The sequence below is a fragment of the Phaethon lepturus genome, unplaced genomic scaffold (genome assembly GCF_000687285.1).
Source record: "Phaethon lepturus isolate BGI_N335 unplaced genomic scaffold, ASM68728v1 scaffold12890, whole genome shotgun sequence".
Lineage (NCBI taxonomy): Eukaryota > Metazoa > Chordata > Aves > Phaethontiformes > Phaethontidae > Phaethon > Phaethon lepturus.
Genome location: NW_010511298.1, coordinates 1 through 51,831, shown reverse-complemented (window position 1 = coordinate 51,831; position 51,831 = coordinate 1). Strand labels below are relative to the sequence as shown.

The following is a 51,831-nucleotide window of genomic DNA, read 5'->3' as shown; positions in this document are numbered from 1 at the left end:
CAGGCTGGGTTTAGTGGCGTGGGGAGGTGCCGGCTCTTCTCCGGTGCCGCCTTGCACAGCTTTCGCCTCCTGGCTTTGAAGGCATACATGAAAACGTGGGTAATGGTGCTTTGGTTATGTTGTCTTGTAAGGAATTCTTGTCACAGCGGGTTCGCTGCTGTAGGAGCAGAGGGGGCTGCCCGTGGGTTAACGAGCAGTTAAAGCTGGCTAGAAAAGGGGGCACACCACAGCAGAGAGCTTGTCTTGTAGTGGTGGTGGTTGCTGGAGAACCTCTTCAGTTCACTGTGGGCCTCCATGACATGGGAAGGGAGAGGTAACCCCCACGCCCTGGGGGTGTGTGCTTACAGACCCACTGCGCTTGGAGATTCTTCTGCCACCGCTGAAGCACACTGAAATGATGCTGGAAGTCAGCTACAGCAGTGCACGGGAAGGGAATGAAGCTGCTGTGCAGTAGATGTCAATGGGCTTACGGCAAGCAAAAAATAAAATAAAACCCCACCTTGACTCTGGAACCCTAGGAGTTGCTGGAGAGAATAAAGTGGAGGTCTCATAGCACTGTGTAAATCCTCAGTGTATCAACAGCTTGTATACTGTACGTGGTTCTCCTAATTACAGCAAAGAGAATGGCTAGGCTTGTTAAACTTCTTAAACCATGTTAAGCTTGAGGTGCATTATGGCTACAAGAGCCATCCTTTCTGTGTGTTACTTTCATCTTATTCAGAGTGAGTTTGATAGTGTGTTTGTAACTGTAGCTCAGGTCTCTGATAACATTTCTGGTTATCATTAGCGAGTATTTTGTTGGGGTTTCTTTTTTAGAGGTTTACAACTTCATTGCGGGGGAGAATATTTACAGTTTTCTGTGAACGGTTTTTACTGCCTAACGCTCAGGAAATGTGAAACGTAGACCTGGGAGGAAAACAAATGTGTTGGAGTATCCTGAGGGTCTGTGATCTCCTTTACCATCCTCCACTGGGTGCAGTCTGAGAATCCCAGAGCCGCCTGTCCGAGAGACTTACTCTTGCAGGAATGGGCTGTGCTGTGCAACTGAGAAACATGTAACATAATAAAAACACTACACGTTATTTCTAGGTACTAACAAATCACCCGACGTTAAGTGTTGCTTCTCATTCAAGCTAAAGATGGAGTTGGAAAGATGACATGTTGCTTGACTGTCTTGCTTATTTATAATGAAAGCAAATAACCTTGTGAGCAGTGTTGTACAAATGATTAATCGTGTTGTCCTCTCCAGTCTGGTGCTGTACAACATGTTTTTACCACTGTCTGTGCACTGATAACATATTGACAAGAGATGAGCCTCGGGGAGAAAGGAATTCGATGATCAAGTGGGACAAGGTCATTTAGACACTCCTTTAAGCTACTTTTAAAATCAAAACTACCTCATAACTTTGTACACTAATGAATTTGGGATCTTTTTCTGGCTGCTTATTTTACAGGAAGGTAATGAAATGTTGGGAGGCTTTGAGCATCCATTTTTTTATCTGAAGGAACCTGGTGAACCGTCTAAAGCCAACCAGAATTAACTTTGGTCTGCTCCTCATTTCTCCTTGTGCCTCTTACTAAACATAATTAACAATGGGTCACATAGTAATCAATATTATGGAACATGTGCCAAACTTTTAATTCTCCCATTAATTGAAGAACAAAACTATTGGACCCTTATTAATTGCCATCTCTTACGTAAAAGTCATGAATGGAAGTAGGCGTTTCACAGGTGCTGCTTCTCCAGCGAAGCGTGTGTCTTGGGGTTTTGTTTTTTCGAGAAAAGTAAAGCTTTTTTGGCACTTAAAAAAAGAATAGGTCAGATAGTAATGTAGAGCAACTGTAGTCCTAGATACTCATGTACACGGTCAAAATACTGAAATAAACTGAGTGTAGAGTACGATAAGTTTCTGAAATCTACCTGTCGCTCTGTAGTACTCGTAGCAGTGATGTGTATGGGGCTGCCGTCTGTTCTGTGGGGACACCATAGCTGGCACAGTGAAAATACAGGTCTTCTCCCATTGAATATACACTTGGTACATGGACTGTGCATTGCAAAGAGGTTCGCACGACTTCTGTGAACTGTCTTATTTACCTACACGGAGCAGTTAGCATCTTCTTTAGGAATTTGGCAGGTTGCCTCCATCTCTCAAAGCATTGCTGTTCTGGACTCTGCATGAGTGTAGTTGTGGGATCAGGACCTGGAGTTCAGACAAGACTCTTATACAAAGATAGGAGCTACGAACCCGCCCTTTTCTCATCCAGATTTTCTTCTGGGCTATTTAATGTCCTGGAAACACTGGCCATGCCATCAGAACACAAAGGAACAGTGTGTAGCCTGAGCGTGGAAGGGCTGGGGGTGGTGGGGAAGGCTTGCCAGGGCTGTAGCTCCATTCCCCTTGCAGCTCTGCCTCTGTTCATGCACACCTGCCCACACCTGCAAGCGCCCAAGTGGGTTCTCACACTTGTTAGTGACTTACACAGGCTAGGATTTGTGCCGCTGCACAGCCGTTTGGTCTTCCTCCACCCACAGAGGTCTGTTCTGTAGCTGCAGGTATGTACTCGTTCACGCCGTGTGGAAGATTATGTTTAGGACTTTGTCTATCATATTTCAAAAAGTGAAGGAACACAATTTCTTAGCCCTGTGCTTTGACTCTAGCAGACTTTCAGCTCTGTTTTGTCTTTTTTTTTTTTCAATCTTGAGAGCCTGCCACGAAGGACTTGTAGAGCACACGCTGCGTTGACTCGGAATAGTGAGACCCACTCAGTGGTTTCCGTGCTCCTGCACACACCAACCCCACAGATACAGCCCACATGCTAGCACACTGAAAATACCCGTGGTAAGAAGTCACTCCATAATCTAGAAAGGTTATTTTTCTTTAACAATGAGAGAGACTCAAAAAAAGCCCAGCAAGACAAATCTCTTCACCCTCCAGCATGTCTGCAGTGCTCTGAAGAGTAAGCTTGAGGCTAGCAACCCTTGTAAATCTGGGATGCCTCGAGACATCAAAGTGAGGTAAACACCAGCAGCTAGTTTGCAACCTAAACAAATAAAATAGTTGCAAGGCTGCTCAGTATTTCCATGGTTTGGAACTGAGATGGATCTCTCATCCCCTGTTCTCATTCAGGTGGGATAATGACTATTTACTACTGTAACCAAATTCCAAGTAGACAGATCTTAAATCTGATTGAGGAGACCGTAGCATAATGCTGTTCCTCCAGTATAGCATCTTATGGTAATATATGATCAGTATCGAACCCTTATGCCTCACTGGAAGCAAACTACATTTTAAAAAGGCATCTGTCAAATATTGATATTCCTGAAAATATAGTCTAGACTGCACATGGAAACATTACATAGTTTCAGTCTCGCACTTTCTTAAAAAACCTCCACCAAGATGCCCACTGGGAAGGGAAAACCTTTCAATCCACATAACACAACTTCTGTAAAAAATAACAAGTAATCCATATATGTTGCTGGCTATGATTTCAAATCAAGACAGAACTTAGGGTTATTTTTTATGGAGTCAGGAATGGCCCATTGCTTCCTGCCACCGCCTGACATTTTAAGAACAAAATAAGTCTCACTCTAGAAACAGAAATCTGACCTGGCAATCGGTATTGGAGGTCAGACTATGTGCTGCTTCCCCACCCCTCGCCCCCCTTCTAGTATCAGACTGATGAAAACCATCTGTGGATACCATTGCTATGCCTTCAAATTCAGGTGCCGACAGAGAACAAGCTTGCCTCACTTAAACCGTGAAACCATTTTAATGGCCAGGGATCATTAGACAAAACAGCAAGCTCTGGGATGAAGGTTATTGTGTTACCCTGTCTGTATGTATCTTTGGAAGAATCTTACTGTAAAAGAAGTGGATGTAAAAATGTATAATGACCCAGAGGCAATAAATAAGTGGTAAGAATATCTGATAAAGTCTATAGCTGGGAAACCAACAAAGAGCTTAAAAACTGAAGAGGCAAATGTGTAAGTTTATGTATGTTACAAGTATTCTTAGTAAGGTACATAAGAAGCTATTTAGATGATGAGAAATCCTTTATCATAACAAGTTAAAGGGAAAAGCAATAGGAGATCTTTAAAACAGAGTATTCTGCCCTTTCTTTTTAATGTTAGTATCTTACATCTTTTTATACAGCCTATGATTTCATATTTCTGAGTTTTCATTATGTTACAACAGCAGGAAGGCATTTAAAAATCTGTTTCAGAGCCAGATCAAAGCTGCACCATACCAGAAGCATCCCTGCGTACCCTCAGTGTTGCCTCACGCTCCAAGAGCACTATGCGGTTCGTGGCAGGGTTCAATTTTTGTTGTACCGGCAGGAGCTGGCTGATCTGGGGCTGCCTTTTCACACCTGCATTACACATGGGAGGCCCAAAATTCGTGCCTACCGCGTTTCACGGGCAGTTTGTTCATGTAAGCGTTCCTAGGCAGACGTGCCTGTAGCCTTCTCATTGGGGAATACGACTCTGAAGCGGACCTGAACTTGGTGCCGTTCGTGTGTCTCCAGTGGGCTTGGAAAGCTGTCCTGGCTGGAGAGCAGGGGTGGCTCCGCAGCAGGCATTTTGGTGGAAACCGTCCAAAACCGAAGAGAAAGTTAAGCAGAAAGTTTTAAGAAAAGCCTTTAAAAGCTTGACCTTAGGAAACAGGCTGATGGAAGGGACTTGGGGTTCTGCTCCTGTAACTACGTGCTTCTCCCTGTCTTGCGCCTTGCTGATGGAGGGACCTAAAAGCAGCGCTGGTGACGGCAGAGTAAGGAGCAGTTTGTGCATATGGCTACGGAGGCACTTGCTTTACATCAGATGGATTGGCTGAGCTTTTGACTGAGTAAACAAACGCTATACGTATGGAATAGACATCTGCTTCGTGAGAGAGAAGTAGCAACGTGGTGAGGGATATGTCTGTGGAAGGGGAGGAGGGTCTGTTTAGAAATGTAGTGTAGAAGGAGAGCTGGAAGGCAGGCTATCCACTCTACTTCTTCATTTCTTACGACCCAGCACAGGAACCGGCACACTACTACTCCTTTGGAGCCTCCTTCTCCAAACACACCTCTAAATGCTGCTGCCCACCTTTACCAAAGGTGCACGTGCTGCTGGGTCTGAGGTGCATCTCGTACAGCTGCATCCAATGGTGTTAACAGGAAATACTGCTACAACTTTTTCTGGCATCTCTTTGTCTATGCTATTGCTGCTGAAAAAAAAATCGGTATTTTGCTGGTGACAGTAGCTGTTTAAGTGTTTGGAAAGAAGTTAATACACTCAAAGTATGGTCACAGGAGCAGCTCTTATTGCATAAAGCCCCTGGAAGCAACTTTTTATGCTAAAATCATTTGAAGAAACCTCAAGGAGAAGAGATTTACCTATATTAAAGGACGACGCTGACACAAGAACAAGCGCCTGTAGCGTTCCTGCAGAAAGGCTGGGGCTGGAAGCGAGGCGATTCCTAACCACTGGAGCAGTAGGGTTCTGCCACAGCCACTCAGGAAGAGGATCTCTTACGCCCCACACAAATTTAAAACTGAATAAGTGCCACTTTAATGAGGCAACGTAGGTGCTGTGTTGTGTTGGGCGACAGGAAGGCAGAGGCAGCCATTGGGAGCTTGTTCCAGGCATGAGCTCCTTGAAGGATGTCGTGTTTCTTTAATGATGACGACACGCAGAGCTTAGCTTTTCCAAAAATGTGGGTTGCTCAGCAGACGTGTCATGATGAAGTTCAATGCTGTTTACGTTCATGCTGCTCTTATAAAAATGTTTATGAACCCTCCTAGATTTTGTGGCTATACAATTGGAGCCTCTTTTTTATTGGCAGACAAGAGACCTTGCAGGTAATGTCACTTCAGTGACATTAAGTACAACCTTGTTTCTGTTACTGGGGTGTGCTGTATCACACAAATGTCTATTTTGTCTGACAACACCCGTTGTCTGAAATACTGACTGGGGAGTAGAAGATGGAAGTTCTGGGGGATGGAAACAAACCTGAAGAACATGCCTCTCTTTCCTATCAACAGTAAAAGCTGAATGATCTGCAAAGAGAAGCAACTTTTAAATGCCAAGATTGCAGCTGTGTCTTACAGCACTTTCCTGCTTTAAAAAAAAAAAACACAAAAAATCACCCAAAATGTCCTCTGTGCTGCTGACTCCTCAGCTATTCTTAACATGTCAGTATGGTCTGGCTGCTGAACAGACTTCCTCACCAACTGACGTGTCTGCAAATAATTATGGATTGTATAGTATTTAATAGCATCTTTTAATGGTGATTAGTAGGCTGTTAACATGGCAAGCTGTAATAAAAACCCTGTTTTATGAAGAATCCTGTAAACTGGAAGCTTTTGAGATCCTGTAAATAATTGTACTTCCCACCTTCTCTGAGGTATTGTGAGGGGTTTCTGATTCTCGTGGTTGGGTGGTAGTGGGCAGCTTTTGGCAGATACAGTAGATTTAAGGCCCGAAGCAAAGATGCTACTTCTGTAATCACAGGTCTAAGAGTCCTTCACAGCCTTCCTCTGGAAACAAAAAAAAAAATTTAAACAGATCTTAAAAACTAGAGGATGACACCACAGTCAGGCTTTAAAGGCTAGGGCAGGATGAGGGTGGTGATCAGGCACAGGTTGCCTGGAGAGGTGGTAGCTGCCCCATCCCTGGGAACATTCCAGGTCAGGTTGGACGGGGCTCTGAGCAACCTGATCTAGTTGAAGATGTCCCTGCTCATTGCAGGGAGGATCGGACTAGATGACCTTCAAAGGTCGCTTTCAACCCAAAGATTCTATGATTCTATGATGACGCTGTAGCAGAAAACATACGGTGGATTTTGAAGTCCTGTTCCTTATCTGCCCGAAGCTTTTCCTGTGATATAGAGACATCTGTCTGTGGAAATGTCCTTGCTGCCCAACAAATGCCATAGGTGTCTCAGATACCCAGTGTGATGGAGGTCCCCACTGTAGCTTTGCATTCACACAGAAAGTGAGAAATTGGCTGAAGATCTGTCTTTGCTGCCCATGTGTGCAGTAGCACTCGCAATTGCCTTCTAGCTCTGATGGTCCCACTGGATAAGTCTACAGGTAGTATTGAGGTAAGCAAGACCTTGCCTCCTAAAATTGCAGAGGTGGAATATGAGTAGAAAACATGTCCAAGTGCTGGTGTGTTTTAAAAAAATATGTCAGGGAAATAATGCAAAGCAATCTCTGCAGGCTGTCGAGCTTGCTGTCGGTGATGAACCAAGGAGGGAAAACTGAAACCCACTGACATAGCTTTAGATGAGGTGGTCAGTACAGTCACATTGCCCAGATGTTCTGTGGCTGTGGGCTGTTCATCCGCAAGGTAATATAGTGGTTTGTGGGTTTTCAAGGGAGTAAAGAGGCCTATTTCTGTAACTGGGATAGCGAGGATATTACCCTGTCTTGAAGACATGGGCCTCTCAGTCCAACAGAGTCTGGTCGGTGCACTAGTGTGTTATAAGGGGATACGATACCCCGAGCATCGTAACCAAACCTTGGGAGTGTGTGTGAGAAACCAAATCTGTTAATTAACAGAAACTTCGCTCTCAGGAATCTCCCTGAGGAGAGACTGGGGGTGGAGCTGACCCATCGTTTTCACGACGGCAGACTAGCTGTACTAAAACTGCCCCCATACAATTTTTCTTAAGAGAGTTGGAGAAAAGAAATTAAGAAAATTAAAGTTTTAGTTCTGGAGGGCTGACCTGTGCCGTGAAGGCTCTCGCTGCTGTGAGAGCCCCTCCTCACCCCCTCGCTTCTCCCAGGAGGGTTGACAGCACCTGTGGTAGCTGGGGCTGACACATGAACATGGTAGGCATTGCTGACCGGTCTGCTCATCAGGACCAAGCAAAAGCTGCTTTCCCTTTTCCTTTCCTTCAGTGGGCACCCTTATTTGGGATCCCCATCTTCTGGCCAGCTGCTGACTTTCATAAAGCATGTAGGAGCACATTGGCCACCAGATTCAAAAGCCACTTGGGCAGGGGAGAGGGGGCACAGCGGACAGCATGACTCTGTAAATATCACTTCTTCAGGCTAAAAGGCATTTCTAAAAGTGATTATGTACTCTGGGTAAAGTAATTTTATTGGAGGTTTAAATACTGTTAAGTAGATTATTCCTACATATACTTTAGTTTTGGGGAAATTTCTGAAAGGCACAAAAATATACATGGAAGAGTTTTCATGAGGCATGTCCATATGTTTTTTTGTGGGTTTTTTTCGGATTCAGTACTGCAGTGTTTGTAGGATACTGCATAGTGGACGAGGACTGGATTGCAGGTGCTTTGAGGACAGGGGTGTTTTAGAGTTAGTTTATGAGATACTTAATACAGTGACCCATCTTGTCTGATCCCCAGGTAGTACTGGAGTACGTGACAGACCATAATTACAAAGTAAATACTGGAATGTTCAAAAGCAGCTTGTTTTAAAAATATCCACATTAGTCAAGAGTAATGGTTAGAAACTGGGGCACCAGTGTGTATCGCAACCACAGAGCATCTACTTATGAAAAAGGCTGATGAACCGACATTTATGATTTGTGAGGTGGTTTATGCGAAGCTGTCTTACAAAATCTGAGTTAGAGAAGTAAACTAGTGCTTGAAAGAAAAAAAAAAGAAACAACAAAACCAAACCAAAAGCCCAAGGAATACCAACCAAAACCAGGAGACATTTTCATCTAATATCATACCAGTATTAGATGACAGCAGTGGGAATTGGTTGTCTATAGCTTTTGAGAGGCATAAAAGCTGCTTCTCAGTGCTTCAGCCGTCATGCCTGTGGTTTAAGTAACATTGCTGGGGGATTTCGCCCTGTTTCTAGCCCTGTTGACTTGCACAGATGACAGCAATGACAGCGGGGCTTTTTCTCTGCTCCCCAAGAAGGGCAGGAGGCCTTGTCTCCCTGTCCTCTTTGCTGGAGCCACATCAAGGGGATGGGGCTGCTAACTGAGGGAAGTGTTTGCCATTGTCAGTGGCTTATCTTTAAATCACTCTGTGTTGGGGAGGCGGTGTGAAAGGTAGTATCCTTAAACTTGAAAGACTGCAGTTTCTGATCGGTCTTGCCTTTTGTCTCATCTTCCTGCACAAATCCCCTTTGTTTTCCTTCGCTTTGTTTCCTCCCCTTGATCTTTCCCGAGGCTCTCAGATCTGTCATATGTTTGGGAGACTGGAGCATGAGCTGCACATGTAAACCCTGGCGACTATAGCGTTAAACATAAAAAATACCGCCCCCCCCACATTTCTTGTGGCTAGCAGCAGAGTCTGGTCCCTGCTGTGGATCTCAGAAATAGGTGGTGGTTCCCCCATTTTCATGTTGAAGTGCAGTGTTAATGCATCATGGTCTGTCAGCGGTGTTCATTGGGATGGCCACTGCCTGCCGTCATCACAGAATCACAGAATCATTAAGGTTGGAAAAGACTTTCAAGATCATCAACTCAACTGTCAACCCAACACCACCATGCCCCCTAAACCATGTCCTTAAGAGCTACGTCTACATGTTTCTTGAACACTTCCAGTGATGGTGACTCCACCACGTCCCTGGGCAGCCTGTTCCAATGCCTGATCCCTCTCTCTGTAAAGAAATTTTTTCCTAATATCCAGTCTAAACCTCCCCTGGCGCAACTTGAGGCCATTTCCTCTCGTTCTGTCGCTAGTTACCTGGGAGAAGAGACCAACACCCACCATGTTTTGTGCAAGCTGCTGCCTGCGAAACGCTTTACCCTGCTGCCTCCACAGCTGCCCTGTCTGCAGGGGGCTCTGGAGCCTGAAGGTAACTTAAGCCTAAATAAATGAGTCCTTTTGTTTTTCTTTTTGCTTCTACTGAAACACACTGATCTTCCTAGTCTTTAGTATATCCGACTACATTTTTAAAAAATTACTCTTGAAAATTGTAATTTATAAGGAAACTGCAAATTTATAGGACAAGCATTTAGAGGACTTCTAGGACAAGTTGTATTTATACGTATATATACACACAAGATATTTTCTATCTCAAATGTAATTTTGTATGATATTTGGGATGGAAGTTTATTAACTTAGTGCGTCAGGTGTTTTCTGGCAATTACATTCTTTTTAATTTGAGGAAATACAGGTCTTTTGAAACTAATTTTGTGTTTCGATCCTGAAGATGAAACAGGTTTCTTAGCCATGAGAGTAACCATTTCTGAGGTGCGGATTTCCTGGTGAGAGGTCAATAGCGAGCCAAAGTTCCTGTTGTCTTGCCCTGCCACTGAGGGGTAACAGTGTGGCCTGACAGCACAATGAAGGGCTGTGTAGGCATCCCGCCTTGATGTCCTGTTTCAGGCTGGGTACTTAAGAAACGTCTTTGCATACCATGCTGTCTCTTCTACATTCAAATGCTTCATTTTGCCAGAGGGGATATAATCAAAACATAAACGACCATTTTTCATGCGGATTTTTTACTTCTCAGCTTCCCAACGTTAGTCCCGTCAAACCCACATCAGTCAGTGCCGCTCTAATCCTCATCTCGGGAAAAGAAAATGACTTCTATCACATTTCCTCCTTCCATTAAGGGAGGAAAATAAATGCTTAAAGGAACATGGAATTGGTAAAAGCTTGCAAGAACAGCCACCTGCAGTTTAAAATCCTTTTCCAGTTCTTTCTTTGCTTTCATGCTCTCATCCAAGCATGGCGCAGCTACATCTGCTGAAGTGTGTTTAGCCCTCAAACACAGAAAGTTAGCAGCTCTTCATTGCATGGATGGCCACGTGGTGAGTTCCCCCATCCTTGCACTTGCTACGTCCTAACCCTTTTACTTAGATTCCTCTTGGCTGGTGGTTGGTTGACATCCCTTTCATGCCATCGCTGATGTGCCTTTCTTACATTTCTTCAGCTCTACCTTGAAGAGATCGGGGGTAGAGAGGTAGAGCTGAAGCCTTGGAGATATACTGGTATCTCAAGCAAAACCAGCCCCTTAATATTCTCCTCTAGACTGATCATACCAAGACTCTTTTTCAAATGTGTGATACAGATGACTGGTGTTTTATCCCGTTGATAGTCTTGTTTCACAGGCTATAGAGCCTAGTTTCCTGATTACTTACTTCCTTTCAGTGGATGATTCATATTGACAAAATGGGTGAGCTGTACCATCACTGGGTGTTGTTGCATTTTGATTTAATAGGATGCTGCGGTTGTGTCAGTGGAACAAAATAAAACACTATTGATTTCAGAGGCTTGATCTGTTAATGCTTTTGCAGTTATGACAGTCGAAAAACCAATGCATTGCTGGAAAAAAAAGCTGCTTTATCAAGACTCTTTTTGTTTCACTGACGTGTTTCAGGTCAATGCAATAATTTTCCATAGTATTTGATTACCGCGTTTCTGTAACACCTTAAAATCCTTGAGTTGCTCATGCCTGGTGTCTGTGCAAAGAGGAGACAGCTATCAGAACAGGCATGTTTGTATTCCTGAGCAGCAAAGGCTCAAAGTGCTGCTTCGGAACAGCTTTTTCTGAATGACAGGGCAGCATAGTGCTGTTTGACTGGCCTCCGGTTAGCCTCTGGTGCATGTTCAATACTGCTTTTTTCAGAGTTTGGGATTTGCTCCAACTTAGACCTGACCTTTGTAACAATCTTTTCTTCACAGAATTGTAGAATCATTTAGGTTGGAAAAAACCCTTAAGATGATTCAGTCTGAGACCGTTAACCTAGCACTTCCAAGTCCACCACTAAACCATGTCCCCAAGCACCACATCTACATGGCTTTTAAATACCTGCAGGGATGGTGACTCAACCACTTCCCTGGGCAGCCTGTTCCAGTGCTTGACAACCCCTTCCGTGAAGAAATTTTTCCTAATATCCAACCTAAACCTCCCCAGGCGCAACTTGAGGCCGCTTCCTCTCATCCTGTCGCTGGTTACTTGGGAGAAGGGACCAACTCCATTCACTCCCTGCCAGGATTAGAGCTCTCCTGCCTGTGTGCAGATAACCCAGGCAGGTTGCTTCAGTTTAAGTTTTGTTTACTTGCACAGAGAGAACACCTCTGCTCCTTCAAGCCTTAAAAGTAGAAATAAATCCTGAAGTGCTGAAGGAGTGAGCCAGATCTCAGCTGCAGAAAGACGTTCCACCTGATATCTGAAGTTTATTACCACCTGCTGCTGTACCACAACCCTCCGGGTTTGGCCTCACCCTGTGTTTTTCGTTTCGTGTGCGGTGCTGTCTGTTTCTAGAGTGGCGTTCACTCCTTCCCTCGCTTCTTACCTTTAAGCGAACAGCAAAATAAAACACGAGGGGCAAAGAATGTTTGTGCTAGAAATTCCCTCAAGCTGCTGGGGAGCGAGTGACACATGAACATGTAAGCTTCAGAAATCAATGAGATGCAAAAGCTGAAGGGCAGGGAGATTAAAGTGTGATGGAAAGGATTTAACGGTCTTGCTGGTACCCCGTGGCCCTGCCTAGCGGCAGGCTTTGCCATAACAAAGTGATTGCTGGCAGATAATGTCTAGTCAGATCTTAAAGATCTCATTGATGGATGATCTCTCACCTCTCCAGCCACTATCAAATGCTCCATTATCCATATAATTAAAAAATGGCTGGGGGATTTCCATCTAACACAAATCTTTTCCTTGGGAATGAGAGTTTGTTACTTTTTGTTTCGTGGGGTAGGGAACAGCTGTCTGACTTCAGAGTCCTTCGGCATCTTGTAGCACTGTTAACATGTCCCTTGCAGTATCCTGAAAACCTCCAGGTCTTTCCACCTTTCTTGACAGGCCATGTTTTCTGGTTGTGTTCTTTGCTCTTCTCTGGACACTTTTCAGCTGGTCCACATCTTTCTTGACGTTCAGTCCCCAGAACTTTAGTTCCCTGGAACAGGTTACTCAGGGGAGATTGTGGAGTCTCCCTCCTTGGAGATATTCAAAAGCCATGTGGACACAGTCCTGAGCAACCAGCTCTAGGTAGGTCTGCTTGAGCAGGGTGGTTGTACCAGATGACCTCCACAGGTCCCTGCCAACCTCAGTCATCCCATGAGTCTGTGATATGAAGCTTTGCTAGTGTCACGATTTTCCCAAGGTTCAGTGAGGGCTGAGTATGAGTTGGCAGTGTGCCCAGGTGGCCAGGAAGGCCAATGGCATCCTGGCCTGTATCAGAAATAGTGTGGCCAGCAGGAGTAGGGAAGTGATTGTGCCCCTGTACTCGGCACTGGTGAGGCCGCACCTCGAATACTGTGTTCAGTTTTGGGCCCCTCACTACAAGAAGGACGCTGAGGTGCTGGAGCTGAGGAGAAGGGCAACGAAGCTGGTGAGAGGTCTGGAGCACAAGTCTTATGGGGAGCATCTGAGGGAACTGGGGTTGTTCAGTCTGGAGAAGAGGAGGCTGAGGGGAGACCTTATCGCTCTCTACAACTACCTGAAAGGGGGTTGTGGTGAGGTGGGTGTTGGTCTCTTCTCCCAAGTAACAAGCGATAGGACGAGAGGAAATGGCCTCAAGTGCACCAGGGGAGGTTTAGATTGGATATTAGGATGAATTTCTTCACTGCAAGGGTTGTCAAGCATTGGAACAGGCTGCCCAGGGAAGTGGTTGAGTCACCATCCCTGGATATATTTAGAAGCCGTGTAGAGTAGATGCATTGCTTAGGCACATAGTTAGTGGTGCACTTGGCAGTGTTAGGTTAATGCTTCGAATTGATAAACTTAAAGGTCTTTTTCAACCTGAATGATTCTGTGATTCTATGAGTCTATTTAAATACACAATTTCAGGGAGGGGGGAGATGTACTTTTTGTAAAAGTCCAGAAAACTTTTGCTAATATGAACAACACGAATATTTCCCCTGACATGGTGTCCTGAACTCAGAGAAATGTATTCCCTTGTCTGTTTTTTTTAAAGCATAAAGCTCTGTTTAGGGCTGACGTTTTGACATGGTGGTGGTTTTTACAATTCTTACAGCAGGATTAGGACTTCATTATTGATGGGTATTTAACCCTTGTATCACCTACATGGGACAATATTAAGGAATAAGAAGTATAATTATAATTCTTTGAAATAATTCTCTAGGTTTCACTCAATGGGAAAAATGCTCGACTAGATATCTGCCTCCACAGAAATTAGAACTGCCTGAATTAGACCAATGAATGAATAAAAATATTTTTTAATGCCACGTGCACACAAGTTTTCAGCAAAATGACACTGTCTATAGCTGGGTTAATTAAAGACATGTGTTTCTCAGCTCTCCCTCTTGGCTATGGATAAAATACCTACCACTATACCTACTCACTCTTGTGAGCCGTTAGCTTGTGCTGAGAGTTGTACCTTGTGTTACACTGAGAAATACAGAAAAAGAAATTCTTAGAGGAGCATGTTTAACAACTTTTTCCATGTATGCCATGTCAGTACATTAGAAAAACAGAAACCATGTAATCTAAGAATTTCCTCTGGCTAAAGAAACCATGTTTTAAATTATTTTAAATACCTAAAAAAACCCACAAAACTTCAATGAAGTCTTTTCCCTCCTGGGAATGGTTGCCTCCGGTAAATTTGTCCCGCACATATTTTACTGTGGGGTAAGGCTGCTCGTAAATACAAGGTCTTGTGTGTCAGCAGATGTCTTTATCTGTGGGTAGTTTTTTATTTAGTACCTACAGTTAAAACTGGTTTGGAATTTCTAGCTTACGTCTTGCCTTTGGTGCTGGTTTTGTCCACTGTTCACTGCTGCTGTCCTCTTCCATCCTATGTGAAATGTGGCCTTCCTGAAGGCAGAGATTAAGGGTTTCCAACATGAGACATACGAACACACGGGTGGGTGTTTCTTTTCATGGTGGTGTAGCCCTTAACAGACCTGCAACCTCAGTGCAGTTTGTTGAAGTATGTGATCATATTTTATCAGGCAGACAACATGCAGTTCTCATATGTACTTTTCTACGTCCCCAGCTTTCTACACTTAGGGGTATTTTTATTATTTGAACTTATTTCATATGTTCAATAATATATTAATTTTGATTTGAAGTCAAACCTCACAGCCACCTCTGGAACATTAATGTGCTTAGGAAAATTTCTTCAAGAAGCTCATAGGTACCTTTAGCAGCTGTTAGCAAGTTGCTGTGAGTTCAAAGGTTTGAATTTAGACATGCCAAGAGGTACAAATGCTGTGATTAAATCTCTATGGGCTATCTGCAGTAGAAGGTTCCTTCTGTTTCTTCTCTGTGAACAGCCCTTCTGCACATCAGGGGTCCACCCCGTTTGTTGGGCTGGCACTAGCAATGGCACAGCCACCCCAGGAGCAGATCTGCGGTGATCCCAGGAGTTGTCCCACTGACAGTCAACCCTGCTGCCTGCACGCCCTCAGGCCTTGCTACCTGTCAGAGATCAGAGGGGATCGAGGTCGGACACTCCATGGTGCAGGTCCTTCCAGGCTGCTGCCAGGTCTGGCAGTCCAAGGCTGGGCAGACGCAATCGTCTGCACCCATCGTTTTAGGTACTGGAGTATTAGCCCCAAAACAATACAGGTGCAGTCAACATACGTGCTTGTTTCTCTCCAGGGATTCAGGTCGAGGTGCTTGCTCCCGACCCCAGATCCTCCATGCCCAGGAGAGAGCAGTTTGTGCTCTGCTTCCCCTGCCAGTACCTAGGGCTTGCTGCCTCTGCAGCAGCAAAGCCCAAGGCTTTGCCCTGGGGGAGGTTCCAGTTCAAAGCCATGTTTCACTCACCTAAGCTGCAACCAGGTGGGATGCTGGGGGCAGAAGGGGAAGGCACATCTGCTTTTCCTTGAATATCCAGTGGTTTGAGAAAACTAAAGAAATTAGTGTAGGAGCAGGAAGGATTTTAGGAAGTTTTGGTTGCTTGCCGCTTGCACTGATTTTTAAGAGAAATATTCTAATAAGCCCTAAACCCGATTTGGTGAAACTGGCAACATTTATGCTGACTCTGTTGAAAACAAAAAGGCCAAATTTCACCCAAGTCTGGATAAGTACGCACTTAAAACTGTATCATGGCAAGTGGTGTAACAGACATAGTATTTAACATACATATCTAACTAATTAAAAGTTATTATTGAATGTATTTTTAATTAGTTGTTAACTGCACTTGATGCACATCGAGCTACCAAAGTCCGTATCGGTACTGAATTTTTTGTGCATGTGATAGGATGAATGTGATGGGCAACAGTTTGTTTACAGGTACAAATGGATAATCTTAAACTTTCCCGATTAAAGTTCATGAACAAACTGTCTGGAAATCTGTGCATCTTTTGCAGATAACGACTCGTACCTCTGCCACGTGACACTCCTTGCCCCAGAAGAGGAACTTCTGTCCTGGGGCATGTACCCATACCCCTACCTGGCACGTGTCGATCCAGACGCCCGAAAAGGCACTCTCATCTACCAGCTTGTCGCGTATTACAGTAACAGTGAAAACATCAGTGCTGGGATAACTTACACACTTATTGCAGGTAGGTTTATTCGGGGCAAGAAAAAAAAGAAAAAGTAAACTTCTGTTAAATTGCAGATTTCTCGTAATTATTTCCCATTTTATCATTTTGTTGATAGATTTTTATCCCTTGGGGAATCCTTAAAGATACAGCAAGTAGAAACTAGAGGTGCTTTAGGTAAAACGGATGTGTGGATGGGAATCTTTCTTTGCTTTCCTCCTATTTTGAAATCGATTGCAGCCTTATGGTTACCTTAAGGCTCCATTTCTCGCCTATTCTTGTCTCTCTTACGCTGCACCAGTCAACAGCATGGTGTGAGTGAGAGATACGGTGCACAACTGGAGAGGAAAAAAGAAGCGCATGCGAGGACATAGGCAGACGATTTGAGGATGGCTTGCCTTGAGATACTGAAGATGCAAATGTTCTTGCCGTGGGGCAATTTTCAGACCAGCTGTGTGCATATATTGATAGGTGGTGAAGAGCGATTTCGAGTAGATAAAGATACTGGTATTATCATGACAACTGGCTTGCCTTTGACGTGGAACAAGGAGTACGTGGTTACTGTGGAAGCCACCGACGAGTACGGCAACAAAAGCCCCTACGCTTCCATTTCCATCCTGGCGGGCTCCCGACCTCCGCAGTTCACTAACATGTCCTACAGTGTGTTTGTCCCTGAAAATACTCCAGCAGGAGAAAAGTAAGTTGTACTTTGTTAGGTGAGCTCCCTCCCCACAGTCTGAGAGGAACTTCACAGGGCACAATAAAGTGACATTTTTGTGTTGTTGCTTTCCAGGGCTATGCATATGTGTTTGCCTATGACACTTTAAAAATAGTGTTGTGTTTTCTAAACGAAATGATGCCTTTTCTGGTGCTTGAGAGTCTCCAGTGTGGCACATGGTGTAGTCTGGGATGCTGGAATTCTGCTGAAATTACTATTTTAATGCTCTTGGGGTCTTATTGCATTGCATTGTGAATTAAAACAGCAAAACTACTGGCTATGCATCTCCTGGAGCGCTTTGAGTGCTTGAAAAATACTGTCTTTTAATTAACCAGATTTGGAGTTGTTTGCATCCCGTTTGACTTATATTTAAATTTTTAGAAAGGCAAATCATTGCCAGACTCTTGAGATAACAACAACTTTGTGTGAAGTGCAAATAGATACAGCTAAGTCTCCAAGGAGCTCTGTGGTTGCGTGAAGAGTAGCTAAGCCAAGCCACAGTGGGGAGATGCTGCTGAGCTGGCTCCGGTTTTATTGTCACTGTTCAGCTTCTTGAGAGCAGAATGGGCTTTTAAGGCACCGAGTGGTGGAGCAGCGCCATAGGGCCTTTAAGGAGTAGGAAACCTCAAAATAAGCTGATGGAGTAGGAAAAATTGCTGGAGATGTGCCACTTACTCCTTAAAAGAGACTGAATGAGGAGGAGGAGAGAGATTTGTCTCCTTCCCTGGAGCATTCACTAAGATGGACTTAAAGTATACTGTCACGCTGGCCAGAGACTGCTGTGAGAGATGAAGCTTCAAAGCATAAGTCACGGTACGGAGGCAAACATTCATTTCATGTCCTGAAAAGGGGGACAGCAGAGTCTGGAAAGGCCCTGTGTTTTGTGGGTGTCCCATCCATCTCTGAACCAGTTCGTTTTCTAAATATACAGCTTCAAAGGAAGTCAAAAGTATAGTGGCTCGGTTATCTCTGTAACTGAAGCTAAACCAGGAGCTGCTGTCAAGTATTTGGAAGGGTACAAAAGGGAAGAAAAAAATGTTTTCATGTTAGTAGGGGGTAGAAATGGATTGTTATCCTAGCTATGTCAGGGTGGGCTCCCTATAGCACGGGGATTTCCAGTCTAAATGAAAAGCGGAGCCCAGCATTGACAGAGTGAGCAATTCACCTTTTGTCATCCTCATCTTCCTCTTCTAGGTGGTCAGGAGACAGCTTCTGTTGTTGTTTTGAAGCAAAGGGTTATTCTCTCATTCTTTACAGAGTAGCAGTTGTTGAGGCTGTTTCTTTCCAGAGCCAGCCTCTTTCATACACTCTGCTGACGAACCCCAGTGGACTCTTCAGGGTGAGGCAGGAGAGTGGGGAGCTCAGCCTGACCCACCCTGTGGACTATGAGAGCGAGCACCACCTCTATCACCTCTTACTGAAAGCCGTGGAAGTTGAGAGCACTCTTAGCAGCGTGGCTGAGGTACGTGGTTCACTTCGCTTCTTACCCACTGTCTCTGCAATCTTCATTACCTCGTTAGTGGGACCAGTTATAGCCTAGAAGACTCATGAAGATGCTTGGGAGGGAGGAGGCCTTATGGTGCAGGCGGAAGGGTGGGCTCTAATCTGGGCTCAGATCTAAGCTCTGTGAAATACCTCTTGGTATTTCTCTTTGGCTTTGCCTCCCATCTGCTTGGAAGTGAAGGAGGTAATACTTCTGTGTGTTACAGGCGTAGCGTGAGCAAAAGTTTAGCACTGGAGATGTAAGGATGGGACAGCAGCAAACACGATGACTGCCCAGGCGGTGTCCAGAACGAGATGCCTGTTTTCCTAAGTGCAGAAACTAAAATCTCCCCTCAGCATATCTTTTTGTCTCAGGTCATGGTCCATATCACCGATGAAAATGACTGTTCTCCTGAATTCCAGCACTCCATTTACAGCAGAGACAACATTCCTGAAACCATTCCTGTTGGCACGTCTCTACTGCAAGGTCAGGACCATCCCAGTACCTTTCGTTTCAGTCTTGCCATGAGCCTGCTGGTTTATGTTACGTGTTCATGTTCTTACTGTGAGGAAGCACTGCCTCTTCCACAGCAAGCACTGCCTCTGTAAGATGTTGATGGCTTTTAGGTACCCTGGAAGTAGAGTTGTGAGTGTCTTCAGGTGAGGGCCACTGTGCTGTGTCACACAGCTGCGCCCAAGGAGGAATCCGGTGTTATCCCAAGATCAGTTAAGGCAGCTGAGGGGCAGTGACTTAGTGGATTGCCATAGCTTGTTTCCTTTAAATCTTATGGCTGTCTTTTAACTCAGCTTGGTCATCTTTGTGTGCCCTGGAAGCAGCTGCAACTAGTTTTACTTTTCTTAATGTGTTAAGAAAAAAAAGAGTTTTTTAAATGGGCAGCTAGTTTTATCAAATAGGTATTAATGCTGTATAATCAACTTACAAAGTGTTAAAGGAGAAACCTTTGGAAAGCCTGTGAACTTTTATATTTATGGTTGTGGCTTACCAGTCATCATTCCATTTGTTGTGTTTAACATGGCCACATATCACTTGCACATAAACCCTGAGTGCACAGATGACATTTTTAGAGGCTAGAATAGTATCCTGTTGAAAGATTAGAGCTGTTGGAAACAATTTTAAGCCCCAAGTCCCAACCAAAACTTCAAGGTCACTCTTGAAATACTGTGGTTGCACAAATAAGGAGTGAATTTGGATGATGCTGCACCTCTTGTCTCAGCCTTCAGAGTCCAACAGACAAGGAACAAAAGTCCATTCTCCAGCCTGTTTTACTGGTGTCAGTTAAATGCCTTCAAAGATGTCTCGAGATCTGACGTTGTCTGTCATGATGTGACACATGCCACAGGTGTGTTCTGCTTAAAACTGGGAGAAAGCTTACAGGCTTGTTGTTGGTATTCAAACTGAAAGTAGGGGCAGGTACTGGGGTAGTAACAGGAGCATGGGCTGAGGCTTCAGGGCGGTTATGAACCATGTAAGAAAGGGGAAGTGCCTAGGCAAGACTTCGCAAAAATTTACACATCTAAGATGTATCATCTGAAGACAAAGATGTAAATGTCCTGATCGAAGCTGAACAGCTGCAGGTTGCAGTGGTGATAAGAAGCGTAGCTTCCCTTGTGTAGCCACATGCAGATAAGAGGGCTGCAGGGACTGCTTTTGCTAAACACTTGCCAAGAGAGTTCAGAGCCTCCTGTAACTCATTTTTTGGCTTCATGGCTCTTGGAAGAAGTAAGTTGATTGGAATGGTCAACTCCTCAAATTCCTAAGTATGTGATTTTCCTTAAAGAGGTGAATGCTCTTCTAAGCAGAAAACTTGTACAGCTGATCAAAAGTCACCCAGTTGTGGGGAAAAAACATATTCCCCGTGTCCAAAGCAAGCAGAACAGCAGAACGGCAAAGCTGTGCAATTGCATCCCATCTGGTTTTCTTTCCATATGGGGTACATTTCAAGAGAAAGAACCTTCTTAGAAAAGAAAATGCGAGGTGGAAGTATAGTGACAGTCGGTGAAAACGGGTGGGTGAGCACTCATTCAGTGTTGAAGGGCAGGTTAAGTGTTGGTAGTGGCTGCAAGGAAGCCGTATGTGCAGTCACTGGTACCCTGTGCTGGATGAGTGCTGTGCCACTAACTCTGCCAAAGCTAGTGTCATCTCGGGGGTGGGGGCGGGCAAAGCAGCTCTTACCCTGGCTATAGTTCCTTGAGGGGTGGGATGTTGCAACCTCAGAATATCCCACAAACAAAAATAAATGGCAATTGGAGACAGCCTTTGCCATTCTGTGGCTCACTGGTTGCTATCAATGGCAGTGAAAAAGATAATGTGATATATGCCACTTGTTAAAACTGTGGATGATGTACATGTAGGTTTTAGTCAACCATTTTTATTTTAACGCACTCAAAGTCTGGCTGGTATCATGTTCGCAGTGCTGATGCTACGCTAGCTGTGTCAGCCTGTCTACTTAGTCATTACGGGCAGATTGATGCTCGCTGCATGTGCTTTAAGATGTCTGGATGCAAACAAGCTATGATCTGAAAAGCATGGAGGGATGGTCTCAGCAGGGGTTAGCGTGCTCCTTCAGCTGCACCACTGTGCCAGCAGAGCAAGGCTTAAAGTTGTAGCTGGCAGCTTTATGCTAAGATACTGGGCTTTGAGCTGGAGTTACCGTGCACTAAGCTAGCTTAGAGCATAGGTAGAGCTAGCACAGACCTGTTTCTGGTTGCTATGTGGTCCTTGAAATACCTTTGCAAAGCAGATCAGTTTGCCGGATGGAATGAAATGGAAGAGGAATGGAATTCCCAGTTGCTTTGGGGAAGTAAGGCATGTTTTTGTCATGTACAAGTAAGCATCATGTTCCCTATGTGCCAGAAGACATCTGGGGAAAAAAAAAAGTATGATCGTTAAGCACATAAAATGTGGTTTTGTGAATGGTTACAACTCTTGGTAATGACTCTGTAGATTAAATCAGAACTTTTCAAGTCAAGTATGTTTTTCACTTTCTGCGTGTCTTTTCTAAAAACAATACTTAACCAGTAAATGTAATGGTTTTAAGTCAGCTTCATTTCAATCTTTCTTGAGTTTTTAATATATTTCATCTTTCAGTACAGGAAGAGAGTGATTAACTCTAAAGCCCTTGGTTTTATAGTCTATAACACACCTGAATATTTAGTAAACAGCAGGATTTTGAGAGATGTTAAACAAAATGTTACAACCGCCCGAAATGTAGTTTTAGAAAGAGATGAGTAACTTTCCACAGGCAGAAGTAGTTGAGTTTTTTGCAACTAAGTAGCACAGCATTTCAGTGCTCTTTTTTGAAATCTTTTGCTTCCCCTTTGAGGGGAATTAACCTCTTTGAGTTAATATTCTGATAGTGATGGGTCCCTGTTTCTTTATTTCATTTTTGGATGACGCTGTAGCTGTCTGCAAGGGTGTCCATGCACTGCAATCGCTGTTCCGCTTCCAAAAGGCCTTTGCGCTGCCTCGATGGCTGGATCTGTATCCTCCTGGTAGAATAAGGAGCTTATTTAATGCCACTGTGGGTATGAGTGGAAACCTCATTATTGGGCTAGAAAAATGGCAGGGTGAGGTGAGCTCCTGCTCTTAAAAATCGCTTTTGATACTACGTTGTGAGCTCTAGCTCTTTGTTCTGCTGAGTTGGTGCTTCTGAGCAGATGGGACACCCAAGTCCTGAATAAACACTTGCTGGGGAGGAATGTTTAATCACTCTTTGTACCTTGAAGCACCAGGTAATTAAAAAGTACTTTAGCTATAACATAGCTGGGAGCTAATTAAATTTGAATGGCATCCCCAGAGAGAGTGAGGACACAGTTTATGACTGCTAATGTTCTACCAACGTGCGTATTGATTGTGCGGTAATTACCAGTGTTGACTGCTATTTGTACAAAGCATGTTGTGTAGTATTGGGATCACGGCTCTCCTGCTCTCCTGCAAACGCGCCTTGCTGCGCTCGCTCAGGCTGGGTTGGGGGGGGAGACTTGTTTTGCTTTTTTTTCTCCCAGCCTCCTGCTGAGCTCCCAGACTCTTACCACAAAAATGAAGCTTTTATGGGTAAAATAGATTTAGGTAACAGCTGTTCTAAAAAAAAAAAAAAACCAGTATCTCAATTTGACTTCATAGGAAATAGCATAACCAAACCTCTTCTGCAGCATGACCGTTCTGTTAAATGTGTTCTCTAACAGTGCTTGCAACAGACTGCGACTCTGGCTCCAACTCCGAGATCACTTACTTCATCCAGAGCACTGATTTTTCCATCACGCGTCACGGGGTCATCAATTCTAACCAGAGGCTGAACTTTGAGCGAGCAAACCATATGTATGAGTTTGTGGTGATAGCTGTCGATAAAGGACATCCCCCTCGGACAGGGACAGCGTCTGTGCGCATTCGAATGGCCAATGTGAATGACGAGGCTCCTGTCTTCTCCCAGTCCGTGTAAGCCAGCTTGAACGTCTGCTTTGGTTTTCACAGATGCTGTTCGTGTGTGTAACCTTAACAACACTTGGCTAAATGGTCACTTGTTGTTTTGTGCAGCTGTAAGAACCAGTTAAATCAAGGCTAAATTTGTATGGAGAAAGACTTTGGAAGTTGGCTCTTCATTTCTAGATTTTATTAAAAAAAAAAACAACCCACTGGTTGTGATACCAGCATATTGACTTTATATTCATAGAGAGAGAACAGAATGAATAAAAGACCTAGATTTTGACTGTGTTGACTTCTAGGTCTCAAAGTGATTGTCCATGTATAAATGTATGACAGATAAAGATGGTAGTTAACAAACATTAAAACTTAATTTTGTCATCAGTGGATTGTATTATGACGTCATAAGGCCCTGTTTGTTTAAAATACTGTCTTTTGTTTCCTGGAGGGATACAATTTCTATTTTTTGCATAAGTTTAAAGTATGGATATGTTTCAAATACGAAATATAAATACAGTAATTTACAAAATGGTATACTGATTTACACCATCTCTGTAGTAGCTGATGCTTTCCATTAGTACATAGGGACATAAGAAATCCTGCATGACAAATATTAGTCCTGTTTCTCATCTTTCGGGGGTAAGTGATCCTGGTTTGCAGTGCAGTGTAGTATGGTATATATTGATATCTTCCAGAAGATCTTTGGAAATTACCTATACCAAAAATGCAGGATTACAGTCCTATAATAGAAACCCTATGCTGAACAAAGATGCTCGAAGTCTCATCTTAAACTGATTAAAGATTGCATAATTGCATGCCCAAAGCTTAAAAATAATTACATTCATAGTGAATTTATAATCCTTGGCTGCTGGTTAACATGGCGATGGTTATTCTGATACTGAATGTGCTGTCATTGCTCCCTTATGTCCATCAGCTACAGAACTTTCCTTTCGGAAGATGCTGGCCCCAGCACCTTAGTGGCTACTGTGCGGGCAAAGGACCCTGATGGAGATGGGCTGCTATATCTGATTACGGGAGGCAATGAGGAGGGCAACTTTGAACTGGATAGTCAGAAAGGCAAGTAAAGAGGTTTTAGAACACAGTCATTTACTGTATAATTTGTATTGACTCTGCTTCACCTGTGTGTAAAAAATCATAAGAAAGCACCAAATTTATACAATCTGCAAATGGGTGTGCTTTTTATCAATGAGAATTATCTCTTTGATATGATGCTCACTCTCCAAATATCAACTAAAATTTGAGGTCCTGGTCCAAAGGCTGTGTCGTTTAAGACAACTGAATCCTACGCTTTTCAAGCAAAATGTTCAGTGGAATTTGTTGGATGGTCACATCCAGATGGTAGTGGTCAATGGCTCAAGGTCCAGATGGAGATGCGTAACGAGTGGTGTACCTCAGTGGTTTGTACTGGGACCAATACTGTTTAATATCTTCATCAATGACATCGACAGTGGGATTGAGTGCACCCTCAGCAAGTTTGCAGATGACACCAAGCTGAGTGGTGTGGTTGACAAGAAGGTCAAGTGCAGAGTCCTGTGCCTGGGTTGGGGCAAGCCCCAGTATCACTACAGGCTGGGATATGAAGGGATGGAGAGCAGCCCTGCCGAGAAGGACTTGAGGGTACTGGTGGATGAAAAACTTGACATGAGCCAGCAATGTGCACTTGCAGCCCAGACGGCCAAGTGTATCCTGGGCTGCATCCAAAGCAGCGTGGCCAGCAGGTCGAGGGAGGTGATTCTGCCCCTCTACTCCGCTCTGGTGAGACCCCACCTGGAGTCCTGTGTCCAGCTCTGGAGCCCTCAGCACAGGAAAGACATGGACCTGTTGGAGCGGGTCCAGAGGAGGGCCACAAAAATGGTCAGAGGGATGGAAACCCTCTCCTGTGAGGACAGGGTGAGCAAGTTGGGGTTGTTGAGCCTGGAGAAGAGAAGGCTCCAGGGAGACCTTCTTGCAGCCTTCCCATACTTAAAGGGGGCTTGTAAGAAAGATGGGGACAGACTTTTTATCAGGGCCTCTTGCAATAGGACAAGGGGTAATGGTTTTAAACTAAAAGAGGGTAGATTTCGAATAGATAAAAGGAAGAAGTGTTTCCCAATGAGGGTGGTGAAACCCTGGCACAGGTTGCCCAGAGAGGTGGTAGATGCCCCATCCCTGGAAACATTCCAGGTCAGGTTGAACAGGACTCTGAGCAACCTGATCTAGTTGATGTCCCCCCTCATTGCCGGGGGGTTGGACTAGATGACTTTTAAAGGTGCCTTCCAACCCAAACTGTTCTATAATTCTATGATTCTATGACTACAAACTGAACCAACAATACAGCAGAAGAGAAATGTGATGGTCACTTGATTTTATTCGGTTTTTTACACAGTAAAATAAAATGACACTTTATGCTTCCAAATGTAGGTATCATCAAACTCCGCAGAAACCCACCGCCCAGCCTGAAAGGGCCACAATACACACTGAACATCACTGCGATAGATGACAATGCCTCGGGGGGACCCACCCCTCTCAGTAGTTTTGCTGAAGTTATTGTAGGAGTTAATGACATTAATAACAACAAGCCTGTCTTCAGAGAGGTAAGATGTCTTTTTGCAGATATCCTTTTCCCATCCATAATTGGGGTTATAGACTCTTCTTGGCTACTGGTGATTGCTGGTGGATGGAAGGGACTGTGTTTGCAGAGCAGAATGAATCTGTAGGTGAACACACAGCCAGTTTTCTTCATACTTAAAGAGCAAAGTCTTCATTCTCTTTTTTTTTCCTTCCTCTCCCTTAGAGCTTGATTTCTTTGTGAGTATAAGTAATAGAAGTGATTTTCTTCTGAGTTCTTCGCAGAAGTGCTGGGAAAAAATATTGACACTGTGCAGAAAATTCATGTGGCTCTGTGTAATAAATAGGATTGGATGTTTGGATGTGTTTCTAGTGCGCTTTCTACAGCGAGAGCACCTGGGTTCTGGAGAATCAGCCTCCAGGCACGTACGTGCTACAGGTGGAAGCCTACGATGCAGACCTCGGCGTTAACGGGGAGGTGAAGTATGGGCTCATGCACCGAGATGGAGCTTCCTTAGGCTTCAGCATTGACGCAGACACAGGTCAGTAGCTTCAGGTTACTGAGATAAAAAGAAAATGCTGTTGTATTGTAAGGAGAATGCCACTGTATGACTGTGTCCATGTGGGCTCAGGCTTTAACAGTGCAACTGCAGGGTTAGCTATAGCAGCTCGTAGAATAAACACTGGAAAAAGTTCAAAGTATGTGGATAGCCGTGCATATAGATTAAATTAAGATGATAGTGATTTAATTGACAAATTAAGTAGGGAAACAAACCCCAGCTCAATTAGAAGATAAAACAGCTATTCTGTATCAGTTATCTTCCTATTGGGTCAAGTGTGGCTATAAAAATGCAGAGCAGAAAGTTTGATTCTAAAAGCTTGAGTTTGTTCTTCCCTTTAACGTGGCCAGAGACTTCTTCAAAATGAAGACTTCTTCAAAATGGGTTATTTCTCATCTCACGCACCAATAGGAGGTCCAGTGCAGTGCGTATAGAGGCAAAACCCTCATACCAGAATAATGGTAGTTGTAGTGATGGACAGTCTTGATGTGTTACAGATGAAGGAGTTATAAAAGTTGTTGAAGTTTCTACAGTCAAAGAGTAAGATGTGATATTTGCGTGTCCAGGACAGCACAGAAGACTGGAAGGACTGACCACAGAGCAGCAAAATCCTGGTCCCTAGCATAGTAAGACATAGGTCTGGAAGTGGCCTCCAGAAGGCCAATTTAAAGTCACTCAACGAGAAGAAAAGATCTGAGACAGGGAGAGACTTGGTCAATAGAGAGGAAAAGCTAAATACTGGGAGAAAATTGTTCGATTTCTTAACTGAGGTATGTGACTCTACCCTGTTTTAATCTGTTCAATGAAGCAGCCTCCAGCTCCTGTAGGAGAGATTACTTTGGGTACATCACTTGTGCCTTCTGTGGTGTGACTCTTCCCCAGAGTAATAATAGTCTGTCTTTGAAATACTCGGTTACTTGGACCATTGCTGGAATAAACCTGAGAGGCCTCTCGATGAGGAGGAGAAAGTCCTTCTGTTCTCCATGAGGCATGAGATAGCAAGGTACTCAGACTGAAGCTCCTTATCAGGGCAGCAGGAGAGAAAGCTGTTGACTCCTGGCAGCATGTGGCATGTGAGGAGCAGAGAGGAGAGGAGAATTGGAGTTGGTCTTGGACAAGACGTGTTCCAGGGTTGGTGTGGATTATGCTTGATGGTTGTGCTGCATGTGGTCAGAGCTTCCTCTTGTGTGGGAGACTTGGTGGTCCCTTTCTTCGAATTTAGTCCTGAGGCTGTAATGCACAGAAAAGGAGGTGTCTCTGTTCCCAGGAGTCATCACAACCACGCTGAGTTTTGACCGGGAGAAGCAGAGGGACTATACACTGTCTGTTACTGCTACTGACCAGGCACAGGAACCGCTGATTGGCGTGTGTCAGATCATCGTCCTTATTGCTGATGTCAATGACAACGATCCCAAGTTTGAGAACAGTCGCTATCAGTGTGAGTGTTTCTTAACTACCTGTCCCAGTACCACAACATGAACCTGGTTAGTAGTTCCTTATAACAGTGGTCACTTTTTTAGGTGACCAGTCTTCCTTTGCTGCCAACTAAGCCAGTTACTGGTCAACCCATCATCAGTGAAAGCAAGCAGAATTGATCATTGTCCTCTTTATTCATTGCAATACTCTTAAAAACACTGACAGTCTTCACTCCTACGGATCAGGCAGGTCTGATCCCTTCCCTTTGCAGCTTTTCCTTGCCTAGTTTTTCTGCACTCTGGATTTTTATTCCATGTCCCAAAACACAACATGACATCCTAGCTGAGAAGTCAGCGCCGACTAGAAGAGCAATTGTCATCTGTGTCTCTTTGACACAGCACCTCTGTTCGAATAGGCTGGAGTGGTATTTATGTCTTGTCAAACAGCCCCAAATCCTTGGCTTCTAGCCTGTTATTGGCTGTGAGCCTTGATGCCTCCTGTAACTGTGCTGCTGAGCTAGCTTTCCCCGTTTGCCCTGGTGCCATTCCCTTTCTCATCCCCACATGATGTGCTTTTCATCAGTCTTTCATTTAATTTACTTGATGCTTCTCCAGTAAAATCCTGCACTTCAGTAGTCTCAGAGCCTCTACACTTGACGTCACCTACAAGTGACAAGCGTACTGTCTAATTGCTGGACTAGGACAGGCCCTTTCTTGCGTAATTACCTTGCTAAGAATGGCAAAAAATGTGACAATAACTCCATTTTGGAGATGTTTTACCAGTTCTGTGGAAATATCATGTAGGACAAAGCAGTGACCAATGCCTTATTAAAATGAAGATGGCTCATAAGTTGTCTTTAGCATCACAGAGGCCAGCATTTTAGCAGGATTCAAAAAGAGGTTGGATGCTTGCATGGCTGAATTTTAACAAGGAGAAGTGATCTGCTAGGAAATAGTCTAAATATACGTCCACACTTCAGAGGCATGCCCAAGGACGGAAAGAAATTTGTGTTGCACCTTTTAGAGTATCTTACAGTGACTATCTCCAAGTGCCAAGCTGGTTAAAACATGCAGATTGGGAACAGCCATTTCTGTGTTCCTACCAATGGTTTCTGCAAACCTGGCCAAAGCAGCACTGAGAAGTCAGACGGGAGTGGTCTTACTGGGGAGAAATATTTTTGGACAGAACAGAGAAGTCCTTGAGGTAAAGGTAATGTTTATGCAAAGATGAACATCTCTACCTTTAAACATGTCCTTCAGGTGTAACTGCCTGGGATTATTTTTTTTCAAAAGTAGTGAAGCTGAGAGGTTGCATTTGGTAATTGTGATTACTTTGGCACTTCTGAGGAATGGGCAATTTTTTTTCTTTTTCCATGAACACAGGGAACTAGCAAAGGTCCTGTAGCAAAAGCTGTGCTTTTGGATGGGGAAATGGCAGATAATGAGGTCACTTTATGCATAGCACTTTTCCAGCATCTATACATAAGTAATCAATGTTTGCACGTCACAGAATTAAAAATAGCTTCTTCTCTAACAAGATCAAATGCCATTAGTCATAGGTTTCTATTCTTCCTGGAAACTGCTCGTTCTTTATTCCTCTGCCCTCGAATGTTAGTCAAATCCCTGATTTAAGCCGTGCATTTTATCATCTGCTTGCAAAACAGACATTAAATAAATGATTAACTCTATGCAATAGGGATAGTATAGTAAGCATTAGAGTTATGCCAGCAGCAAGCAGAAGTACATAAAATGTGAGTGTATGGCCCTCCTAAGTAATTTTGTATTTTTTCTTACAAAGCGATTTAACAGGATTTGACTATAAAGGAATAAATTTAAACACAAGGAAAGGATATTTTACAGTGTTTCTCAGCAATAAATTCCATTTTCATTAATCTATTTTAGTGCCAGTAAATCTCTTCTGAGAGCAGCTTTTGGCTGTTACTGATGTACCAGGGACATGAATCCTAGGCCAATTAAATGTCCTGGGGGATGAGGGAAGCTAATTAAAGCTCAAATTTGTGTTCATGGAGCAAGCAGTGGTGGTGGTTTAGGGTTTTACTGCCCCACTGCCACAGACTGTAGATATTAAGGAAGAAAACCAAAACAGAAGACATGGCCACTCCACTTAATAAACAGTGTGCAGATCTGATTGTCCCACCTCAGAAATGCTAAAGGAGACACATACAAGGGAGATCAAAGATAGGAAGCAGTTTCTGAACAAGAAGTGATTAACTAGACTGACTGGGTTGTCTAAACCTAACTGCGACAGCCATCACAGAATCAGAGAATGGTAGGGGTTGGAAGGGTCCTCTGAAGATCATCTGGTCCAACCCCTCTGCCAAGGCAGGATCACGTAGGGCAGGTTGCACAGGAACACGTGCAGTCGGGTTTTGAAGGTCTCCAGGGAAGGAGACTCCACAACCTCTCTGGGCAGCCTGTTCCAGTGCTCCGTCACCCCCACAGTAAAGTTCTTCCTCATGTTGAGGTGGAACTTCCTGTGCTGTAGTTTGTGCCCATTGCCCCTCGTCCTGTCACTGGGCACTACTGAAAAGAGACTGGCTCCATCCTCCTGACAGCCACCCTTCAGATATTTATAGACATGGATAAGGTCCCCTCTCAGCCTTCTCTTCTCCAGACTAAACAGCCCCAGGTCTCTTAGCCTTTCCTCATACGAGAGATGTTCCAGTCCCTTAATCATCCTCGTAGCCCTCCACTGGACTCTCTCCAAAAGTTCCCTGTCTCTCTTGACCTGGGGAGCCCAGAACTGGACACAATACTCCAGCCTTCCCACTGCCAGGGCTGTTTCAATACACTGGGCTGATGGAGCCTTAGTGCATGGAAGGGGCTCAAAAACCCAATCTGGCAAGCACCTGTGGCTCCTTGGAGGAGGAATTGGGACTGGATGGCTGAGGATGGAGGGAAGAGCAGGACCCAAGTCAGATCAGAGCAATTTAAAGACTGGGTGTGGAAGAGAGGCAGCCGGCAGGCATGCGATAGCTTTGTATAAAATTGTGCCTTGCAGAGAGGAGGGGAGTAGGAAATGACTGCTCGTGATTTCCCATAATTTTGTTGGTGTCCCTGCCAGAAATCAGGCTTTAGGAAGACAAAATTAATTATTCTTCTGTGCAATGGGTACTTCAACTGTGCGATTCTTTGCCACCAGATTTTTAGATGATGTTTATAAAAGCAGGTTCAAAGCAGGATTGCTCTGTCTAGGCCTACGGACACAAAGACAGAGCATCTGTCTCAGGTGGATTGCTGGGAACAGGGAGCAAGACCTCAGGAAAAGAGCATGTATAAAAAGATCATAGCACCCTTGCCCTGGGCAGCTTCTCCAAAACACGGGGTGTTGCGGAGGATCTTCATTCGCTATGACCCGAGCCTTCACGCTTGGTGATTGCCTACTGCCTCCTGCGGGCGACGCTGCCGCCGCCACTCACCTTCAGGATTAATTCAACCCACAGAGAGTTCCTTTTGATGCCAGAATTCCTTTTGATGCCAGCCTGCTTTTATCAGCAGCCGAGCCCGGCTGGGCTGTGATCGCAGCAGCGGGCGCGCGGGCGGCCGCGGGGAGAGGCAGGAGTGCTGGCAGTGGCGCGGTCGGTACAGCTGCTTCACCAGCAGCTCGCTGAACAACCCCGCGTCTCAGGGGAGAGGGAAGGGGAAGCTAAAAGAGGACTGTAGGCACTCTGTTACTGACGATACTTTCTAATTTGCCTCATGATGGAAACATTTAATCTCCCGAGAAGGCGACTATGAGGTTTTGCAGGCGTATTTCTATTACACTCAGCCTGGTAAATCAGTGCAAGACCTACTGACACAACCTTTGTCTTTCCAAAGATTTCCTCAGCGAAGACACTCCCGTGGGGACCAGTTTCCTCCGTGTTGCAGCTCATGACAATGACCAAGGAGTGAATGCTGCTGTCACATACTCAATGTTAGAGCATCAGCTGGAATACTTCCAGATCAACCCCAGCACGGGCTGGGTATATGTGAACCGCCCGCTATCCCAGGTAATGCGACTCTCTGCTTGGAGCAGAGCAGCCTCCAACCCTTCAAATTTATTGCAGAAGGTTAATTGAAATCTCTTTGATTTGTACAAAACGGTTTGCAAACGTCCTCAATCTTCTTCGTTTCATAGACAACGCGCGTTAGTCGCTACGTCGTGGCGACAGATGGAGGGAACAGGAGCAGCACTGTGGAGCTGACGGTAACTGTCACTAATGCGCTCAGCCAGCCGCCCCGGTGGGAGCAGAGCAGATACTGGGTAACCATCCCGGAAAACACCATTCGTGACACCAGGATAGCGGTATGTTAGAAGTGCAATTAGTTCCCTCCCTCATCTTTTCATTTCATCATCTTCCTCTGTTGTGCTCTGTCTCCACGTTGAGAGCGCATGGATGCCCACTCGGCAACCTCACTGTGTTTCCTTCGAGCCTTCACAGCTGGGTAGCCCGTTAGTGTTTGTCAGGAGTACCTGTTGCAGAATAGGCTGGCATTTCAGCTGGCCGCAGTTTTCCCAGTGACGTCTTACACCAACGGCCCTCAGGGTGTGCTCCCGCAGGCAGCGGCTTTGAAGGAGAAGCAAGACCCGTGCCCTGCCTGTGTGGGAAATCCTTGAGTGTTCCCACCAAGGGCCAGCTCCTCCCTCCTGCATCCTCAGTGGACCGTGCTGCCTGCCTGCATCTCTCCTACAGCTTTTCTTAGTTTAGCACTACAGCATGGAACAGCTGTCGTTTGCTCTGGGCTCTTCTAACCGAAACCAATTAGTTTTTGACCTGCACAGACGTATTCTTTAAGGATAGTCTCTTCCGTAAATTGTCAGATAATTCCTGCCTTCCTCCTCCTGCATGTAATATCCAAGCACTTGCAAACAGTTTTGTTTGTATCTTGCCTGGTAAAATGTACCACTCAGTGGAGAAACAGTCTCCTTTTGGATGGCTTTTGTTTTGGAAGGAGGAGAGAGGAGGGATTTCCTTTAGCTGGTGATGCAGTTCTTGCTTGGCACATTTACAGGCAGGCAAATGTGCTGCTGATTAAAGACCTGCATTGAACCTAAATGTTGTAAAATGAAACTCACCTCTTTAAGCTGTTGCTCTTTTGTCTGTTATCCAAGTCATACAGGCATGCATGTTCTTGGAGAACACATATGTCCGTATGTTCTTGCCGTCAAACTGAACATTTAACACTTGCAACCCTGCGCTTCATGAACATATGTGGTGGCTCTTTTCTTCTTCAGACCATCAAAGCCACATCCCCTCATGGTGATCCCAGGGTTACGTATAATCTGGAGGAGGGTCAAGTTCCAGAGACTAACATGCCAGTTCGTTTCTATCTGAAGCCAAACAGAGCTGATGGATCTGCTTCTCTTCTAGTCGCTGAACCACTTGACTTTGAGACAACTAAGTTTTTTACCCTGACAGTCCGGGCACAAAACGTAGCAATGACTCCTTTAGCTTCCTTTACCACTGTTTGTGTGAACGTAACAGGTAAGCTTTGCTGCTGTTAGAACGCTCAATATTCTTGTTATTTTTAGTATAACACCATAAATTAAGGTAACACCTGTGAAATGCCAAGCCACCTAAGAATGCCTTGTACGTTTCTGTGCTGTAAAAGGAAGTTGTGCAGTCATTAAAAAGGTCTGCTTGAGACATTTTCTAAGGGCTATAAAATAATGTGATAATGCAAAAATGGGCCATGTGAACATTTACGCAACACTAGTGCTTGCTTTTATAAGTGTAATTGCAAAGATTTTCTTTTGATAGGAGGGAAAATCTAGTCAATAGCCCCAAGCTATTGAAAGGAGATGAGTATTACTAGAAATGTTTTGTGCTATAGAAAGAGAAATAGCTCAGATAGATATCAAGCAGAAACCAAATCTGTTTAAGGCTTGTTGTTACATTCAGAATTTTCTATTTAACACTGCGGTTAAAACTGTAGAAATGAAAATGCAATAGGTACAGTTTTCAAAGATTTGATCCAACCCCCCTTATAGTGGATCTTTTTGTAAGGCTCTACCATAGATCCACATAGCACTATAAAAACCTGATTTTAATCCCTGCTTTCTAAAGCGTTAGTGGAGTTACTTTTGATATGTAGTCATTTAGATGAAAATATGAATAAGTGAAGTCCCCAGCAAAAACATTTGTCTTGCTTACCACCAAGTGGTAATTTGAATGGGAATCCAGCTTCCCTGCTTCACTTTATGACAGCATTGTCCTGTCCTTCACAGCCCACCAATGCAAAAACCCTTCAGGTTTGTAGAGCAAGAGTGCTTCAAGTAAGGGTCTGAACCTCATTGTAGATTATGAACCCTGTCCCAAAAGATTTTTCCTATAGTGCAGTTATTGATATCAGAATTTGGGAGAAACTTCATTTTGCTCACAAGCAAAAATCCTTTTTCAGTAACTTAGTATTTCATACAAAAAAAGATTTACACACATGTGTATGCATTAGTGGGAGAAAAAAGCAAGTTAAACACCTTTAAGAGAGAAATAACAGCCAGAAAGTTTCATATGCAGAGTTGTCCTTTATTTATGCACAAGCACACAGAAAAGGAAGTCTTTTATAGCATCTTATTTTCCTTGCCTTGCTCAATGAATTTGCTGAAACTTATCTCTAAGAAGATATATTCTCTTCTATAAAATAAAAAAAAAAGTCTGTTGGAAAAGGAGTTTTCACAGACAATTATGCATATGAGAGAGAAAGAAAATTGGGATTTATGGGAGCCCACACTGACAACTTAAAAAAAAAAGTAATTTAAGACATTGCTCCTGTAAATAGTTGTGTGTCAAAATAAATAGTTGTGTGTCAAAATTAATGGAGTCATGTGGCAGTAGTAGAAGTAAATGTGTGCTTAAGGGTTTGCAGAATGCGATATTAAGAATTTTGTCTGCTCTTCATAAAGACAGATGGATCCGAGGAACTGTCATTATAGCTCCTCTGTTTTGGCACTGTGCCACGACACAGGAAAATTGACTTTCTTAAAATGTGGCTGTTAAACTGTGAAAAGTGCAAAAAGATGTAGGGGACTACGCAGCATTTCTGAGTTTAGTCGTCTTACAGACAAAGAGGAACACTGGGCTGATTTGTCATGGGTTGAGCAGGAGGACGTGATTCCAGAGGAGTTTAAACGGATCCGAGTCAGTGCTGCCATAGTTCTCCTGCCTGTCCCTTGTGCTCACCTGGTCCTACACAGCAGCTTTAGGGAGAAAATGTGTCAGAAACTGGCCCTTCAGAACACTGGACATTTTTTTTCCAGTTTAAATCTCTACAGGGATCAGGCAAGGAAGACAAAGCAAGACCAGCACTGATATAAGCTTAACGAGGCTTTGCGTGATGCTTAATCTGACCTGACTGCAGATGGCCGCTACCAGGGCAGCCCTTCCTTTCCTTCAGCTGTGCAATCTCACCATGTCTCTTGCATTGGATCTGGTGATTACACAACTGCAGAGCATGTCAGATCAGCTAGCCCCGTTCTCTCCAGAAAGTCAGTCTTCTCTCAGAGCAACAAAATGATCACTGTCAGCACAGGACCATGTGTTCCATCTCGTGAGAAGGGGGATCCCATGGCTTAGAGCAGGAGGACAAGAATGGGAAGAACAGCATGCTTCCTTTGGACATCGTCCAGTGGTTAGATGAGGGGAGGCTAATGTGCAACTGTATCCTAAATAGTCATTAGGTCCTAGAGCCTAACATAACTCTGGCTATACTGCCCTGCAAAGGCCAAGCAAGACTGTCTTACACATTTCCTTCGTCAACTCTATAGACTCTTCAGTTTTAATTTCCTTTGTCCGCTTAATAAAAATGCTGAAATTAGCTACTGCTGTGGATAACCAGCTGTAGATAACCAGAAGACCTCCTGGTCCTGGCCCTCATGGACTTACTATGAGATCATCACTGGTCAAATTGTTAGCTAGTATCTCAGCTGAGATTAGGAGACTATCTCCCAGAAACTGCTCAATGTCCATAAAATGCTTCCTGACAGCTGCCATGAAAATAGGAAGACCCAAAGTAGGATTGCTTCTTACTATGAATAATGTGAGTTCTTTCTCCAAGCAAAATTATGACTGTGGAAAAAAAAATATAGTAAAAAAAGTCTTCAAACATTTTCTCACCATGGTCTCCATCTCCTCCTTTTGCAGATGTCAATGATAATGTTCCATTTTTCATGTCTTCTAACTACGAGGTGTCTGTGCCAGAAGGAGCTGCTGTTGGCACATCTGTGATTCAGGTGTTAGCTATGGACTTGGATTCTGGCCTACATGGAGAGGTTTGACCTTACATCCAATTCTTTTCCTCCCAATGGGCAAGTTTTAGTATTGTAGTTAGTGAGAGTGTGCAGACCGCAGATGATAGATCTGGCTCATGTGGTAATGAGCCACAAACTTCTTACAGCACTTGTCAAGCATTTGTCTAGCATACGTCTGATGCGCATAATGTGGGGTGCAGGCAGAGAAGATCCTGTTCATGATCTTGGGATCCTGCATCTAGCAGCTCATCCTGATCCAGTAACTGTGACAAAGCACTGCTGCATGATTCTCAGGGTTGTTCCCATGACAAGACAAGTAGAGGTGGCTGCAGAACATGTTGCCAAACTCTTGTCTCTTCAGCTCATTATTTAATTGACCATCAGTGATTACGATCAGTTAAACACAGCCATTTAAATATGGTCAATTAAATAACATTTAATTTCACCATCATTGGTCAAATGGTTGGTCAAACCAACATTTAACGACCATTATCATAATGACCTAATCCTAGGAAAAAGCAGTGTTATGAAGGAAACTGCTTGTTCTCTGTGCATTTTCCTGAGTTTTTTCCAAAAATCCTACTAGCTCTTCTGTGAGGGACCTCTAGCTAGTAGAGAGCTGCTGTTCTGTAACTGTCATTTTGCTTCTGAAGAGCAACCTGTGTAGTGTAATTGCTTGGCGGTGCTCTGGGCATGACTTGGGGGTGGCAGTGGAAATGTCTTTTTCAGATGAGGAAGCCAAACCTTTGTTAAAGTGAAAAATTTGCATAGCTTCATCAGTGGAGGTTTTTATTTGTTCAGTCCTGTTGAACGGGCCTCAAACTCTGTTAGCCCCATTTTTTTTTTTGAGATCACAGAATCATAGAATCATTAAGGTTGGAAAAGACCTTTAAGATCATCAAGTCCAACCATCAACCCAGCAAGAAGCGCAGTGGGTTGCTAGAAGCTGGGGAGACACCAGGGAATATGTCATTCCATACATTCCCTGCCCTTCTGTTATTCATGATCTTTCTTAACTGCTCCTACTGGCCAGTTAGGTTAGATTAGATACTGGGCTTGATAGGCCGTCATATCACTGGTAGAGATGTTCTTCTGTTTGAGAATTCTGTTTATTTATATCAAAATGGGCAAAAGACTTAGAAAAATTCTGTCCAGATGAACTGTCTTTCCTTAAAGTCTTGCTCCTTTGCAGATAGCCCTAGGAGGCTACTGGGGAGGGGGGAGCCCACAGCACTTGGACATACAAATGAAAGTGAAAAAGCAACCTCTCTTAACGATTTACTTTTTAGGTTCACTACGTAATATTGAAAGATGCTAGTGAGGATTACCAGTTCTTCACCATTGAGCCTGAGACAGGAATTATTTCCACCCATGCATCTTTTGACAGAGAGAAAAGAGCCTCTTACTTGATTGAAGTTCAGTCTCAGGACTCTTCAGAATCTGCTAGACCTGGTGTTCATGGGCAGCCCAACACAGGTAAAACTAGTAAGGAATTATATATTGGGTAAAAGATATCAGAGATTGGGTTCCTTAACTTTTCTAGACATGGGGAGTATGTGAGCTGTCTGGAATACGACAAGGTATTCCACTTCTGCCATATCTAGTCTGCATGTTCCTCTTGCATCTCCGTCTTAGACACAGCCTACGTAAGGATTTTTGTCAGTGATGTGAATGACAACGCTCCAGCATTTCCTCGGTCAGTGTATGAGGTCAGCATAGATGAGGACAGCGATGTTGGAAGTCCGGTTGTAACAGCAACAGCGGATGATGAAGATGAAGGTGAGTGGACCTGACCTGCATGTCTTTCTCTCTAAGTCCCCTTAGTATTACTGTGTGTTGTGTGTAGGGCTACTTCCAGAGCAAACAAATCTCTGCATTCAGGAGATAATTAAGGATTCTTAAAAGCGAGGAGACAAGATCTGGGCACGTGGCAGCATGTTCTTTTATTAGGTGCTCAGGTACACAGTGCAAATGTTAAGCTAGCTGGCAATCTCTTTGGGGTAGAATGAAATCACCTGGAGTCACAACCCTGCTGTAACTTCACAAGAGATAACATAAAACCCCACTGCTGAGCATGCGTTTGCTTTGTGCTGACTCCTGTGCTTTCCAGAGCTTCTTGCGAGCCAGTTTTACTTACTACTGTTGCAAGAAAACCAAACCCATGTGCTTTTAGGTGAATTAATGAGTTGGACTCTGCCTGTGGAAGAATTTGTCAAACAGTGGAAAATGTGCAATGACATAGATGGAAATGAAGGCAAGGAGAAGGCAGGAAAAAAAGGGAAAGCCAGTCCTTCTTTTGGGGCTTACACTGTTACATCAGCTCTGACGGTGTGAAACTGCCCCTACGGTGTGGTGAGACCAGATGGGCTGAGCCAGTCCAACAGCATGCACCACCAGTCAGTTCCCATCTTTGCTTCTTCAGGGGCTTTTTTGCTCCTTTCATCAGTTGGTCCAGCTCAACTTGCTGGAGGAAAACAAACACGTAAAAAAAGAAAGTAAGCTGATGCGTTGGTGACAGAGCCCACATGAGCACCGAGGAATGGGTTGCCTGTGATGGAGAAGTAAAAAGGTCATTTAAACCCAACTGCTGCACTTGAGAGGATTTGGCAAAAGCAGTTAGCGAGTGATGCTGAAAGGCAGGCTGCAAAGGCCTCTTCCAAGCACTAAACAATGTTGAGCACAGCCTTTTCACTTTCTTGCCATCCATGTTGCTCTAGTCTTCTCACCCACGGTTAACTCACAACTTAAAATGCTGAATGTTCTTTCTACTCCTAGCAGTTCACCTATTTAATTAGGGAAATGACTTTCTGTCCTGGAATGCAATGTCATGGTTTTTTTTTTTTTCCTTTCAAACCAGTAAACATGAGGTGCCGAACAATTTTTTTTTAATTATTCCTAAATGTTTTGCAGCAATCAAACAACTGCTGTTGTACAGGTGGAGTGTTCTTCTGAGATGAATTCTTGCTCAAAATAGAGGACTTCTGTTATATTTTAGCACCATCCAGTGGTTAAAAATAAAAAAAGTTAAGGAATATTGTCATTTGAAATGGGAGGTTTAGGAAACAAAAGATAGCAAAAATATCTTCTAGTATTTTAATAGCATGTTACCTTTTTATTATTGGAAAATAAATGCACATTAAATTAGAGGCACACAGTTCCTTCACTACCAATAAACAGGTGCTTGTCTGTGACTGGAAATTACATTTGTGAATATAAATGCAGACCCAACCCCCAATCTGCCACACACAATCCCTTCAAATTATACACATGGATCATTCTGTTTGTGGCTGTGTCTATGTTTTATGTCTCCCACACACTGTAACAGCCTACTCTGGGCAAATAAAGTTTCTCCTGGATACATGTCCGCTGTGTATAGCTGGATTTAGCATTCAGATAGTGGATGGGCAATGGTTGTTTGCTTTCTCTTGTAGGTGCAAATGCCAAACTAAGGTATCAGATCACATCAGGAAATGTGAAAGGAGTTTTTGATGTAGAACCTGAGGTTGGAACTGTCTTAATCTCTCAGCCTCTGGATTACGAACAAGAACAACGTTATGAGCTCCGACTTGTAGCTTCTGATGGAAAATGGGAAAACCACACTCTTATCATCATCAATGTCATCAATAAGAATGATGAAGCACCAGTCTTCACTCAGAACGAATATCAGGGCAGTGTCTTGGAGGAGCTCACAGATCTGCCTGTACTTGTCCTAAAGGTAAAGTAGTTTGCACAAAGCAGGGCAAAACCTGACTTTTTGTTCGGCTCAATCCCACCCATTCACACAAATTGAAAAAGGTAGTTTCTTTAGGGTGGGCGAGCCTTGGTATTAGGATTTAGCTAGCAACTTTCTGTAAAGAAGAGAATAAAGAAAGTTTGATTGAATTTGTGTGATGGGCTTGCTCACTTGACCAGCATAAATAACAGTTGGACTCGGTGATCTCAAGAGTATTTTCCAACCTAAATGGTTCTGTCACTCAAAATGTTGAAGAATGTGGTGGCTTTCCTTTACAGAGCAGAGTTAGCATATTTGGAGTAACTGTATAGGCATAACATGGTTGGCACATCTACCTCATGCCTTTAAGCCACAGACTTTTTGGCTACGTTTATACTACCAAATAAACATTACCAGGGATTGTTCTTTGACTCTGCAACTCGATCATTTTCATTGCTTTGTTGGTAGAGCAGTCCCTGGCATGAGGACTGCTTGGCTGGCCCAACCATCAGTCTCCCAGACAATCCTTGGATGCAAATTGGGAGCTGGGCGTTCTCTCTGACCTGTGCTGATAATCAGCGTGGATGTACGGCCACGCTGTTTTCGCAGCCTTCTGTTCACTCGGAGAGAAACAGCCCCTGTTTGCCTTTGCATTCCAGCTCCAAAGGGTTTCGTAAGAAACATTTGATCAGCAGATCTGTTCTTAGTTCTACTTGGTTCTTCCTGCAGTTATTTCCTCTTTCCAAAATACACTGTGAAGCAGAATATATTTGTCTGTCTAAACACAATCTTTTGTTTCTCTGGGCTGTGCATGATGTTTATTGAAAGAGTACTTGACCTGAATGACTCAAGCCAATAGACCTTTGCTGTTAAAATGCATGCTATTTATTTAGCCTGCACAATACCAACTACGATCAATAAAATAATAGTGATTTCCCCTTTTCTTTTACATAAATACTTACCTGCTATGGCTTTTTCCAGGTTTCTGCAACAGACCCTGACCAAGCAGCTGATCAAAATGCCATTGACTATTCCCTGCACGGACAGGGAGCCGGGAGCGAATTCAGCATCAATGAGAACACAGGTGAGATCAGCGCAAATAAAAGGTTAGACCGTGAGAAGCGATCAACGTGGCGCTTTCTTGTTCTTGCAACGGATGAGAGCGGAGAGGGACTGACCGGCTTTGCAGATGTGATCATAGAAGTGAGGGATGTGAATGACAACGCACCCCTTTTCCTCTGTGTGCTGGAAAGCTGTTTCGTGGGCCACGTCCCTGAGGATTCTCCAGCAGACACTCCTGTCATGGAAATGACAGCAGTAGACCTTGATGACCCAAAGGCTGGTACGAATGCCGTACTAACATACAGCATCATTCAGAATGTCCAAAATGAAATTAATCTGGACTTGTTCTCAATTGACTCAGTTAGCGGCACCATCTATACAGTGCTTGGGTCCCTGGATCGGGAGAAGGAAGACAAGTACCTAGTAGTGGTTGAGGCCAAAGATGGAGGAGGGCTCACTGGGACAGGCACCGCCACTATTTTGGTGACCGACATAAACGATCATGCTCCAGTCTTCCTGCAAAAGATCTACACGGCATTTGTTTCTGAGAACGCGAGTATTAACACTGAGGTGGCAGTGGTGTCTGCTGTGGACAGAGATGAGGGAGACAATGCCATGATGACGTTCAGCATCCTTGATGGGGACAATGACCACAAGTTCTCCATAGAGACAGATGAAGTCAACAACTGTGGGTTTATCCGGCTACGAAAGCAGATTGACTTTGAGAAGCCCCATGAGAGAGTGTTCAATTTGACTGTGAAAGCAGAGGACATGGATTTCTTCAGCATCGCTCACTGCGTGATCTATGTGGAGGATTCCAATGACCACGCTCCTGTCTTTTACCCCCAGTTCTATGAAGTGGCTGCACTGGGGGAAGACGCGCCTGTTGGCACCAAAGTTGTTCAGGTTTCTGCTGTTGACTTGGATTCTGGCCTGAACGGAAGGTTTTCTTTCCACCTGCTAAACAAGTCTGACCCGGGTGGCCAGTTCTCTGTGGCTAGTGATGGGTGGGTGATGGTTGCAGGACTGCTGGATCATGAGACAGTGACACAGTACCAGCTCATTGTCATTGCCACTGATATGGGGCAGCCCCCTCTGGCTGGCAGTGCCACTGTTTTAGTGACTCTGCAGGACGTAAATGACAACGGGCCAGAGTTTGAGGCTCATTATAATCCAGTGGTTTGGGAAAACACAGCTTCTCCACAGGTTGTCCAAATGAATGAGACCTCTACTTTGCTGTACGCTAAGGACCGAGACACTGCTGCTAATGGAGCACCTTTCTCCTTTCACCTTCTCAGTGATTTCGATAGTCTGACTAACTTCAACTTGCAGGACTTCCACAATGGAAGTGCCTTGCTCACCGCGCTGCGTACCTTTGACAGGGAAGTGCACAAGGTGTTCTACCTGCACATCCTGATCACAGACAGCGGGATCCCGCCGATGAGCTCCACCAATACACTGACTGTGAATATTGGGGACCAAAATGACCACCCGCATTCTGCTGGCTACATGGAATGTCTCATTTACAGCTATGATGGTAAATTACTCCCTGATGCTTGCTTCCAAATGTGACAGTAAGGCCAAAGGAGCAGCTGTGACATTCACAACAGGACTCTGTCCTGTTTCACATAAGCTAAGATCTTAGTAGAGATGCTACTCGAGTTTGCTTAAGCACGCCCAGAGAGATGTAGGTGCGTGGGGCACAGGACTCTGGGCCATGTAATTTGTGGAAGAAACTGAGCCAGCCTGAAGGAAAAGCAGAGCTGGCTGCTATTCTGTGCATGTTTCTATCAAACTTGAGTAATGGTCTCTTGTTTTCAGATGCAGTCTTACAGCAGCATTAACATTTGGGGGGATGCAAATTAACAATTCATAATGTTGCTGAGAAGTGATGAGTCTGAATGCTGAGAACCTTCTTCCTCCTCCTTAAACCTTTTTCCTCCTCCAGACTGAATTCAAGTTTAGTGAATATACTTAAGCTGAACTCAGGTATAAACAGCCTGAGACATTCATATAAACCTTCAGCTGACAAATGCTGTTATGGGGGAACTTTCTGTGAATGTTGGCTGCAGGCAGTGCAAGAGAAGCCACTTTTCCCTTCTTGCTTTGGCAGTTAGTGAACTCTTGTGATCCAGTGTCCCCACATAATAAGCCCAACAGCAAAATAAACCACACAGGTAGGAAGATTTGGGATGCTTGCATCCATGTAGGCTCAGGTCATTCCTTCCTCTTCTACTCTGCTGTGTACCCTATGGTTTGATAGCACATTAAATAGATTGTCTATTGTGAGCACACTAGAAACTACTTCTGTGTAGATGCTGTTGACCATTTATTTGTACTGAAGCATTGTTCTGCCTGTTGTGTGTTCACTGTCAAGTTCAGCTTAATGTAAAGTTGAAACCAAGTCTGGTTGCTGTTTGCTGAGAAACTCTGCTTGTACACTAAGTACCAGATCTTTTCATTAAGCCTGAATTCCCTTTTAGTTGCCTCTTTGAAGGTTAAACTCATCTGTACTGTTAATTTCTGGGAGGGACTGCGCAAGTCTTCAGATTTTCGGTTATGTAAAATATTAATGAGAGACAGAATCAGAAGGCTACTATCATGTTGTATGTTACATTCATATAATGTGGGAGTCAAACACCAGGGCATCCTGTGTACCGTCTCCTGCAAAATATGCAATGGATGTTCCCACAGTTGCAGGAGAGGTACAGTTTTCTCTCATTTTTGCATGCATCCCTCAGTTGTCAGGGTTTGTGCTGTTCCATTTCACAAGGTGAAGTCCCACATTTTCTCCTCTTCTTTGTGTATCCCTGATTCTTTACACAGTAGATCTATGAATTCAGATACCTGTGGACCCTTCCTTCAGAAATGTAAAACAAAAAAGTTTTTTTGTAAAACAAAAAAATACTAATTTGTGAGCTTTGCTGAGAGGATGCAAAGCCAAGTCCCTACTCAAGATAAGGCTGGTTACTGTATTTTGGACATCCTCTCTATCTTGCTGTAATTTCCTCCAAATTGCTATTGGTTTTTGCCCTTTATAACCCAGTCAGCATTTTGGTTGTTTGTCCTGCCAAATCGCAATTCCTGTCTAAACCACTCTGTAAGTTGGTTGAATACTGCAGCCAAAATACTGAAAACGAGTAATTCTGAATATCTCTTACATCTTTCCTCAGAGATGCCTTTTCTTTTTTCCTTCCCATTGCTTTCCACTGCAGCCACAGGTTGAATGAAATCTATGTAGCCATACTGCGAACACCCAATAAGCAGGACACCATGCGGTATTTGCAAACTGGTGCACAACTCTCAGGCACTATCACAACTATTTTTGTAGAGGTTTTAGACTTAAGACAAACCAATAGAACTTGAATGGCCAACCTGTTTGCATACGTGTGAGAGGTCTGACTGTGCCACTTATATGCTATGTTGTTTTAGGTATTCTCCCCACGACCGTACTGGGCCAGGTCCGTGCCCCTGACGACGACGACTGGGATCGTAAAATCTACCAATTTGAAGGGAAAACATCAAGGTATTTGGAAAGAAAAATGGGAGTTGGGTGAAATGTATGGAAAACTTGCCCACACACAAAACCATAAAAAGTATTTAAACTGCCCTTTTTGAAAACAACTGTACAAAAGCATTTTGTTGGTTAGATGCTTGCGTGTAGCTCTCCAAAAGCCCTTCTGAGTGTGAGGCTGCAGTAAATAATGCTGTATGCCAAACCAGTCTGCTTCCCATTGCCTGATGGGCTAGAACACCATTCCAAATTCCTGTTCACAATCATGCCCACAATCAGTATCAGCGAGCCACTACAGAAAAAATACAAGCTAACTTCCATCCTCCTTCATCCAGGCTCCTGGAGAGTTGGTGTTTCCGTGTCACCACTGGTTTTAAGACCTTGTCTGTATGTGATGTATTCACACCAAAGCGTCTGGATTGTGACTGGGGTTGAGATGTACATGTGCCATTTAAAGGTTGTGACAGAGATGTCGCTCTCAATGAAGGTATCTAAACTAGGAGTTTGCACTGTTTCCAAAGTTATGGCTACAGAAGTCTGAGTCTTCCCACACAGTTAATATGCCATAGAAGCAGGAAGAAACCTTCTTGATATACTGGTGAAGAGTCATTAGGAGCCAACAGAAGGCAATGTAAAAAAGTTCTGTTTTGCCCTGTCCCTTCATGAGGGAACACATCTGCTGTCTTTGATAGCTTTCCCAAAACAAAGTGGATCAGAAAAAACATCAGTGATGATAATTACTACTTAGCTTTTGAACTTCTCATAGCTTGTTCCTTGGCTTAACTCTTTTTACAGGTACTTTATCCTTAATGATAACTCAGGTTTGCTGACTATTAAAGAAGGAACCCCACCAGGAACATACAACATAAGAGTTAGAGTCATTGATGGAGTCTGGCCAGATGTTGTGTCAACTGTAAAGGTTATAGTGAAGGAAATCAAAGATGATGCCCTCCATAATGCTGGTTCTATACGAATAAAAGGTAAGCAGTGTGATGAAGTATGTTAGGATTGTAATACTGAAATCTACCTCTTTAATGTTACTGCTGTGTTATTTAGTATTCTAATACCCTTAGGCACGGGATGAGAGTTAATAGTTTTCTAGGTAAAGGTTTCAAAATGCATCTTTATTTGCATGGTCCTCTGACACTGCATTTGAAGGAGCATCTGTGGAGAAAAAAAGAAATGCTTGTCTGATGCAGAAGACAAAGATGAAAGACTTCTACACCAACTTCTTAACAAAACAGCAATTTATATTTCAGAAGAAAACTTTATTTGAACTTCATTTGAAGTGTCTGCCTGAAATTCACTGAATTGTTTCAATCTTTATAGAAAAGTAAAATCTTAGACAAGTTTCTGATTTAAGAGAATTAAAAAGAAAGAAATTAATAAGACTCAAAAAGTTTCAGAATACAAACCCTGAGCAGAAGCCAGCATGGAAAATTTCAGAGCTTAAAAATGAAAATACTCTTAAATTTGCAGTTGAGTCCATTTTCTGCAACCTTAATATTTATTCTGTGGTGCTTCTCGCTTTTATTGCTGCAACAGTTGCAAGACATGTGTTTGTCAGTTTTTTAACTTCTGTTACAGATATTACTCCAGAGGAGTTCATATCCCAATCCCCCGAAAAACAGAGTAAATACTACCAGATGAAGAAGCTGCTTTCAGAAATTATATCAGTCCAACAGGAAAATGTTCACATTTTCAGTGTATTAAATAGCCCAAGTCAAACCCGAGGGGTTGATGTTTGGTTTGCAGTTTATGGTCCACCTTATTATAAAGCAGAAAAACTTAATGGCAATGTAGCAGCCTCCAGAGTGTGGGTAAGTATCCATACTACATATGAAACCACAGTGTCTTCTCATTGTGTCTATTCAGATAATATCCATTGCCTAGTGAATGTACATACTTGGAATGACTGAGGGAGTAGTGTGTGAGAAAAATCAATAGTTTTAATCAGTGGACTCAAACAGTCCTTTAGCACTTATACTAAAAGTTTCCAATATGAATGTTTTAAAAGCCAGCCTATAAATACATATTAAGTCACCAAACACAATGAGCTTTTAGGAATGTGAACATGTTTTTCCTATTGAAAAGACTGTAAAACTCTGTATAAAGGATGTGTTTGGCTGTGGCCTTTCTGTTTCAATTTTTAGTCCTCTACCCAGAAATGTTCTGTAGCTGAAATTCACAAACCAGTCAAAAGTTCCAACTTCCTGAGTTAAGAGGACAAGGTAGTAAAATAACCACTGTCCAGTGGAAAACCAGGTTGGAAATGTGCATCGACAATTTAGTAAAGTTCCTGCCCCTCTTGCAAAAAAAAGTCTAGATAAGAGTTAAATGACTCGCTCTGTTGGAAATGTGTGTGCTGGTACACAGAGGCTGAAATAAGAGTTATGTTTAGAGTCAGTGCTGCAGTACTAACTCACTCTTGCCAGAAAAAGTACTTCTTCATTGCCCAATGCCTGCCCACCTTTCCCCATATTTTTAAGACAGAAGTCCAAATGAAAAATACAGCTCAGATGCTATGTAAACAATCCATCAGAACCACAAGTGATTAAAATTTATCCACTCAGCTTATGATGAGTATGATGATATTTTTGTCCTTTAAATGCTTACTCATGCTATAATTGACTTATACCATGGCTTTGGCCTTAACAGATGCCAGGCTGAACTGCCTTTGGCTGGATAGGGTGAGGTAGATGTTGGAAGGAAGTGGCACAGCAACCAGTTTTGAAAATAAATAAGACTTAGGCTTTTCATTGCTGTCATTTGCGAGTTTCCTTTCTGTGGAAAAGTCAGATGAATGCAACTAATTGTTCTCCACAGCTGGAAGACATCTTGGATATAAATATCACCCAGATTGGCATTGATGAATGCGTGACTGCAAACTGTACTCATAGCAGCGGGTGCATCAGCAAGCATGAACAGACTCATGTGCCAACAATAACCACAGCTGGAAGTGTTTTACTGGTGTCTGTGACAGTCCTGAGTCATGCCCTGTGTGGTTGTGCAGCTCGGGAGAGTCCTCATCTCTCCTGCTCCTCATACCAGACAAACCCTTGTCTCAATGGTGGCACGTGCGTGGATACTGATTTGGGCTACAGGTTGGTAAAGCTTTGTCTGGTGTTCAAACAAAATGTTTCTAGTTCAGTCTGTAAGTGGGATGACTGGAAGCTTGAGGAGGCATCATGCCTCACTGTGGCAGATCTGAGTTTTGTTACACTTCACGCCCAGGTCTTGCAAAGAAACCCCTATTTTCAGGTAGGTACATTATAGTGTCCGGGAAAACCTTATGAAGTTTGCAGGCTGCACCAGTTCCATTAATGCCAGCCTCCAAAATACTCTTTCATGCAGCCTAACTTAATGTGTTTTTAATCATTTTAATATTTTTAATCATTTTAATCATATCACTTACGTCACTTAATAACCTCTTCCCCACATTTCTTGTCTCATTTTTTCTCCAAAAAAATGACATCTCATAGATAAAATAGTATAAAGATGAAAAAAATGATGGAACTATATTAGGTCAGAATGAGCCTGGTCCCCTTCCATAAGGCAAGCCTTTAAGTGTGTTTGCTTAAAAAGGGTCATACCATCATAGGAAAGCAGAAACAACTGGCCAGCCTCTTCTGAGCACGCTTGATAGGGGTGACAGGACTCAGACTGAAGCTGCAGAAGCCCTGCTCATGGTAAAGATGTGAGTCTGACACTGCTCAGATGTGATCAGCCAAGGAAATTTTGCTGCCCAGAAGCCCTTGGTAGGCTCTGCCACCTATGATTTGCTTCTGCTCCATTTTCAGTAGTTTTGTGAGTGATCTTTTTCTGCCTCCTACCCCTGTCGTTCTGCTCTCAGTAGGTACTAGCAATCTATGGGAAGCAGGAACTAAAAAGTAGGGGCCCAGTTGGTCTCCCTCCCTGTCCTCCTGCCCATTTCTGTTGGTCCTTTTATTTCGCCCTTACAGATTTTGTCATTGTCATGCTGTGATTACTATTTTCTGTAGAATCCCCAGAGTATTAAGGAAAGAACCCCAACCATCTATTTTTGATAGTGTAAAGGAAATAAACCAGGAAGTAGCTTGCAGCAAAAGTGAAGATGTCAAGATCTATGACTGTCACACTTCTTCTCACTTCTCCTCGGTGACATTACCTTCCCACACTATTCCTGGGGAGATTCCGATTGGGCCCAAGAGGGAAACTTTTCACAACGAGAACAATCAGCCATTGGAATAATCTCCCCAGGGAAGTGGTGGATTCCCCAACATTGGACACTTTCAAGATTCAGCTGGACAGGTTGCTGGGCCATCTTGTCTAGACCATGCTTTTGCCAAGAAAGGTTGGACCAGATGACCCTTCCAACCTGGTATTCTCTGAGTCTATGATTCCTTTGCTTTCCCTGTCAACTTTATAAAGTCTTTAAACAAACTGATAACTCAGACTAGTGAAAAGTGAGTTTCTTTTTTTTGCTGAAGAGATTAGATGTTTTCATGTGCTTTGTATATTACAGCTCTGTCATTTATTCACAGAATATTCCTGCCTGGACATATAATTTAGAACTAAAGCTAAATTGTGTCTGTACAAACAAGTCAATAGGGAATGTTTTATGACAGGAGTTTTGCTAGTGCTTAACCTGTGCTATGGCCTAGGCAACATGGGCTCCTGTGTTTAAAGTGGAAAGTCCTGCTGTGGGAAGAACCCTTTGTGACTTCTGCCTGGATGGTGGATTTTTGTTTTTATTTATTTATTTAATAGATGCAAATGTTCTGCAAATTTCCATGGACCAGACTGCCAGCAGACAAAACACAGCTTCAGAGGCCACGGGTATGCCTGGTTCCCTCCTCTTAAGCCTTGCTTTGAGAGCCGCATCTCCTTAGAGTTTATCACTGAAGTCGCCGATGGCCTTCTGTTGTACCAGGGACCAGTGGCACGAGGGCAGCCTGGAGAACGGGAAGATTTCCTTGCTTTAGGTTAGCATCTTAAAGAGTATTTGTTCTTTGTGTTTGTGTGAAGGGGAGATTCTACTTAAATCTAACTGCAAACAATTGTTTCAGCTGAGTTTGAGTGGGAACGTGGTTAGTGCGTATCCGATAAGAGTCTTGTCTTTGCAGAGCTCTCCAGTGGTGTCCCATCGCTGACTGTGAGCCACAGCTCTGGTGAGCTTCTCCTGCAGCTGTCACGAAAAGTTAATGTTGCAGATCGCCGCTGGCACAATATTAAAATTATAAATGATGGAAAGGCAAGTGTAAATATGGACAATATGGCACTAATTCATGTACCTAGTTACTCCTTCCAAACCCTTCCTCCCTTCTGTAGAGCTCTTTTATCAATGTCTCTCATCATCTCTGCAACAGCAGGGATTGAAGTTTGCCAGCTCAGACGTTTCCTTAGTCTTGAAGCAGTGAAGCAGAACAAGGCCTGGAGAAGTCCGATCCAATTGTGAAACTGGCCCTGCTATTTTCTTTGTTTAATGATCCTATCTATCACTTAGACTACAGAGCTGTGATGATCCAGTGGCTAAATGCTTCCTGGACTCATGGATTGAAATATTCTTAATTTCTCTGAGCAGGAAACCCTTCCCCAGCAAGTGACTTTAGACATACAGCACAAAGGAGATAGATATGCTTTTGTGTAAGGGGAACATCTTGCTGATATAACACTGGTGAAGGCATCTGCTAGGCTTCCCTTCCTCTTACCGATAAGACAAGCTGCAGAGCATGTCAGGATCTGGGATGGGGAGCCTGGCAGACCGTCTGCTCTGCTAGATTATCTCTCTGGGTTCTGATTTGGCAGAAAACTCCAAGAAAATCCCATCTTCTGCCTACCGTGTCAGTGACTTGACATGGTCATGGTAGAGTCGGATCTTTCTTCTGTGTGGCTCCTTAGTTATATGCCATGTGCAATAACCTTCCAGATTAGTATGTGGATGTGCTTTATTATTCTAATAAAGTTCCTTGCACTGTAATTGCTAGTTACTATTCTTCCTTCTGCTAAGTGAAAGAAAATATGTACTTAAAATGTGTGCATGTCCTTGGGTGCAATTTTTTAAAATAATGCCTTTCTCTAGAAAGTGAAGCTGATTCTTGACCACTGTGTAAATGTCTCAGTTAGAGACAATAACAGTGTCATTAAGAAGATCTCCAAAATAGATCTGTCTACCTGTGAAGCCTCTGAAGAGACTGTGGGATCTCAAAGGTAAAAAAAACAAAACCCAACAAGAATGGGAAACAATTACTCGAAAGAGCTAAGGAAAAAGGGGGTGGGAAATTAAGCCAAGATGCTGTATTTTGCATGCCACTAATTCTTTCTTTCCCTCCCTTCAGCATAGGTAGGCTCTTCAGTGGCCATCAGCCCCTGCAGCTGGGTGGAGTTAAGAAGACTTTGCCATACCACGATTCACAAAGGCGCTTCAGAGGATTTGTTGGCTGCATACGCAATGTCATTGTTGATAGTAAGGTAGGGCAACTAAGACCAGTCTTGGGTTTACTGCTGTTAACTGTAGACACCTGATGTCATGCTTCTCTTTGTCCTTTTACAGGTCTATGATCTAGAGCACCCTGCAGAGTCCTTGAACAGTGTTCCTGGCTGTGTCCTTACTGATGATATGTGTCAGAGCGGTGGGATGGCCTCCTGTGGCATCCATGGCAAGTGTGCTGGTGGTTGGGATTTCTTTCACTGCGACTGTTCCCCAGGTTATGCTGGACCGGTGTGTGAAAAAGGTACTGTGAGTTCTAGGGAGAAATTAATGGTGAGCATCAAACATACTGCTTTAAATTTGCCACAACTTAGAATTGGGTAGCCTAAGGCGACCGTGCTGACCATACTCTGGGAGTGATTTAGATCTGCAGCAATGTAAAGATCCTTCTAACTCTTGTTGAATAAAGATAATGTCACAGGTGAGGGTCTTGTTGAGACCTGCTTTACATTGTGGAGGAGGCAAGTGGTCAGATCACTTTTTCATCACAGCATCTTATTTCTCAGTGATGAAAAATGAAACATTCTGCATTGTGCCTTTCTTCCTGGGATCAAGCTACAAAATGTAGTTTAATGAACATGGTACTATTTGTCACCTTGCAGTGGTTATAGGAGTGATGAGGTTGCCGGCTTGATATATGCAGCAGTCTATGGGACCTGACAAGATGCATCCCAGAGTTCTGAGGGAACTGGCTGATGTAGTTGCCAAGCCACTCCATTGTATTTGAAATGTCCTGGCAGTCAGGTGAAGTCCCCAGAGACTGGAAAAAGGGAAACATTGCACCCATCTTTAAAAAGGCTTAAAAGGGAACTACCAACTTGTCAGCCTCACCTCTGTGCCTGGGAAGATCACGGAACAGATCCTCCTAGAAGCTCTGCTAAGGCACATGGAGGACAGGGAGGTGATTTGAGACAGCCAGCATGGCTTCCCCAAGGGCAAGTGCTGCCACCAACCTAGTGGCCTTCTATGATGGAAGGTCCCATCAGTGGACAAGGGAAGAGCTACTGATGTCATCTATCTGGACTTTTCTAAGGCTTTTGATACGGTCTCCCACAACATCCTTGTCTCTAAATTGGAGAGAGATGGATTTGATGGGTGGACTGTTGGGTGGATGAGGAATTGGTTGGGTGGTCACATCCAGAGGGTAGTGGTCAATGGCTCAATGTCCAGATGGAGATGGGTGATGAGTGGTGTCCCTCAGGGGTCCGTATTGGGACCAAGACTGTTTGATATCTTCAGCAATGACATAGACAGTGGGAT

At 43.7% G+C, this 51,831-nt stretch overlaps 1 protein-coding gene across 1 annotated transcript; it reads left to right on the top strand.

Annotated features, from left to right (window-relative positions):
• Positions 1–15,492: 15,492 nt before the first annotated feature.
• On the top strand, positions 15,493–50,815 carry LOC104614011 (neural-cadherin-like; the record flags this gene model as incomplete). The annotated part of the gene is made up of 27 exons (XM_010283528.1): positions 15,493–15,675; positions 16,206–16,400; positions 16,851–17,076; positions 18,355–18,559; positions 18,955–19,066; positions 22,786–23,035; positions 23,955–24,097; positions 25,442–25,614; positions 25,962–26,130; positions 27,416–27,586; positions 31,404–31,576; positions 31,705–31,872; positions 32,803–33,052; positions 35,708–35,835; positions 37,104–37,290; positions 37,450–37,593; positions 39,246–39,529; positions 40,508–42,125; positions 44,021–44,114; positions 44,898–45,082; positions 45,690–45,922; positions 46,929–47,206; positions 48,852–49,066; positions 49,208–49,335; positions 50,164–50,291; positions 50,420–50,552; positions 50,635–50,815. Coding segments are annotated over 27 exons (6,354 nt in total), but the record flags the coding sequence as incomplete, so codon positions are not given.
• Positions 50,816–51,831: the final 1,016 nt, after the last annotated feature.